We start from the raw sequence: 72,089 nt of genomic DNA on the forward strand, positions 1-72,089 counted from the left end.
CAGGGTTGAGGTTGATTCCAAAATATATATAGTTTGAGTTGTGATCAATACTGAGATACGTATACACTGGGTCGTGGATTGATTCAAGATAATATTTATCGATTTATTTCTGTACATCTAACTGTGGACAACTAGTTGTAGGTTACTAACGAGGACAGCTGACTTAATAAACTTAAAACATCAAAATATATTAAAAGTTTTGTAAATATATTTTGAACATACTTTGATATATATGTATATATTGTTATAGGTTCGTGAATCAACCAGTGGCCAAGTCTTACTTCCCGACGAAGTAAAAATCTGTGAAAGTGAGTTATAGTCCCACTTTTAAAATCTAATATTTTTGGGATGAGAATACATGCAGGTTTTATAAATGATTTACAAAATAGACACAAGTACGTGAAACTACATTCTATGGTTGAATTATCGAAATCGAATATGCCCCTTTTTATTAAGTCTGGTAATCTAAGAATTAGGGAACAGACACCCTAATTGACGCGAATCCTAAAGATAGATCTATTGGGCCTAACAAACCCCATCCAAAGTACCGGATGCTTTAGTACTTCGAAATTTATATCATATCCGAAGGGTGTCCCGGAATGATGGGGATATTCTTATATATGCATCTTGTTAATGTCGGTTACCAGGTGTTCACCATATGAATGATTTTTATCTCTATGTATGGGATGTGTATTGAAATATGAAATCTTGTGGTCTATTGTTACGATTTGATATATATGGGTTAAACCTATAACTCACTAACATTTTTGTTGACGTTTAAAGCATGTTTATTCTCAGGTGAATATTAAGAGCTTCCGCTGTTGCATACTAAAATAAGGACAAGATTTGGAGTCCATGTTTGTATGATATTGTGTAAAAACTGCATTCAAGAAACTGATTTCGATGTAACATATTTGTATTGTAAACCATTATGTAATGGTCGTGTGTAAACAGGATATTTTAGATTATCATTATTTGATAATCTACGTAAAGCTTTTTAAACCTTTATTTATGAAATAAAGGTTATGGTTTGTTTTAAAAATGAATGCAGTCTTTGAAAAACGTCTCATATAGAGGTCAAAACCTCGCAACGAAATCAATTAATATAGACGTAAACCTCTCAAATTCCAAGTGGGTGACCGCGTAATGTCAAAAGTCGCACCTTGAAAAGGTGTAATCCGTTTCGGGAATGTAGAAAGCTAAATCCGTGATACATTAATCCGTTTGAAATCTTGGGGCGTTTTGGACCCGTTGCTAGCCGTTTAGATTTTCCAACTCATTTGAGTCTCCGTTCATCCTACATTCCACGTATCAAACTTAAAGAAGTGTCTTGCGAAACAAGAACTTGTTATCCTCTTCAATGAGCTTACTATCGACGATACACTCCACTTCATAGGAGAACCGGTTGAAATTATAGATCGTGAAACCAAACTCTGAGACGACGTGAAATCCCGACTATCAAAGTTCGTTGAAATGCCCAAGGAAGTACCTCACTCATTCGTAGAATTGGCAACGCAAGATTTCAAGGAAGAAATAACGACTACTACTTCCAACTAAATTTCGGGACGAAATTTCTTTTAAGGCGTAGGTAATGTAACATCCCGCATTTTTCCGTTAATTCATTTTAACGCCCTTTTTTTTTAAATAATACCTTTCGTCATCTATATTCGTACCTTTAGTTAACTAACGTTCTTAACATTTCCGTTATTGGATTATGACATCTTTCGTTTACTCTCGCGTATTTAAAATAATTCGTTTGGTTAATTCCCGCACCCGGCTCCAAACTTGAGGGACTAATCTTGTCACATGGAGGAACTTGGTTAACTAGTCACCCACCACCACCACTCATTCATTCATCATCTCCTCATCTCATTACTTCCATCTTTTTCTCTCAAACCACAACATCAAAGATTTATCATCTATTTCGGATTTAGGAAGCTCACAACAAATCCGACTACATATTTGCAATCCTTGCATCATCCTCTTCAATTTGGTACCAATTTCATAGCTTAGGGTAAGCTTTTCAAAATCTATAATTTTCATAAATTAGACCTTTAGACTTGAAATGGTGTTAATTAGTGTCTATGGCTCATTGTGATGTCGTGTATGTAATTTGTATGCTCGATCTTGTTATTTGGTGTAACTAGCATGAACACTTGAAATGGGTGTGTTTAATCTTGAGTTTTGGATGATTAAATGTTGTTATTATGTTAAAGTTCATGTGTTAATCGTGTTACTAGCATCGTTAGCTTCGTTTTGGTATGATGGATGACATGAAAACCTTACATTAACATGATTATTGATTTTTGTAATTTTTGGTTAGGGTTTGATAGATCTTAAAATGAACTTTTGATGCATTAAATGCTTTGAAATGTTATTTGTAAGTGTTTAGTTGTATTGTATGCGTAATTACCTACGAAACGGCATATTGTATGTGTAAATTGAGTTCCCGAATCATGAAATGCGTTTTACGAACTTGAAACTTGAATGATGAACTTTTAACGATCATTCGACAAGGTTTCTGTTGTTGTAAATGATTAACTTGATTGATTATATGTGTTTAGTTGTATTCCTTGTCAAAATACCTTTCCAGCAATATAAGATACTTGTCTTAAGTGTTTTCGGTTCATAAATTGCGTTTGATTGAAGTTTGGCTCGACACTTAGGAAATTCTCAGCATTCAGCAACCCAGGTATTTTGGACGCCGTTCCATCCCTTGGACGCCATCCTAACTTTCACTGTTGGACGCCGTCCAGCCATTCTGGACGCCGTCTAGATGATCTATCAGGGGCTGTCCAAAATTGTCATTTTTCGTTTAATTCTAACTATGCTACGCACCTCCGATTAACATAAAACTTGGCCAATATGCTCACTTATGATTATATAACTTAGAAAAATTGTCGGATACCCGACCCGACCCTGTTGACTTTGACTTTGACCAAGTTTGAATTTTAGTCAAACTTAACCAAAAACTTATGCAATCGTTCTAATCCTCTTTTATACTTGATTCTTGCATGAAACTTGACAACTTGATTCACATGCTATATAATCGAGTAGTAATGAGCCATAGGACTAATTGAACACATTTCGACCGACCTTGTGTCGTAACCGATAATTGATACAACTTAATTGTTTAGGTCAAGGCTAAGCAACTTTCGTTTGCACAACATTTAATTTCGAATACTTTGGCGTGCAACTACGGTGAGACCATAGTCCCACATTTTCAACAACTTTTATTCTTTTAAATCGTGGGCTGAGAAACATATACTTTGTTATATCTATCTTGTACTACTTACTTTTATACTTTGAACACAAGTACGAAGAAACAAACATTCAACAGCGAGTTTGAACAAAAATCCTCAATTCGATTATCATTAGTTACACTTGCCGGGTGTAAGCGAGAACTTATGTTGTATGGCCATACGGGTTTGACAAACCCTCATTCGGACGGTTCGCTACCATTATTGGATGAAATATATTTTCGAGAAACAGTGTATGTTCTAACACTATTGTGATGGGGTTCTATGGATGGAAAGTTAAGCCTTGATAATTGGGTGCTCGCGAACTTACTTTTGGAATGCAAACGATTTAGATAATCAACGTTATGTAAATACTAAATCTTGTGGTTCAAAACAACGTTTACAAATACACCTATGATTTCACCAACATTTTTCGTTGACAGTTTTCTATATGTTTCTCAGGTTCATACTTGGCTACTTGATACATGCTTCCGCACACTTTGATTACTTGCTTGGAGTCAAGCATACATGCATACGCTAGGGATAGCACTTTTGGATTTAACTTAAGCATACATACTTACGCTATTTATAGCAATCCGTGATTTTCAACTTATATTATGTCGCAAGTTGTTTCATTTATACTTTACTACTTTTGTAAAATTAAATTGTTGTCAAACCGTTTGATAAACTAAACTTTGTAAGTCTTGTACGTTTCAAATGAATGCGACATAATTTTGGTCAAACGCATCTCATATAGGGACCATGACCACGTAACGGGACCTAAGTTAATGACGCCGTCAATGACGATTTTGTCGGGTCGTTACAAAGCACCACCTTTAGACCACCACCATTCAAAAAGCAAAAATTTTTCCCCCCTTGTCCCCCATGATGCCTAGGTTTGGAGACACCCTGGACGATCGTTCCAAATCCATATGGACGAATACGTCATTCATTGATTTCATTGCGAGGTATTTGACCTCTATATGATACGTTTTACAAACATTGCATTCTTTTGAAAAGGGTATACCATAAATGAATATTTAAATCCAAGGTTTTCGACATCTATTGATTTCTACATATAGACAATCACAGTAAATAATGGTTTTCAATAATACTTTCGTTGACAATGCAGTCAAAATATGATACATGGTGATGATTTTATGAATGCAACATTTCCTTGAAAAATATGCCATGTATGACTCCATACACATAGCTTATCTAACATATAAGCAAACAGCAGAAGACTTCTAGGAACCTGAGAATAAACATGCTTTCAAGTGTCAACACAAAGGTTGGTGAGTTCTTAGTTTTAGTGTTGCGCATAATCTGTATATAAAGGTGGATCACAAGATTTCAGTTGTTTCATCCAAAACGTTTATCAAAATATTCTACGAAATTGAGCACCTTGTTAACTAAACTTAACGTATGTATAATAAGTACCCCTGTTTAGCATACATGCAACCAACATGTACAATACACGCAATTCAACGTGTACTAAACTCAAATAGCATAAGTCTATTTTATAGTTCAGGCTAGGGTTTCTATACCTGGAATAGACGGGGATGTCAAGCCCTATAGATCCATATACAACTATTCGCGTCCACCAGTTCTTATAACCGGCAGCTACTAGTTACCAAAGCTAAGGGATTTTCGGTTCAAACTCAGTGTAGAATTAAGTATGTACATGTATCCATTGCGTTTAAAATAAAGTGCATTTATTCTCAGCTCAAAAATATAGATTGCAAAAGCAATTAAAAAGGGATCTATAAACTCACCTTAGCAGCACATAAAGTCGTTCACCGAAATGTGACCGAAACTCGAAATACCAAATAATCGTAGATCTCAACCTAGAGAACATATGTTGGTCAATAAATGTCTATCAAGCTAGGTCAGGTCATAGTGTATCACAATCCTAATGCTCGAGACTGACATGCATAAGTTAGCAAAAGTCATCGCAAAAGTCAACCTGACCCAATATGATCTTTAAATCTATACATGTTTATTATCATAGTATATGTCTTGATAATTGAACGAATTTGTAGTTTATCAAACGTAAAATATTATTTATTTCATGAGCTATATTATATTTGAATTATCATGGCAATCGAAAATATTTTATTATTTCACATAGCTTTCCAATACTTGAAAAATCATATTATAGTGCTTATAAAGTTTTAAAACATGATAAGACAGTCAACTTTGACAATTGTTCAACAAAACGAGACGTGCCTTGTATAGAAATTCATTTACTCGATTAGTAATATCTAAAAATCCAATTTATCAATCTCATAGACAAGTTGTTTAAATATTAATTTACAGATTCAAACACAATTTCAATTAACGTCAAACATAATTCAGTTGACCATATCTTTTAATCCGTTCATCGAAATCACGCTATTTCTAAATGAAAAGTTAATAATTTTTTACCAGCTTTCCAAAAACATGCATATCATATACTTTATATCAGTAGCATACGTATCAAATTCGTGATTCATCATAAACTATCTAACGACAAATATAAAGCATACAAGCATACATATATTCTCGAGCACTAGACATGGATACACTATTAATATATAAAAGATAAGATATAAATGTTCACGTATCAATATTGTGATTAAATATTGTAGGAAAGTATGTAGACGCAACAAAAATAATAAACACTAGATGGACCTCACGAGCTATACTCCCGAACCATACCCATAACCTCCATAGCTATAACCCATAGTTTCCTTAGCTCCATCCCGCTCGAAAAACCCCTTTTGAAAACATGCGAGCAGAACTTCGTCGTAGTATTTTATGTATAAATAATAATAATGCTAACACTACTAATAATAAGATTAATAATAATATTAATCTTAATAACAATAATAATATAAATAATAATAATTAATAATAAAATAAATAAAATGAATACGGAGTAATATGAAGATCAGAGGAAGAAGTGTGCAACAAATGAACCAAAAACGTCGAATTTTATAGACTTGAGCCACCAAACCTCCCCATGCGATCGCATGGAATTTAGGTTGTGTGGCCATGCGATCGCATGGCCTCTTATGACAGCTCACAATTGCGTAAAACTTCCTGCCGACACTTCTATTATGCACATATATATATTTATTTAATATATAATATATTTAATCTTTAGAATTAATTAAATATTATATTATATTCTCGTGCATAGTTGATTTGTAATTTTGGCACCGATGAATAGTACGTTGACGCTCGACTTACGTACCGGTTCTGTTTTTTCGAACGTATTTTCGCACGCTTAGAAAACTTGTACTTTACGTTTCGTGACGTGTACCTTTATCAATAATTAGACTTATTTCACCAATGAGTATACTAATTAAAATGTAACTTATACTTTTGAGTGTTATGGTCATTTGCTTCCTAAAATCATCGTCCTAATATATATAATAATATTATTTTAAATTTAAACGTGTTATGACTAAGTTATTATTATATTTTTATCACATTATAAAATATATATATATATATATATATATATATATATATATATATATATATATATATATATATATATATATATATATATTCATGTCTAGTTACAAATATTTGTTCGTGAATCGTCGGTCAAAATCATATAAATTTTAAATTTAAATTTGGTCAAAAATTTTCGGGTCGTCACAGTACCTACCCGTTAAAGAAATTTCGTCCTGAAATTTGATAGAGATTGTCATGGCTAACAATAAAAATGTTTTCATGACGAATATGAGTTGATAAATAGAGTTTCATCATTTTTGACTAATATAGATAAAACGATTCGATTATGTGAAGCGTACGAGTGAAGCTATCGCAAAACAGTGAAGATGAGTAAATACATGTTCGCCTTAACTGGTGACGTAGTCACGGTTGATTTTCGGAATTCAAAGGATTTAGAGAAAATCTTCGTAATAAGATTTGGTTCTTCGGTAATTAAGAAAATTAGGATCTTCTTTGGTTAAATGCTGTAACATCCCACCTTTTTCCGTTTACTTTTCCGTTAAACTATTTAAAACTCCGTTATATGTTTATAACATCTCCCATTAATACGCGTTTTAAATTATCATGTTTAGGTAATTTAACGCACCCGTAACCGAACTCGAGGGACTAGTTTCGCCAAAACACTAAAGTGGTGACTAGCCTTTTGACTAAGTCAACCACCTCCCCACCATTTTCCATTTCATTTTCTCTTTTTCCTAATTAATTCCACTCTTTCTCTAAATTCATCAAAAAGCAAATCTTCATCCATATTCAATCGATCAAGCTTCGGGCCAAACAAATTACATATTTGAACTCCTCGTGATCTCCTCTTCGATTCCATACCGATTTCATCAAATTTGGGTAACTTTCTAAAATCACTAATTTTATGTGTTCTTGAGATTTTTGAGTTAAAAGGTTGTTAATTAGTGTCTATGGCTCAAGTCTAGTATGATTATGTGTTTTGTATGCTTGTTCTTGCTATTTTGGTGTAACTAGTTCATATTGAAAGAATGCTTGCTTAATCTTGAGTTTTAGGTGTTCATATGTTGTTTAATGATGAAAGTTCATGATTTAATTATGTTCCTAACATCACTAGCTTCAAATTGGTATGTAGGTTGACATAGATTAGTTTCATATGCAAGATTGTTGAATTTGTGATTTTGAGTTAGGGTTTGATAGAAGTAAATTGAATTTTGATGCTTTAAATGCTTAATAATGTTAATTGTAAGTGTTAAGTTGTGTTGTATGCTTAATTACCTTCGAAACGGCGTATCGTTCATGTAATTTAGTTGCCAAATCATTAAATTGCATTTATGACTTGTATGCATTGAATGGGGAACATTAATTGCGGTTTTTGGTTGTTGCAAGTAGAAGTTTGATTGATGAGATGTGTTTAGTTGCATTCCTCGTCAAAATACCTTTCCAACGATGTATGATAGGTGTTATAAGTGTTTGCGGGTCAAGTGTTGTGTTAGAAAAGGTTTTGGTTCGTGCACACTTGGAAAAACTGACCAGAATTCTCTGCCCAGGTAGTGGCGCGGCGCGCCACATCCCCGCGCGGCGCGCAGAATCACCTGGCCAGATTCTGACCTCTTGGACCCATTTCACGTGAAATGTTTGACTAGCTACCGACCTCCGATTCACATGAAACTTGTTTTAATATACTTGTATATGAATAATTAGCATAGAAAATTTGTCCGGGACCCGACCCGAACATGTTGACTTTTTCGTTGACTTTGACCCGACCAAGTTTGACTTTTTTGTCAAACTTAACCAATTAATTATGCAATCTTTCTAACATGATTCTATACTTGTATCTTGCATGAAACTTGACAATTTGCTTCACATGCTACATAATCGAGTCGTGTCGAGCCATAGGACTAATTGAACATCTTTGACCCTTCGTGACTATCGTTATTGATACAACCTATTTGTTTAGGTCGAGACTAGCATTGTTCTTTGCACGTTTACTTGTTGAAGTACTATTACACTCTTGCAATCAAAGGTGAGATCATAGTCCCACTTTTACTCTTTTTGAACTTACTTTTGGGATGAGAATACATAAACGTTCTTTTAAACTAAGTGAACACAAGTACAGGAAAACAATCATTCTACATACGAGTTTGAACACAAATCCTCAATTCGATTATCATTAGTTACACTTGACGGGTGTAAGCGAGAACTTATGTTATATGGCCATATGGGTTTGACAAACCCTCACTTCGGACGGTTCGCTACCGTCTACGGGTGAAATATATTTTCGAGAAACAGTGTATGTTCTAACACTATTATGATGGGGTTCAATGGAAGGAAACGTTAAGCCTTGATAATTGGGTGCTCGTGAATATTAACTTTTAGAATGTATTACTACTTTATCAATGTTGCAAATCTTGTGGTTCGACTTACCTTTATTAACTTACTTATTTAAACCTATGATTTCACCAACGTTTTCGTTGACAGATTCTCTATGTTTTTCTCAGGTCCTTGAACTTAGGTGATACATGCTTCCGCTCATTCTTGTTGATACTTGCATTGGATGTCGAGTATACTTGCTTACGTGGAGCGTCTTTTTGGCTACTTTAAACTATGTCGCACGTGTTTCATATGAACTATAACATTTTTTATGTACTTGTCTTGGAAATTACTTTTGTAAATATTGAAACATCCTTTTATGAAATGAATGCGACATATTTTCGGTCAAACTTTGTTATAAAGACCTATGACCATGTAATGGGACCATACGTAGATGACGCCGTCATTTGACGATTTGTCGGGGTCGCTACAAGTGGTATCAGAGCCTTGGTTGTAGGGATTTAGAGTTCATTGGTGTCGACCCCGAGTCATAGGGTACATTGGTGAGTCTAGACTACAACCGGCATATAGACTTGACATAGGAATTACTTGACAAATTGTGCATTTATACTCTAACTCTTCTACTCATATCTACTCTTATTCTATCTAAATCTTGCGTTGTATAATTTAATTGACACGCCACCTTGACTATATGATGTAATGTCGAATGCACATATGAATTAGTGTAATATAATTCCCGGAAATTATATTACGGTGACTCATATGAACATACCGACATTATGACATAAAGAATTTAAGGCGAGTCAAGGATAATTTCCTCTTTATCTTTATTCCATATCACGGTTAGTATTATTTAGAATACTAACCAACGGTATTCTTTTGTTTTGAAGGAACAATGCCTCCTCGCCGTGTACGACGCAATGAAACTCCCGAACAAGCTTTGCAACGCATGATAGCCACCGCCGTGGATGCGGCCATGGCCGGTCACTCGTCCAACAACAACAATAATAATAACAACAACAACAACCAAGGAGCCGGTAACTCTAGCGAAGGTTGCTCCTACAAAGCTTTCATGGGGTGCAAACCTCACACTTATGATGGAACCGGGGGACCGGTTATGCTTACTCGTTGGTTTGAACAAACGGAGGCCGTCTTTAGCATAAGCGGTTGTCGGGATCAAGACAAGGTCAAATACTCCACCCACACTTTCTCTGGGGTTGCTCTAACATGGTGGAACACCTATGTTTAATCGGTGGGTACCGATGAAGCTCATGCCCTCTCTTGGGCCGATCTAAGGGAAAAGATTATTGTTGAATATTTTCCGCGCGAAGAAACCCGGAAGCTTGAGGAAGAACTAAGAGCTTTGAAAGTGGTCGGAAACGATCTTAAAGCTTATAATCAACACTTCGCCGAACTATCCTTGATGTGTCCTAATCTTGTTAACCCCGAATCTCAAAGGATTGAGCTCTACATGCTCGGTCTTCCAAAAAGCATCAAACAAGGGGTGATGTCATCCAAACCCACTACTCATCAAGCCGCTATGAACATGGCTCGCCAACTAATTGAAACGGTTGACAAAATCGTAGTGCCGGCTCCTAAGGCCGAGGACAAGTCGGGTGGCAACAAAAGGAAATGGGAAGCCACTCCATCAACCAACTACAACAACAACACCTTCACCAAAAAGCCTTTCAACAACGACGGCAAGAAAGGTTATGTCGGGAACCTACCTTTTTGCAACAAATGCCACAAGCATCATCACGGGGAATGTAACAAGCTAATTTGTCACCGTTGCCAAGGAGTTGGTCATAGGGCCAACAATTGTACAAACGCCGCCCCCGTCGCTCGAAAGGGGCCCAATCCTCCAAGAACGGCCACTTGTAATGAATGTGGTCAACCGGGTCACTATAGGAACGAATGCCCGAAGAAGAAAGCCAACCCCAACAACCGAGGCTGAGCCTTCAACATCAACACTGAGGAAGCCCGAGACGATAAAGAATTAGTCACGGGTACGTTTCTTCTCAACAACACTTATGTTACATGCTTATTCGATTCGGGTGCCGATAAATGTTTTGTGTCTAAGACTTTGGCTCCTACTCTTTGCACTCCACCACACCCTTTAGATACTACTTACTCCATCGAAGTGGCCGATGGAAAACTCTTAAGTGCCGACACATATTACCGGGGGTGTACTCTAAACATTTTTGGGTAATGAATTTGAAATTGACTTGATACCCATGGAACTAGGGAGTTTTGATGTAATAATCGGTATGAATTGGATGGTCAAAAATAAATCTCACATTCTTTGCGATCTTCACGCAATCCGAATTCCTATCGAGAACGGTGAACCCTTGATTGTCTATGGCGACAAAAATTGAACCGGACTCAATCTCGTTTCGTGCCTTAAAGTTAGAAAACTACTACGTAAGGGTTGTTTCGCAATTCTTGCTCACGTTAAGAAATTCGAAGCCGATGAAAAGCGCATCGATGATGTGCCGATTGTTAGTGACTTTTCCGATGTATTTCCCGACGAATTACCGGGTCTTCCACCTCATCGACCGGTTAAATTTCAAATCGATCTTATTCCAGGAGCCGCACCCGTAGCGCGTGCACCATATAGACTCGCTCCATCCGAATTGCAAGAATTGCAAAGTCAAATCCAAGAGTTACTTGACCGTGGTTTCATTCAACCTAGCCATTCACCATGGGGCGCTCCGATTTTGTTCGTCAAAAAGAAAGACGGATCCCTACGAATGTGCATTGATTATCGTGAACTAAACAAATTGACGGTTAAGAACCGATATCCTCTTCCTCGCATCGATGATCTCTTTGATCAACTACAAGGTTCTCGTGTATATTCAAAAATCGATCTCCGTTCGGGTTATCATCAACTAAGGGTTAAGGGAGAAGATGTCTCCAAAACCGCCTTCCGGACTCGTTATGGTAATTATAAATTCCTTGTCATGCCTTTTGGTCTCACAAATGCACCGGCGGTGTTCATGGATCTCATGAACCGCGTGTGCAAACCGTACCTCGACAAATTCGTTATCGTGTTCATCGACGATATTTTAGTCTATTCAAAAAGCGAAGAGGAACATAAAGAACATCTTCGACTCGTGCTTGAACTCTTGAGAAAAGAACAACTCTATGCCAAGTTCTCCAAGTGTGAATTTTGGTTGAAGGAAGTTCAATTCCTCGGTCACGTTGTAAGTGATCAAGGCATTAAAGTCGATCCCGCGAAAATCGAAGCCATTAGTAAATGGGAGACTCCTACTACTCCTACTCAAATTCGTCAATTCTTGGGTCTCGCCGGATACTATCGTAAATTCATCAAGGATTTCTCCCTAATCGCTCGTCCTTTAACCGCGTTAACTCACAAGGAACGAAAATTCGTTTGGACATCCGAACAAGAAACCGCTTTCCAAATCTTGAAAACTAAACTAACCACCGCTCCTATCTTGTCACTTCCCGAAGGCAATGATGATTTTGTTGTATATTGTGATGCCTCGAAAAACGGTTATGGGTGTGTACTAATGCAGCGAATGAAAGTCATTGCTTATGCCTCTCGACAACTCAAGGTTCACGAACGAAACTACACGACACATGATCTTGAACTCGGTGCCGTCATCTTTGCACTTAAGCTATGGAGACATCATCTTCTTGGTACCAAGAGTACTATCTTTACCGATCACAAAAGTCTCCAACATATCTTCGATCAAAAGCAACTAAACATGAGACAACGAAGGTGGATTGAGACCTTGAACGATTACAATTGTGAACTTCGTTACCACCCCGGAAAGGCTAATGTAGTGGCCGATGCCTTAAGTCGAAAGGAAAGAGCGGTGCCTCTTCACGTCCGAGCATTAAACATCACCATCCACACCAACCTTAATAGCCAAATTCGGGTAGCCCAAGATGAAGCTCTTAAGGACAACAAAATCGCACGCGAACTTTTAAACATTCTCGTCTCCCGATTCGAAGTTAAGGAGACCGGACTTCGATATTACGCCGGAAAAATTTGGGTGCCTAGATATGGCGATTTACGAAACCTCATCCTAGACGAAGCCCAAAATCACGATACTCGATTCATCCCGGCGCCAATAAGATGTACCATGACCTTAAAGAACAATATTGGTGGCCGAACATCAAAAAGGATGTTGCTAGATACGTCGCCAAATGTTTGACTTGCGCTAAAGTCAAAGCCGAACACCAAAGACCGTCCGGGTTACTTCAACAACCCGAGATCCCGCAATGGAAGTGGGAAAGCATCACGATGGATTTTATCACCAAACTACCAAAAACGTCGGGCGGTTATGATACAATTTGGGTCATTGTTGACCGCCTCACCAAATCCGCGCACTTTCTCGCCATGAAAGGAACCGACAAAATGGAGAAACTTGCACGACTTTACATTAAAGAGATTGTAGCCCGACACGGAGTACCGTTATCGATTATCTCCGACCGAGATGGTCGTTTCATTTCTAGATTTTGGCGTACGTTACAAGAAGCGTTGGGAACGCGTTTGGACATGAGCACCGCATATCATCCCCAAACCGATGGGCAAAGTGAACGTACAATACAAACCTTAGAGGATATGTTACGAGCCTGCGTTGTTTATTTTGGAAAAGCTTGGGACAAGCACTTACCTCTCGCCGAGTTCTCTTATAACAATAGTTATCACGCGAGTATTAAGGCCGCACCTTTTGAAGCGTTATATGGTCAAAAATGTCGCTCTCCTCTTTGTTGGGCCGAAGTGGGTGACGTGCAAATTTTCGGGCCCGAACTCATTCACGAAACCACCGAGAAGATTCTTCAAATCCGAGATAGGCTTCGGACGGCCCGAAGTCGCCAAAAATGCTATACCGACAAAAGACGCAAAGACCTCGAATTTCAAGTCGGTGACCGCGTCATGTTAAAAGTCGCACCTTGGAAAGGTGTCATCCGTTTTGGGAAACGTGGGAAACTAAATCCGCGGTACGTTGGTCCTTTCGAAATCTTAGAGCGTGTTGGAACCGTTGCGTATCGTTTGGATCTTTCGCCTCAACTAAGCTCCGTCCACCCTACATTTCATGTATCTAACTTGAAGAAATGTCTTGCCGAGCCCGATATCGTCGTCCCTCTCGAGGAACTTACTATTAATGACAAACTCCATTTTGTGGAGGAACCGGTTGAAATTGTGGACTACGTCGAGAAGGAATTAAAACAAATCCGGATCCCGATTGTTAAGGTCCGTTGGAACGCAAAAGGGGACCCGCGTTTACTTGGGAAAGAGAAGATCAAATGCGAAAGAAACACCCTCATCTATTCCCGGTTCCGGAATCGTCGGATTCCGAGGAGGAAACAACGATTACTACGCCTGCTTAAATTTCGGGACGAAATTTCTTTTAAGGAGTAGGTAATGTAACATCCCGCCTTTTTCCGTTTACTTTTCCGTTAAACTATTTAAAACTCCGTTATATGTTTATAACATCTCCCGTTAATACGCGTTTTAAATTATCATGTTTAGGTAATTTAACGCACCCGTAACCGAACTCGAGGGACTAGTTTCGCCAAAACACTAAAGTGGTGACTAGCCTTTTGACTAAGTCAACCACCTCCCCACCATTTTCCATTTCATTTTCTCTTTTTCCTAATTACTTCCACTCTTTCTCTAAATTCATCAAAAAGCAAATCTTCATCCATATTCAATCGATCAAGCTTCGGGCCAAACAAATTACATATTTGAACTCCTCGTGATCTCCTCTTCGATTCCATACCGATTTCATCAAATTTGGGTAACTTTCTAAAATCACTAATTTTATGTGTTCTTGAGATTTTTGAGTTAAAAGGTTGTTAATTAGTGTCTATGGCTCAAGTCTAGTATGATTATGTGTTTTGTATGCTTGTTCTTGCTATTTTGGTGTAAATAGTTCATATTGAAAGAATGCTTGCTTAATCTTGAGTTTTAGGTGTTCATATGTTGTTTAATGATGAAAGTTCATGATTTAATTATGTTCCTAACATCACTAGCTTCAAATTGGTATGTAGGTTGACATAGATTAGTTTCATATGCAAGATTGTTGAATTTGTGATTTTGAGTTAGGGTTTGATAGAAGTAAATTGAATTTTGATGCTTTAAATGCTAAATAATGTTAATTGTAAGTGTTAGGTTGTGTTGTATGCTTAATTACCTTCGAAACGGCGTATCGTTCATGTAATTTAGTTGCCAAATCATTAAATTGCATTTATGACTTGTATGCATTGAATGGGGAACATTAATTGCGGTTTTTGGTTGTTGCAAGTAGAAGTTTGATTGATGAGATGTGTTTAGTTGCATTCCTCGTCAAAATACCTTTCCAACGATGTATGATAGGCGTTATAAGTGTTTGCGGGTCAAGTGTTGTGTTAGAAAAGGTTTTGGTTCGTGCACACTTGGAAAAACTGACCAGAATTCTCTGCCCAGGTAGTGGCGCGGCGCGCCACATCCCCGCGCGGCGCGCAGAATCACCTGGCCAGATTCTGACCTCTTGGACCCATTTCACGTGAAATGTTTGACTAGCTACCGACCTCCGATTCACATGAAACTTGTTTTAATATACTTGTATATGAATAATTAGCATAGAAAATTTGTCCGGGACCCGACCCGAACATGTTGACTTTTTCGTTGACTTTGACCCGACCAAGTTTGACTTTTTGTCAAACTTAACCAATTAATTATGCAATCTTTCTAACATGATTCTATACTTGTATCTTGCATGAAACTTGACAATTTGCTTCACATGCTACATAATCGAGTCGTGTCGAGCCATAGGACTAATTGAACATCTTTGACCCTTCGTGACTATCGTTATTGATACAACCTATTTGTTTAGGTCGAGACTAGCATTGTTCTTTTCACGTTTACTTGTTGAAGTACTATTACACTCTTGCAATCAAAGGTGAGATCATAGTCCCACTTTTACTCTTTTTGAACTTACTTTTGGGATGATAATACATAAACGTTCTTTTAAACTAAGTGAACACAAGTACAGGAAAACAATCATTCTACATACGAGTTTGAACACAAATCCTCAATTCGATTATCATTAGTTACACTTGACGGGTGTAAGCGAGAACTTATGTTATATGGCCATATGGGTTTGACAAACCCGCACTTCGGACGGTTCGCTACCGTCTACGGGTGAAATATATTTTCGAGAAACAGTGTATGTTCTAACACTATTATGATGGGGTTCAATGGAAGGAAACGTTAAGCCTTGATAATTGGGTGCTCGTGAATATTAACTTTTAGAATGTATTACTACTTTATCAATGTTGCAAATCTTGTGGTTCGACTTACCTTTATTAACTTACTTATTTAAACCTATGATTTCACCAACGTTTTCGTTGACAGATTCTCTATGTTTTTCTCAGGTCCTTGAACTTAGGTGATACATGCTTCCGCTCATTCTTGTTGATACTTGCATTGGATGTCGAGTATACTTGCTTACGTGGAGCGTCTTTTTGGCTACTTTAAACTATGTCGCACGTGTTTCATATGAACTATAACATTTGTTATGTACTTGTCTTGGAAATTACTTTTGTAAACATTGAAACATCCTTTTATGAAATGAATGCGACATATTTTCGGTCAAACTTTGTTATAAAGACCTATGACCATGTAATGGGACCATACGTAGATGACGCCGTCATTTGACGATTTGTCGGGGTCGCTACAAATGCGATGATCTGTCTTGATTGTTCTGTCTGATATTTTACTATAAATTCACCCTCTTCGTCTCCTTATTTCCACAGCTCATACCTTTTATTCTTTCTCCCTTAATCCATACTTTAAAAGCATTCATCAATATGCTACATCCAGTTCTGATTCTTGATATCCTCCTAACTTTCATATCTGTCATTCTTCTCTTTCATCTGCCGCTGGAAGAATCTATTCATTTCTACTATACTCTTGGTTTTATAGTGTTTTTAGTTCTCCCGTGTCTTTACGTTGCAATACTTATTGATATACACGGTTTGTAATTTCTGGGTTGTTGTTGCGTTTTATATTCTCTCTTATATTTCGATGTCTCTGCTTCTGTCTTCCTATAATCTTTGACATCCACAGTTAATGCTCTCTTCTATTTGCTGCGATTTATACTCCCATTTCTATTTTGGAGCTTCTTGCTTTTGTTTTCTTCTTCCCGACTTCAAGTCAAGCGAATAATGGTCCAGAATTCGTAGATATGGAGTTTCAAATGATCATAATATACAAAGTAGAAAGGAAAGGTAATAACACGATTTGATTTGTCAAATTATCAGAATATCCGAAAAAGACCGAATCATCAAGAAAAATATTTTCTTGATATTTTTAAAGGTTAAATAGAATGAAAGAGTTATGTAACATGGTTCATGATGAGGATATGATATGTGAACCTTTATCACGTTCCATTAGGAACTCAGCATGACTTACTGTAATATAATCTCGTTGATCAAGTGTCATTATATTATACTAACTCATGCTTCAATTCCCAACACTTTTTCAAAACATTCATAATTTAAACTCGAAGGTTTACAGAATATAGAAACTAAACAGTTTCCTTTAAGATGTAATACAGATAACGTGAGGAGATAAATGATTTTAGATAAGGATAGTTATGAAAATGTCTTAAGAAATATCGATGATATTTATAATGAAAGACACGATGATATCTTAGAACTTCTAATATCGAAGGATGATGAAGAAGATTTGTCCGTAAAGGTTTAGAGTCATGAGCAAGGTATTCATTAATGACTTCAGCAGATACTGAATCATTTGGATTCTTTGAAGGTAGGTTTAGTCTTTGTGATTAGTCCACAGCCTCCTTCATGGTTTGCTCAATCCGTTTTCCAGTTCTCAGTTTTCTGAGCTTTGCCAACACACTATTCTTTATCATCAAACTTTTAGCCATTAAGACCATTTACAGTTTTGCTGCTTCATCAGCTTTTTCAACATTCAGAGTATTGATTCATAGACTGGTTGCTTTTCAGAATTTCAGAATAAAAGCTCATAATTCTAATAGATGAATGTTATATGTATACATATGATGTTTTATAGTCTTGAATGATACGAATATTTTTCTGAGTTTTTATGAATATAAGTGATGTTCTAGCACATTTTAGAAGTCAAAGTATAGCTTTGAAAGGTGTAGGGATCTGAGAGTGATGATATCGGTTATATCTTGACTTGGATTCTGATATGTTAAAATCAGAATATGTAATTGAATTTGAATGAGTATGGTTGTTTTGATTTCTATGAAAGAATATATCTCGTTGTGAAAGTAGTGAGTATAGTTGATGATTAGTTGAATCAGAATCGAAGAATGTAACATATTAATTGTGAATTTATATATCTTTCGGGTATTACCTACCCGTTGAAAGTTTCACAAGTAATATTTCATACCAGAGATTTTTATTACAGTCTTTATGAAAATATATGTATGTATATTTTCTTCAGATGTAATACAGATTTAATGAGTTAATATCATATTAAGCCCATTTGATTTTTGGCTGGATTAGAAGTGAATAATCTCTAAAACATTAAAGATTTCATAATCTTCACGGAGTATTTCACTAATGTAATTAATACTTCGTTACTCAGTTTTATTGATATTTCCTTAGTGAATCATGTTGGTCCTTATGGAACTCTTGCTAACTTCGCAGGGTACGAATGATGTTTTCTGGAAAGTTTCAAGTACATCGAAAATGAAAGTGTAAAATCAAACATGTATTTGAATAATACACTTGATTTATTATGAAATGGAATCTATTAAGTCGAAGCAGAGATTATAGTTAACGATTGTTAAATCATTAACGAAGGATGTACATCATAACATATTAATAACATGAACTAACCGAGTAATTAAGATTCACACGTAATAGCTTAGTACAAAAAGATTTATTTTGATCTCAAAATTCATATATATATAAAATATACATATAATTTCTTCAGAGGGAATGAGTTAATACTTCATAACTCGTTGATACGATATACGCGTTGTTGATTAGTGATGATGTTTGCGGTGATTATGGATCTGGCGGAGCTTGTGATGTTGTAGATGCTGCTGATGCTGACGATGCTGACGGTACTGACGGTGCTGGTGATGCTGACAGTACTGTTGATGCTGCTGGTAAAACAGATCTAGCTTGTAAATCGTGCACCATTCCGATCAGGGTTTTATTTCATCATTTCTATTCACTCACTCATCTGGTTTACAATTAGAACTAGAATAAGTAATCTCTAAAAATTTTAGAAACTACATATTCTCTGCAGAATATTTCTTCGATGAAGTTATGAATCAATACTTCATCGTTTGTTGTTGTTGGTATTCCTTGGTATCTATGGTGCGTATGACGTTGATGCTCGAGGTACAGATTGTGATGTTGAGGTGTGGGATGCGGATGTTGTTGTTGTTGGTGGTAATGATACTGTTGGTGTTGATGATGGTGGTACTGTTGATGCCGGTGATGCTGCCGGTGCTTGTAATCTTTGTACCATATTCTCCAAAGCCACTACCCGAGCGCGAAGCTCGTTGACTTCTTTTACTACACCGGGATGATTGGCGGTTCGGACGAGTGGATGAATAAGATCCAGAATTTGAGATAGTATATAATCATGATGAGATACTCTGGAGATGAGAGAGAAAATGGTATTACGAACAGGTTCGCCGGTAAGTGCTTCAGGTTCTTCGCAAAGAGGGGAATGTGGTGGATGGAAGGGATCACCTTCTTCTTGTCTCCAATGATTAAGTAAGCTACGAACCCATCCCCAGTTCATCCAGAATAGATGATGGCTAATTGGTTGATCCATTCCGGTTACGCTGCTTTCGGAGCTCAAGTCGAATTCCATATTGGAATAGCTGTCGGAATCTGAGGGATTTGAACTAGTTGCGGGATCCATCTTGTATAATCAGGGAATTGATTTTTGATATATAATAGATTATAGGACTTAGATTGGTATTCTTCAACACATAATTTACATATGTATATATAATACCAAAATCCCATAAATTACGGAGAAATTTTCGGAAGATGTCAGGAAAAGTTTACAGTAACAGATATGTTAAGATATGAATTTGTCTGTATACTATATATGCAATAATTGCAGGAAAACGTGTCTAGACTCAAAAATGATAACAAAACTCGGTAAAAACATATACGGTCATAGTCCAGACTCACTAATGCATCCTAACAATTACCAGTTAAACACACTAATGCAAATTCTGGTTCCCTATGACCTCAAGCACTGATGCCAACTGTGATTATCGTTCCAAATCCATATGGACGAATACGTCATTCATTGATTTCATTGCGAGGTATTTGACCTCTATATGATACGTTTTACAAACATTGCATTCTTTTGAAAAGGGTATACCATAAATGAATATTTAAATCCAAGGTTTTCGACATCTGATGATTTCTACATATAGACAATCACAGTAAATAATGGTTTTCAATAATACTTTCGTTGACAATGCAGTCAAAATATGATACATGGTGATGATTTTGTGAATGCAACATTTCCTTGAAAAATATGCCCTGTATGACTCCATGCACATAGCTTGTCTAACATATAAGCAAACATCGGAAGACTTCTAGGAACCTGAGAATAAACATACTTTCAAGTGTCAACACAAAGGTTGGTGAGTTCATAGTTTTAGTGTTGCGCATAATCTGTATATAAAGGTGGATCACAAGATTTCAGTTGTTTCATCAAAAACGTTTATCAAAATATTCTACGAAATTGAGCACCCTGGTAACTAAACTTAACGTATATATAATAAGTACCCCTGTTTTAACATACATGCAACCAACATGTACAATACACGCAATTCAACGTGTACTAAACTCAAATAGCATACGTTTGTTTTATAGTTCAGGCTAGGGTTTCTATACCTGGAATAGACGGGGATGTCAAGCCCTATGGATCCATATACAACTATTCGCGCCCACCAGTTCTTATAACCATCAGCTACTAGTTACCAAAGCTAAGAGATTTTCGGTTCAAACTCAGTGTAGAATTAAGTATGTACATGTATCCATTGCGTTTAAAATCAACTGCATTTATTCTCAGCCCAAAAATATAGATTGCAAAAGTAATTAAAAAGGGATCTATAAACTCACCTTAGCAGTACATAAAGTCGTTCACCGAAATGTGACCGAAACTCGAAATACCAAATAATCGTAGATCTCAGCCTAGAGAACATATGTTGGTCAATAAATGTCTATCAAGCTATGTCAGGTCATAGTGTATCACAATCCTAATGCTCGAGACTGACATGCATAAGTTAACAAAAGTCATCTCAAAAGTCAACCTGACCCAGTATGATCTTTAAATCTATGCATATTTATTATCATAGTATATGTCTTGATAATTGAACGAATTTGTAGTTTATCAAACTCAAAATATTATTTATTTCATGAGCTATATTATATTTGAATTATCATGGCAATCGAAAATATTTTATTATTTCACATAGCTTTTCAATAATTGTAAAATCATTTTATAGTGTTTATAAAGCTTTAAAACATGATAAGACAGTCAACTTTGACAATTGTTCAACAAAATGAGACGTGCCTTATATAGAATTTCATTTACTCGATTAGTAATATCTAAAAATCCAATTTATCAATCTCATAGACAAGTTGTTTAAATATTAATTTACAGATTCAAACACAATTTCAATTAACGTCAAACATAATTCAGTTGACCATATCTTTTAATCCGTTCATCGAAATCACGCGATTTCTAAATGAAAAGTTAATAATTTTTCACCAGCTTTCCAAAAACATGCATATCATATACTTTATATCAGTAGCATACGTATCAAATTCGTGATTCATCATAAACTATCTAACGACAAATATAAAGCATACAAGCATGCATATATTCTCGAGCACTAGACATGGATACACTATTAATATACAAAAGATAAGATATAAATGCTCACGTATCAATATTGTGATTCAATATTGTAGGAAAGTATGTAGACGCAACGGAAATAATAAACACTAGATTGACCTCACGAGCTATACCCCCGAACCATACCCATAACCTCCATAGCTATAACTCATAGTTTACTTAGCTCCATCCCGCTCGAAAAACCCGTTTTGAAAACATGCGAGCAGAACTTCGTCATAGTATTTTATGTATAAATAATAATAATCCTAATACTACTAATAATAAGATTAATAATAATATTAATCTTAATAACAATAATAATATTAATAATAATAATTAATAATAAAATAAATAAAATGAATACGGAGTAATATGAAGATCAGAGGAAGAAGTGTGCAACAAATGAACCAAAAACGTCGAATTTTATAGACTTGAGCCACCAAACCTCCCCATGCGATTGCATGGAATTTAGGCTGTGTGGTCATGCGATCGCATGGCCTCTTATGATAGCTCACAATTGCGTAAAACTTCCTACTGACACTTCTATTATGCGCACATATATATTTATTTAATATATAATATATTTAATCTTTAAAATTAATTAAATATTATATTATATTCTCGTGCATAGTTGATTTGTAATTTTAGCACCGATGAATAGTACGTTGACGCTCGACTTACGTACCTGTTCTGGTTTTTCGAACGTATTTTCGTACGCTTAGAAAACTTGTACTTTACGTTTCGTGACGTGTACCTTTATCAATAATTAGACTTATTTCACCAATGAGTATACTAATTAAAATGTAACTTATACTTTTGAGTGTTATGGTCATTTGCTTCCTAAAATCATCGTCCTAATATATATATATATAATAATATTATTTTAAATTTAAACATGTCATGACTAAGTTATTATTATATTTTTATCACATTTAAATTTGGTCGAAAATTTTTGGGTCGTCATACACCCACTACCACCTCCACCACTATAAATATCAAGCCTCATTCTTCATTTCACACTTCATGTAATTCTCATTTTTACACACTTGCTCTCTAATTTTCTCTCTAGTCTTTCTCACAATAAAATTGTAAGTTCTTAAATTTTCTTCTTCTTCCTTCTTTCTTCTTAAACACGACATCATCATCATCATCATCATGAGATCAAGCTTTTTAGCTTTTTGATCTTGTTATATCTTGTAGATTCAAACTTTGATTTGAATCCTTCAAGAACATGAAAGATTCAAGCTTCGAATCTTCATTACTTTGTTGGATCTAAGTTTTCTAGCTTATGATCTCTTTAGTTTTGTTAAAAGATCAAAACTTGTATCTATGATCTTCATGAAACTTGAAGATATAACCTTTTGCTTTAAAGATCTTCAAGAACATAAAATATTCAAGTTTTCTAGCTTTGGATCTTCATTATTTTGATGGATCTAAGCTTTATATCTTAAGATCACCTTATTTTGTTATTCAAGAACATAAAAGATTCAAGTTTTCTAGCTTTGGATCTTCATTATTTTGATGGATCTAAGCTTTATATCTTAAGATCACCTTATTTTGTTAAAAGATCAAAACTTGTGTTTATAATCTTCGTGAAACTTGAAGATCTAGCTTTTTGCTTTGAAGATCTTTAAGGACATAAAAGATTCGAGCTTTCTAGCTTTGAAATCTCATAATTATTGTTAAGGGATCCAAGCTTTCTAGCTTAGGGTTTCATTACTTTGTTTGATCAAATTTATGTAACTTAAGGTCTTGCTTGTTTGATTGCATCAAAGTTTGTAGCTTTAAATTTTAGAACTTGTATTTGTGTTGAGACTAAGAACATGATGTAACATTGGTTCATCATCCATTTATAACTCTTAAGTGAGTTATATTTCTTCTTAGTCTTGACATGGTGTGTTGATGGTTGAAACTTGGTCAAAATGATGCTAAAACATCAAAGAGTTGTACACTTGAGGCTTATACGCATCAAGTATGAGAACCGTGATAAGCATCAAGCACCAAGAAACCCACCGGAGCACTTGATTTCTATTTTCCAGGGTCTGATCAGACTCCTGGGGCTTCTGGAAAGTTGATTTCCAGATAGTTCGGTTCGAGTAGATGACTTTTTGTTTAAGACTCGCCTAAATCCGATATACGGTTTAGGATTTATAGCCTTTCGAAAATCACTACGCCTTTGTAACGAAGTGCTGAAATTTCTGACCTACTCGCGCTTGAACCGTCGCCACGGTCAAACGACATCGAGGTAGGATCTGAAAATTTGAGAGCAGTAAGAGGACTCACATACGGATCCTTGGCCACTGTCCGCGCGCCTTTTCAGTTTGTATAGAGGTCGTAGCAGCTGTCCGAAATCAGCCCTTTGTTTCGACCTCTATTCTTGTTGAAAACTCACTTTATCTTTTACGAATGATGATGATGATACTTAAGACTTAACTTATTTACTTTTAAACCTTTGGAGATAATTTACTGACTTAGTAACCATTGACTTAGGTTGAGGACCTTTTGGATCGACCAACTTACTTGTTTGAACCGACTTACTACTTGCTTACATTGTCGTATCGATTTTACCGCACATTCACTGTGAGTTATAGCTCCTTTTTTTACTTTAACTATTTTTGGGACTGAGAATACATGCGCCTTTTATGTTTTACATACTAGACACGAGTACTTAAACTTTATATATGTGTGGGTGATATAACGGCACAAATTTTCCCCTTAGCTCGGTAACGTTTAACTATTGGTTTTTGAACCGGTAGACGAGAATCTTAGATATGGATCCATAAGGTTTGACATCCCCACTCGGGCTAGTCGCGCTAGCATTTAATGGGTGTTTAATACTTCGAGAACATACGCACTCGCCAAGTGCACTTTTAGGGGGTCATATTATATTACTTTGTTAAGTTAGTTACCGGGTGCCTACAGATAAGCATATACTTTATCATACCGATTTGAGATACTGTTTTGAATACGAAATCTCGTGGTCTACATTACATTGTTGTTTACAATCAAACTATAGCTCACCAACATTCGTGTTGACTTTTTAAGCATGTTATTTCTCAGGTGCTTAGACGATTTGCTTCCGCTGTTATAGACTCGCTGTGTTAGACTTCTGCTGCATTGTTTAGAGATGTCTCAATCATGGAACTTTTATTTTGCATTCACAACTTATGTTATTTACGAGCTATGGTTTTGTAATGACCTTTGTGTCACGTACTTATGTTAATGCTCTCTATTCGTAGAGGCACGTTATCTTTTGTAAAACATTTGACGTTGGTAAAGACGTTATCTTTTCATGAATGCAAACTTGTTTTAAAACAGCATATAGTGTTGTAACCGTGTAATGATCATGTTGTTGATGATCCGTACATGATGGTTTTGGACAGGTCGTCACACAACGCGCTAAAGTTCAAGAACGGGGTTCGGTCGAAAACGATACGTTGCAATCTTTAATAGATTCTACGCAACAAACAACCGGGTTTTCTCAATTTGCAAACTCGAATCAATTTGCGCCAATGTTTACAAACATTATCAACCCGAACCAACCACTTAATCAACGCTACTCACACTACCCGAATCAACCTCAATCTCAAGTTTATACACACTACCCGAACCAACCACAAACTCAAGTTCATACACACTACCCGAACCAATCACAATCTCAACAACAAACACCTTATTATCCTAGGCTATGTGACGAGTCAGATGAGGAAGTTCCCGAAACTCCTCGACAACCCGAACCCGAGCCCGAGCCCGAGCCCGTAGCAAATCCAAAAGGAAAAAAAGTGAAGTGTCCAAAAGTGCCTTGGTCCGACTTGGAAACTCGAATTTTAGCCGAGCGTTATGTGTACGTTTCCAAACATCCGGATTCGGGAAACGATCAAAATTTTAATTCATTTTGGGGTGAGGTGCGAAAACAATATAATTCTATCGTTCCGGAGAAAAGACGTGCGGATCAAATTAGTGGAAAATGGGCTAAAATTCAAAGGGATGTGAAGATATTTATTGGAATTTATTCAAAGCTCGAGAGGATGTGGCAAAGTGGAGCCGCGAGGGAAGACATTATGAACGCGGCCCGAAAACAATTCAAAATTCAAACAAAGGGTCGACAATTCGCTTTTGAAGATGCGTGGCAAGTTTTAAGGAATTGCCCGAAGTTTTTAGAAGGTGAAGGTGTAGCGGCTACGAACAAACGAAAACAAGCCGATGATATACCGATGAATGTTCAAACCGAGGCAAGTTCCCACCCGAACACAAGCTCGAACCCCGACCCAACCCAATTTGAAAATTTACTTAAGGATCACGACTCAATCCGACGTCCTCCAAGTCGAGCTAAAAGTCAAAGGGATTCGTACTCATCCGATGTCGCGGGTCGTATGTCTTCCGATGAAGTACATTTAAAGATAGCCTAATCGACCGAAGCTTCTCAACTAGCGGCGGCTCGAACCATGGAAAAGCTTTGTGAAGAAAGCGGTTAAAAAGTTTAAAGCTACTTTCCAAACCGGTTTCACGTGACTTGCCTCCTGACGAATATGAAATGATGATGAATTATCGAGCGAGACTTAAAAAAAAATATGCTAAGGAATTGGCACGTCCCGACGACGACGACGAGTAGTTCGTTTAGTTTTCTAGTGTTTTATTTTAATATATGTCGCATTTTATTTATTGTCGTAATGTTTTAAATTTTAATTATTTGTAATGTTTTTTTTATTTATCAATGAAATTTTAGTTTTACGTTATTACATATTTATTATTTATAATATATATAACTAAATTAATATTATTTTGGAAAAAATAAAAAAATAAAAAATTTAAAAAAAAGGAAGGAATGAGTGTCATGGTTGTGAGTGTTTAGTCCTGAGAAGAAAGTGGGAAAAAAGTGCTGATGTGGTGCTGAGGAATAAGCTGGAGACATGTCTGCATTGGGAGCACTCTTAGAGTGCTCCCAACCAAGACACAACTTCCTTTCCAAGACTAGCCGTCATATCAGCACTTTCTTTCCAGAACTAACTCAAAACTAAACACTACCAACAATGACATACTTCCTCAAATATTGGGCACCACTCAAATTATTTAATTAAATATGTTACAAGCTTTAATGCTAATGGTACAAGTAATATATACACATTTATATCCGTCCATCCGTCCAGAAATCTTTCAAGAATGCACGAGCAGGAGAACGAAGAGGAGGGCGGCTAGTTGGACGGCCGGCAGGGCGCACCGCTACTAGCGGCGCCCTCCTGGGTGAAGGGTTGGTGAGCTTCAAGACAAGAGAGAGGCGTTGGGAGCGCTCTTATTTATTGCTATTTTATTTGTAACTTTAGGAATCAATATTTGTGCACATTTCTCATAAGGAAAAAAAAAAAAAAAAAAAAAAAAAAAATCTTTATCCAAAATGATAACCACCATCAAAAAAGTAACTACCACTGAATTTCTAAACCTCAACCAAATACAATAACCTTGTACACTATACTTGTACATCATCCAGCATCACTTGTACATTTATACAAATATGTGCTTTCCCTCAAGTGGGGTTTGATCAAGTCTGCTCAGTTTTGTCCACTTCACTATTTTCCGCTACCAACAAAAACAAACCCAACTCTTTTTTCACAAAACCCTGCAGAAAATCAGCAAAGTTTGCAGCTTTCAATCATGAAATTTGTAGTCAGATTGAAGTTTTAGTGAAAACCTTTTTTTTTTTTTTTTTTTTTTTTTTCACAGATGGTGATTGCAGTAAATCAGTTTGTTTCTATTGGTAATCCCCAAAACTTATACCCCACTTTTGATTTTTTTTTATTTTTTTTTGGTTTTTTACATGCAGATATATATGTCTCTGTGTATATTTATGTTATGAAATGTTTATTCTCGTAAACATGTAGTCATTGTTTCACTACAAGAAAGTATATAATTAATAACGCTTTTTACATGATTTTTTCACCTAAGATTGCAAGAATTAAAAATCTTGACGCTTCTCACTACCGTGGAAAATATGGGCGTCAGAAATGCTTGGAAGTTGTTGACGATTTTTTGTGTAAAAAGATAACTCATTTTTTGACGCATTTATATGTTAATAATGAACAAGTTTTTCAGGGTTGCAATTGCCACAAAGCAACCGACTTTTTGACGTCTCCAACTGTAAAAAATATGCAACCTTGTAACGCTTTTAGCGGTCAACACCCAATTTATATTTGAGTTATGACAACTCACTTGTTGACACTTGCACATGTCAAAAAGGTTGCCATTATCTCACGCGCTTAGTTCCCTATTTGACACTTTTACAAATATAAGCGTCAAAAACTTATAAGAATTTGAATTCCAAAAATAATAGTACCTCCGTCCCACTACAAGTGTCCACTTACTTTTTGCACACAGTTTTAGGAAATCCCACTAACTTCATTCTCCACCAATCAGAAATCTTCTCTCTCCAGAATAACCTCTTCTCATTGGTTGAAATACAAAGTGAACACTTGAAATGGGACATACCAAAATGGAAATGTGGACACTTGTGATGGGACGGAGGGAGTATATATTTTACATATTTATATTAAATGTGTATTATATATTATATATATTTTACCAACATCAACATATTTTCAGAAAACCCATTTCAGTTTATGAAATTCATTATAAGCATGTATAGTATAAAACAAATCAACCAATTTCAACTAATAACAAAAATCACTTCTACAAATTTACTGTCATATAACTGCATCATTGTAAACTCATCTTTTTTTTTTTTGAACGGCTCATTGTAAACTCATTACCCTGCATCAAAAGAATAATGAAAATATTAAAAATGTCTAACAAAGCATAATAATAAAATAACAACTACGATGCTATACAGTGAATAGTCAAAATTAAGCTACTGCCGTGCAAATATAATCAAAAGTATTCATAGCAGCATACCAGTGCAAAGCCTGGTCTTACATACCAAACCCTTGTAAGTGTTCCATATTCCCTCTATAGACCAGTAAAAAAGATTTCACATGAATATCTCTTTTGTAATAAAAATTCAGTTAGCCAGTTCACCCATTTCACAACTTTTATTTATATGGGAATGTAATACAAACAACACTTACGTAGTTCATCAAAGGATATACTGCTAATGCTTTCTTCTGCTTTAAAGAGACGAATCTTTCCTGCAAGATCACCATAATAAACATAAGAGGATGTCTGTATCACGGCAACTCGATAAATTTTCAAATAATGGGAAATAACCGAACAATTTTTAATATAGGAGTTCTGATAATTGTCGAACAAAACAAACTAACATACACAGGAGAGAAACATTACAGTTTTGTTTGTTATACACTTACGCCTTTCATTTCAGTGCAAATATAAGCAAAATTTAAGCTACTGCAGTGCAAATATAATCAAAATTATCATTCAGTTGGTGTTGCCACTTTCACAAGTATTATGTTAACAAAGCATATATAATCAAAGTTAATGGTTTAACAAATTGTAACCTGAATGATAATTTACCTGAATAGCTGCTAGCCTAATCAACTTAATGTGATGCACCACTAGTCTGAAAAACACAACATATCAAGTGAACATTGTTAAGCATTAAACATTAAACATATAGTTCATTCATATTGAAAACAATTTAGTAAAATTGAGTCACCAGTATACAGATGTATGGGTGGTTGTTATCTTGTACAAAGATGGGTAATTTACTACTACAACCTTACTATATCATTCTGTATCAACTTTCTTATTAAGAAATCTAGTTATAAAGAGCTGAACTTTTGAGTCATTATAATCAAGCCTATGTATGAAAAACAGAGACCTTTTTGTCTCTTATCAATGAGACTGTATAATCATTTGTATAACCCCTGAAACTTTTTTCTAAGTTGACATAAGGTCAATAGCAATTTTATATTTCTAAATTGACAGAAGAGTAAATTGAGTTAGGTTTATAAAGTTCATTTTTACCTTTGCAGTAGCAGATCGAAGATGTATTTTATACAAATTCCATTGAGAATCTGTGAAGTTAGACGGTTCTTTAATCAAGTCAATCCCTTCCAAAAACTCATCCTATGTATATACTCTCCCATGTGCAACATCATCAGCCATGTAATTAACTTTGTTTAATTCTCCAGCAACTAATTTAAACAACTTTTTCTTCTAATGAAATTTTACGCTCCTAAACACGTGATCCCAAATAGAAAAAAGGACTTTTATCCATGTTTTCACTTTGAGGTAATCTGAATCTTAGCTGCAAAAAAGTACCAACTATTAGTAACAATAACAACAACAAAACTTTGTATCTGACCTTACAAAAACTCTTTTGTTCAAAAAGTGTTTCTGATGTATTGTAATGTTGCTGCGAGAAGTAAGAATGCTGAAGCTTTTAGGCTTATTTTGTAAGTAACCTTACAACAGTTAACAATTCACTGAAAACCTTTTGTGTAATAAGCAATAAACATACACAGTTATAATAAGAAAAAATAGGTAAGAAATTGAACAATATCTCCATTACCCGACCCGCCCATATCGCCATCTCTAATAAATTTACTTCTAAACTCTTAGAGCCAGCCTACCCTAAAAGATGATTAATTTTTGAATCTTTCATGGCTTTTATCCCTTCCATTTACAATTACATCATTATCGTTTTATGTTTGTATTACTTCTTAGTTATATCTCATTTATTAGACATGAAAAGGTCTTTCCAGCATCAGGTTGTGTCCATGTTGCTGTTTGTAGATATTTAAGAGGTTGCACACAATTGAATACATTTTGGATAACTTTCAACACACTAACTATTTAAGCAAAACAGAGAGTTACTACCTCACTTTACTAGGCTCGAGTTCGCTCAATTGTACTTGAGCACATCCAAGGAGTTCAACAGTTTGAAGCCCTTCATCATATATATTTTTACTATCAAATGTTGAGTGGAGATATCTTAACAACAAACTCAAAGTGTTATGAAGAATAAGTAACAACATATGCATACATGATTCTAAAACCACAATTACAATAAGAATAGAGTAACTCACGAACCTTTATCAGTGGAAAACGAGTGTTTAGTTGAAAACTTTCGCGACCACAAATCATCCTCTACAGCCTGACATTCAATCGAGAAATAAAGCATCATGACAACCAACTGCGTTAAAGCCAAAACTACTTTAAACTGAATGAACACCATAAATCATATTCAATTAGGTCAAGCACTAAAATAATTCAGTAAAAAGTTCAAAACCCTAACTAATTGATAGATATAGTGAACTCATGAAACCTTAACTCACCTGCTAATGAAATAGATGCTTAGATCGATCGGTGAAGAAGCCAAACAAATTGTGTATTTGTGAATCGATGTTAATAATCGGGAGACAGTATCAATTTAGCGTGAAACGAGCCTGCTAATGAAATAGATGCTTAGAATGATCGGTGAAGAAGCCAAACTAATTGTGTATTTGTGAATCGATGTTATTAATCGGGAGACAGTATCAATTTAGCGTGAAACGAATTCAAACCCTAACGTGACTTGTAGCGGTGAAGATGAACTGTTATGCGTGAAATTGGATTAACGGGTAAAATAAGGATCGGGTCAAACCTTTTTGTTTTTAAAGCAGGTGGATTTTTTTGACAAGTCCAGCCGTCAAAAAATAAGATTTATATTTAATTACTCCCTCCGTCCCAAATCTATGATCCAGTATTCCATTTTAAGATGTCCCAAATTAATTGTCCAGATTCTTTTTCAACCAATTAAAAGAGGTTATTCTGGAGAGAAGATATATTATTGATGGAGAATGAAGTTAGTGAGATTTTCTAAAACTGCGTATTTTTTGTCTGGAGACAATAGATTTGGGACGGAGGGAGTATAATATAATTATAAATATAAATTATAATATTAATTTTCAATTTAATTTTTTGACGATTCCAAAAGCCAACAATTTTTGGTTACATTCTTGGCGGCTTAAATTGTTTTATAAATCTTTAACAATATCAAGTGTCAAAGATATTTGAATACGAGTCAACAATTTTTGGGCTATGATAAACGTCAAAACATCAAAATAAAATTGACGCTTCTACAAAACGTAAAAAAATAAACGTCAAAAAAGCAACATTTTTTTGTAGTGTTTAAAGAAAGTTTTGATCTTGAATAGTGTTATTCATTTGACTAATTAGATCATGCAATGGATTTACAGGAACCCTGATAATGACTTTTGAGTTGTTGAGTTTAGTTGCATAAATAAAAGAAATATAAATCGAGATTCGGTGATTAATTGGAGGCCAATTTGTAAGTCTTGATGAATTAGCATAAATTAGTTCCAAAATGTTACCCTGTTACTAGTTACATTGACTTTGTGGGTTATGAATTATGACATTGCATATTCATCATTTTGTGGTTTTTTCCATTTGTTAGCAATTAATACCAAATTATTGAAAAAAATGCATGTTGCCATCACACTTGAGTATAAAAATCTATAAAAACATGATACGGGTATATCATGTCAGATTTGATTGTCTGTTGCTAAAACTGAGACTTCCTGTTGTAATTGTTGATAGTTTAGTCTTGTATATATCGCCTCTTTGGTCAATTTTGACTTTTTTAGGGAACTAGAATCAGATTCTTGGTTCCATATTATTGTGCTTATTCTGTTAATTCGGTTGATTTTAGGTCATACGTGCGGTTTGAGTCATTCTGAAGGCATTAGTTGCTCTACATCGTATGGAGTCACTAGCAGTTGGATGAAATCTTCTGATAATTTAGAGTCAAGGTATATATAATAAGATCAGCTAACATTATACAAAAAATATTATGTTAATTGATTATTAACATGAATAGCACCTAAACTAATTACGGGTAACACCCTTTTATCCAGATTCAGATGCAAGAATCTGTTTCTTATAGATTCCAAATTCAATTGGTGGCTGTCTATTGGTCGAAAAAATTGCAAGTAGATAGTTTCAGTGGCTGCAAATTATCCCGATTCAGTCCCCGAATCATCAAATTATGTTGCAAAAAATGGATATCATCCACTTGAAGAGCTTAAAAATTGTGTTCATGCATATTTTTTCCAAGGGAAAACCTACACACGAACAACAATGCGAAAGGGTTTTTTTTAGGCGTCAACGTCGTTGATCTCCGGTCCGGTTACCGTGAATAACCCGTACCCGAGATGATGATCTCGGGAGGGTGGCCAACGAATTGCCAGCCGGTCGATAGTCGGACCCTATCGACGGCAAAGGGAGAAAAAACCCTACAAGACCCGTAGGTAAAAACCCTAGAGTTGCGATCGTGAAGACGATCGTGGAGAAGATCCGGCGATAACTGTCGTGTGCGTTGCGGACTTGCGGTGGCGGCGTTGCGGTGTGATCGAATGATCGTATGAGGTGGTGCTTTCATTGAGAGAGCAAGAGTTGTATGCGATTGGGAGATTGTGAATTTGATGTAGGTTTTGCTCCATATTTATAGATGGGAATTAGGGTTAATTGACTTGGGGCCCAAGTTAATTGTGTAGACCCTAATTGGGCTAAACCCTACGTCATCAAGTCCCCCAAGTTCGGTATGATATTTTTGTCAAGTATCGTATCGAACTTCTCATTATGCTGCGGAAAATAAGTTCACATGAGCCTGCGCAAACAACTGTGCGTAAACCCGCGAACAGATTCGCAAAGAACCGCATGCAGAGTGCGCAGGGAAACCGCGGAAACTACCATGCGTAAAACCGCATGAAAATTGCGTCTAAAGTCGCGGACAACTGTGCGCAAAGTGTGCGTAACCTGGACAAAAGCGCGTGGACAGTTGCGCAAGCACGCGAACATCTGCGCTAAATATTCATGTACTTAAACCGCATATAACGAATTAAAAGCTCAATAAGAAAAGACAAACCTTCTCAAACCGAACGATAGACGGTAGAAACAAGAGACATAATGCATCGTGCCCCACGGTGGGCGCCAAATGTTCATGCATATTTTTTCCAAGGGAAAACCCACACACGAACAGCAATGCGAAAGGGTTTTTTTTAGGCGTCAACGTCGTTGATCTCCGGTCCGGTTACCGTGAATAACCCGTACCCGAGATGATGATCTTGGGAGGGTGGCCAACGAATTGCCCGCCGGTCGATAGTCGGACCCTATCGACGGCAAAGGGAGAAAAAACCCTACAAGACCCGTAGGTAAAAACCCTAGAGTTGCGATCGTGAAGACGATCGTGGAGAAGATCCGGCGATAACTGCCGTGTGCGTTGCGGACTTGCGGTGGCGGCGTTGCGGTGTGATCGAATGATCGTATGAGGTGGTGCTTTCATTGAGAGAGTAAGAGTTGTATGCGATTGGGAGATTGTGAACTTGATATAGGTTTTGCCCCATATTTATAGATGGGAATTAGGGTTAATTGACTTGGGGCCCAAGTTAATTGTGTAGACCCTAATTGGGCTAAACCCTACGTCATCAAATTGTAAGAGTTTGTGAAACCAAACTCACGGGTGCAGAGATAGCAAAAACAACTATTGAGGTTCGTTTTTTCATATTTCCTTATTTAATGCATATTATATGTGCTTAAAACAGTCAAAATATATGGTATACTTTGTTGTTTTGTTTAGGCTAATAGCAGCGCATTGTTGATATTTCCTGGTACCGTACATTGTGAACCGCATGAGCACATCTCGTGGGCGGAATATCCGTACGTAATTGACGATGGTGGAGGTAACGAATATAAATTTTTCAGAAATATTATATATTATAAATGTTCAAATTTTAATTGTATTTTTATGTGTTTTAAAGATATATACTTCAGAGTCCCTGATGATGCGAACATCATGCATGATCCTGAAGCAACTAATGCGGTGGTAAGATTCACTTACTAATTTCAACTTAGGGGGTGTTTCTCTTTGCGTTTAGAACTTGATTATTTGATTATCACGTTTTAAAATCGTAAATAACCAGTTTCTAATGTTTGGCAAGCTAAACAAAAAATCAATTATTTGCAATTTGAGAGACTATTAATTTATAACACGTTTTGATACAGCTGATTGTTTGATTCTAATTATCTTAAATGCGTAATCAGTTTTCAAAACGCAAACCCAAACACCCCTAAATTATCTTGAATAATGAGCTAGACTTTATTTATTGAATTAAACGGTAGAAATTTGTTATTTGATGTCTGTTTGACATATTCCGATTATGTGAGAACTTAAGTAAAGAGAGTAAAGATATATTCTTAGTATAGTTTGAAATGGAAGTAAAAGTAAAAGTATCTCGAATTATATTAAAAAGGAGGGGTAAATAGGTAATATTATTTTACCCTTATATAATCAGTTTTATAGCTTCATGTATGAAAGGAAGCTGTTTATTCAAAAACAATCTTTTTCCACTAAACAGTCGGTATATCAATGCATTAGAAACTGATTAGTTTCACAACCTGAAGTCGCAATAATCAGATAATCACTTGCATATTGAAAATGAAAACACGTTTAAAATGATCATATTTACTGTTTTACTTGAACTATGTATTATCTGTACCAACACTTAATTGTTGTACGTTTTTATAATGCTTTGATTGGGATGGATCTTCCATTTTTTCAGAATCAACAATTATCGATTCCTATGGGTCATATTTCTGATAACTCTGTCGATGACATCACTTTCTTCGATGACTACTATGAAGTAATGATTCAGCTACATTATGTTACTTGAGTTTTTCACCATTTTATATATTTGTACTTTTTTGATACAATATCTTTGTTTGTGTTAGGATGAGGGTGCTGATATGTTGGCTGACTTTACTGAATGGAATATACTGATCGATTCGGCTGGCGTTCACCCTATTTATTTTGCTAAGTGTTTGACAAAGGTGATATGCTTCTAAATCGCTATTATATCTTATATGCACTTCTTATTATACTAACGCTAGGGTTTCTAAATGTGGCAAAATGGTTGGGTGGGTTGAGTAATGGGTTAATTTGAGCGGGTCAAATCAGTATAGTTAATTGTGTGCACTAACTGGACATACTTGAGGTAAGGTTGCAAAAATCGCTACTCGGGGAGTACTCGGTCAAGCCTTTTTAGGGAAAAATCGGCAACTCGAGGAGTAATCGGATTGGATTTTTTATTCATTTAAGTAATAAATTTCCAACTTATATGTGTAAATATACAAGAAATCCATAAGCATAAACATAAACGTTAATATAATTGTGTAGAAACATAATCTTCATTTACTCAAAAGCTCTAAATATCTAATTTAATTCCATATTAAGATGTTGACTAATGTTGACTTTGACTATTGAAATTCGATTTTGACCCATTGACATATGTTGACCAATTGGATATTTGGATTTTGGAAGTTCGGATCGGCCGGCTCCTAAAAATGAGTAATCGAGGAGTGGGGTTTTACAACACTGATTTGAGGGATTTTTACCAATTTGACCCAGTCCATTTGTAGCTAAGTTTTATGATTTTGCCTGCTCTAGTGATATTTTGTGTGTATAAAAGTTAATTCTTTTGTAGGCTGCTAATATGGAGTATGCTAGAAAGATGGATCATCCCTCAAACGGTGTTTCGGTTCTCGGATGCCTTAGTCCTGCTTATGTTGATGAAGACTTTTATCTAAGAAGGCTATTTAGTATTGAAGATGGTGATAGCTATGACCGAAACTGGAAACGTTTTGATTTACTCCGTAACTTTATTTATCAAGATTATTTATATAAATATGAAACTACTTTTTACCCCATTTTAAAACCAAATCTTAGACTTAATAATCTCCATTTCTCAGTTTCTAGTATCTTCTCACAGATATCCTTTTCTAGTCATTTTATTTATTTATATTAATTCCTTAAAACATTCATACATTGGATGATTATTTGATTAATGTCATTAAAACAGCAGAGAGACACTTCCAACTCATATTCTGATATTTACAATTACACTATCGCTTGGAAATACACATCTAAACATCCATTGAGTTTGAGATTTCTGCATTAATGAATTACATGTTTTGGGGCCTTAACTGTCTTTATATACATTTATTTTCGTCTATAACGAATGGGATGTGTGAAAAACCTTAATTTGTTTGTAACTTCTTATGTGTGGCAACTAAATAATAGTTGAAACTGTAGGGTCATGCGATCTAATAGAGTTTTAAACGAATCATTTATGATGTTTTCCTATATGCAGATGAAGACGTCAACTTTAACGCCTCGCTTTTCTACAGACTGGAAATTATGAGAATAGAGTTGTTCTCCGTGTATGGAGTTCAGGTAGTTTTTTTTTTTTTTTTTTTTTTGCATTCGCAACCACCATAAACATCTATTATGCCCCCAAGGGCAATGCAACAATGTGCCCCTTTGAGGTGCCTGAAAATTTCTGTTACTTCTGATACATTTCCGGCTTTAGTTTTTTTCCATTGTGTAGCCATTTTCTGACCATCCCAAGATAGCCTAGAGTTTGGGTCATTGCTACAAACCTCACTTGCAGCGTATATTGGGGTTATCTTGGGGTGGCCCAAGTTACAGGTTAGTAATTTAACAAATAATAATAACATTAAATTTCTTCTTAATACCATGTATGTCAAATAATTTTATTAGAAGAAATTAGTGTTCCCCGAGTTACAGGTTAGTAATTTAACATTTTGGTGCATGACTTGGAGTTGAAATCCTTTGGTGCTAAGAAGATTTCATTTTTACACCAAAATAGTGCAAATGCTTTGCTTACACATTTGAGATGCTCGTAGAATTTTTTTTTGAAATAGTAATATTTTTTAATATGTTTACAAAACTAGAAATTTAGAAAAGATCTTTACAAAACTAGTAAAACCGGAGTTTCAAACTCCGGTTTAGGCCAAACCGGTGTTCCAAAGTTCGATTTCTATTTACTTTGTCCACATGGCAGAGTGACATGGCAAACCGGACTTTGAAACACCGGTTTGCCACGTGGCATTTTTTTTTTTTTTTAAGATTCTAGGTTGAGCTCGTTTATTTAAACCGGTGTTTCAAAGTCTGGTTTGCCATGTCACTCTGCCATGTGGACAAAGTAGATAGAAACCGGACTTTAGAATACCAATTTGGCCAAACCGTAGTTTGAAACTCCGGTTTTACTAGTTTTGTAAAGTTTTTTTCAAAATTTCTAGTTTTGTAAACATATTAAAAAATATTACTATTTCAAATAAAAATTCGATGCTCGTAGCCTTAGGTTTATCTGTTTATTACTACTACTAGTATACTATCATCTTTGTACATATGTGGTGTTATAAATGAAGGTTTATGGGTCAAAAAATGCAAGCTTATGTAGTGATTTTTGCATGTGATAAACTAATTGTTTTCTTGAAAAAATGGAAGCACATACTTGTCAAAAGGAATTGATGTTGATCAGTCTTTGTGTTCATATGTGGACTTTTGTTTGAAATGATTGTTTTTTATTTAAAAATGCCTAAAGAGGGTCTATAGTCTATGCTTTGCTTTAATGAACCATAATAGACAAATTATTACATATAGGTTCGATGAAGTACCGTTGTTTGTACTCATCAATTTCTAACCTAAATCGTTATTTTTCTAAACTGTATTGTTTACTTTTATGTCTGTGTGTGATCCTCATGAAGTAAAGAATTATGTTATGTTTGTTAACAGATCAGAAAGAATTATGTTCTTTCAACCTCTACTTGAGAGAGTGAAAGTGTTTCACTCTGATTAGAGAAATGACTTGTTTTTATTCTCAAATAGGGGAAGGATTGTCTACATCTCACCTCCCCCATACACCACTCATGTAGTATTGGGTTTTGTTATTGTTGTTGTTGTTGTTCAAGCAGCAACGTGATGAGGTTTTGATTATGAAGGTTAATGAAAGTATTGATGATGTCAATAAACAAAATAATCAAGAATGGAGAGAGTATCAGAAGAATACAACTAAGTCCTGGTTTCGTAAACTGCCACTGGAACCCAAGTACAGGTTGTTTTATGATTGCACGGGTAAGGTGACAGGTGGAAAGATTCTGAGCCGGGCATTCTTCAAGGATTTAGATTGTTTTGTTGTGAGAAGGGAAAACAATTTGGACTACTTCAAACATGCCACTGATTTTAAGACTACCGTACTTTGAAATGATGGAGCTAGTGATAATGCTAAAAACGAACATATATTTCATAGCATTATCTCTCAAGAAAGACAAGCTTTTAATTGCAATTGTTCTATTTACAAGTGATATTCGTTTAAATAATAAAAGGTGAAGACAAAAGACAGATTTGACGAATTGAAGACGCAAATGACCAAAACGCTAAAAAGTACAAAGTACAATCCAAGAGGTTCAATTTATTGATGAGAAACGTCTAGAAATTACAAGAGTACGAGCCGCGAAACGTAAAGTACAAGATATTAAATAGTACGCAAGGACGTTCGAAAATCCGGAACCGAGACATGAACCAACTATCAACGCGCGACGCAACGGACTAAAAATTACAAGTCAACTACGCACATGAATACTCCCTCCGTCCCTATATTATTGTTCACTATTCCATTTTGAGATGTCCCAAATTAATTGTCCACTTCCATAAATAGAAAGGAAAGAAGATATTTCATTGGTGGATCTGGAGAGAGAAGAAATTTCATTGGTGGAGAAATAAAGTTAGTGGAATTTCCTAAAACTGTGTGTTTTTTGTCTGGTGACAATAAATATGGGACGGAGGGAGTATAATATAATATATATAATTATATATATTATATTATATTATTTATAAACCGTTGGCAAACAAGAAAACAAAGTGAAATGAGCTGTCCTAGGCGGCCATGCGATCGCATGGCCACGAAGAAGAAACTCCATGCGATCGCATAGAGTACTGTAGCTGGTCAGGTTCTATAAATTGCAAAATTCGGACGAGTTTATGTACACCTTTTTCTAATCTCTTACTCTCTCAATATATATATATATATATATATATATATATATATATATATATATATATATATATATATATATATATATATATTATAATTTTAATTTTAATTTAAGATTAATAATAATAAGGTTATGTTAGAGAATGTTTTAAGTTTGTAAGTCGAATTTCTGTTCGTGTAACACTACGCGATTAATACTCATTGTAAGTTATGTTCAACCTTTTTAAATTAATGTCTCGTAGCTAAGTTATTATTATGCTTATTTAAGCCGAATTAACCATGATGTTAGACTAAATATTAAGACTGGGTTATTGGGCTTTGGACCATAATTGGGGTTTGGACAAAAGACCGACACTTGTGGAAATTGGACTATGGGCTATTAATGGGCTTTATATTTGTTTAACTGAATGATAGTTCGTTAATTTAATATAGAGATTTACAATTTGAGGTTATTTATAATAACCACATACACTCGATTGGATACGATGGGCGGGATATTTATAAATTCTAAAAATCGTTCATTTAACCGGACATGGGGATGTATTAATAGTCAATGGACTCATTAAAACAGGGGTGTATTACATATAAGGACACTTGGTGTAATTGTTAATAAAGTATTAAAACCTTGGATTGCATACAGTCGATAACCTGGTATAATCATTAACAATGTATTAAAACCTTATTACAGTTTAAGTCCCCAATTAGTTAGAATATTTGACTTCGGGTATAAGGATAATTTGACGAGGACACTCGCACTTTATATTTATGACTGATGGACTGTTATGGACAAAAACCAGATGGACATATCGAATAATCCAGGACAAAGGACAATTAACTCATGGTAATAAATTAAAATCAACACGTCAAACATCATGATTACGGAAGTCCATATCGATTATAAACGAATCACAATAGTTGGTTACATTGCGAGGTGCTTGACCTCTATATGATACATTTTACAAACGTTGCATTTGTTTTTAAAAGACAAACTTTCATTACATCGAAAGTTGACAGGTGTACATAACATTTTATAGCATCCAAATGACCTATTCTGTCATTTACTTAATAATATTCTCTAATGAACTTCAATGACTCGAATGCAACGTCTTTTGAATATGGCATGAATGACCCCAAGTAATATCCTTAGTATGAGCTAATGTACAGCGGAAGATTTCTTTCAAATCCTGAGAATAACATGCTTAAAAATGTCAACATAAAGTTGGTGAGATATAGGTTTAATGCTAGCAGCGTTATAAATATAGACCACAAGATTTAATATACATAAACGTTTTAATAAAAATATTCTAAGTGGTTGAGCACTTGATAACCATACTTAACATTTAATCAACGTCGCATATTCCCTTTATTATGAAATCTCACTACACCGTACCAAGTGTAGTCACCGAAACGAAGTACTGTGCAACCGTTGAATACTGGTCGTCCAGTCCGGTTGGGGTTGTCAGGCCTGATAGATCTATCAACAGGATTCGCGTTTACAATAGCTCATGTAAATAGTAGTTACAAAGTTACAGGGAAGTATGCCAGTGGTACAACTCAACGTGGAATATATATTTTTAATCACTTGTGTCCATAACGTAAATCATAAAATGCATGTATTCTCATCCCGAAATATTTAGAGTTTAAAAGTGGGACTATATACTCATTTTTGCCTTGAAGGTATTTAACTCGACTTGGTCTCCGATAGATATCACGAACCTAACCATATATATAATATATCAACATATTTTCTTTTCAAGTAATCGTTACATATGTTATATAGTTCGTGATATCATCGGTCAAATTGGACGGTCAACCGTTGTGTAAAACTCTTTTCAAAAGCATAAGTCTCAACAATTTAGATTGCTTATCATATTGGTAAGGTTTAATTTATGTAAATATTAATCTCATAGGTATAAAATGATCGAAAAAATCCGGGTCGTTACAGTACCTACCCGTTAAAGAAATTTCGTCCCCGAAATTTGATCGAGATCGTCATGACTAACAATAAAATGTTTTTATGACGAATATTAATTAATAACTAGAGTTTTATCCCCATTTAGTAATAGTGGTAAAACAATTCAATTATGTGAAGCGTACGAGTGAAGCTGTCACAAGAGATTGAGATAGAGATTTAACTTTTGACGTAGTCACAGTGAATTTCCAGAATTTAAGGGATTTAAAAGAAAATCTTGGAAATCTAAAAGATTTGATTCTTCGGCGAATAAGGAAATTATGATCTTCTTTGATTTAATGCGCCAATCTGTTTCGATTTCTCTGTCGGATATTTCACTATAAATCCACTCCCTTTGTTTCTTTATTTCCACAGCTCACACATTCTATTCTTTCCCCTTCACTTCATACTTTAAAACATTCGTCAGTATGCTCCATCCCGTTCTGATTCTTGTTATACTTCTAACTTTCATATCTTTCATTCTTCTCTTTCATCTCCCGCCAGAAGAATCTATTCACTTCTATTATTTCCTTGAAATTATAATGTTTTTAATTCTTCCGTGTCTTTACGTTGCAATATGTATTGATATACACGGTTTGTAATTTCTGGGAGGTTGTTGGGTTTTATATCTTCCCTTATACTTCGATGTCCCTGCTTCTGTCTTCTATAATCATTGTCATCCACAGTTAATGCTCCCTCCTATTTGCTGCGATTTATACTCCAATTTCAATTTTGGAGCTTCATTCTTTCGTTTCTTCTTCTTGCGATTAAGCATCTCTTGTAATGGTCCGGAATTTGTAGCTACGGATTCCAAAATGAACACAGTAAATGTTCTAAGAAGGAAATCGTAATGGCGCGATTTTTATTTGTTAAATTATCAGAATACCCTGGAGAAGACCGAGTCATCAAGAAGAATATTTTTTTGATATGTTTGGAGATTAGATAGAATGTAAGATTCGTGTAAATGATATATGATGATGGTACTGTGAATCATCACATTCCATTAGAAACTCAACATGACTTACTGTAATATAATGACATTGATCAAGTGTCATTATATTATACTAATTCATGCTTTAGTTCGCAACACTACTTCAAAACATTCATACTTCAATTTCGAAGGTTTCAGATTTTAGAAACTGACATAGTTTCTTTTATGTTGTAACACAGATATTACGGAGAGAGAATTGATTTCAGGTAAGAACGTTTATGAAAATATCTTCAGAAATATCGAGGATATTTATAATGAAAGATACGATAATATCTTTGAATATCTAAGATCAAAGGATGATAGAGACTATTGTCCGCAAGGGTTTAGAGTAAGGAGCAAGATATTCGCTAAAGACTTCAATAGGCATTGAATTATTTGAATTCTTTGAAGTCAAACTTATTCTTTGTGATTTATCCACGGCTTCCTTCATAGTTTCGCATAATCCGCTTTTCAGTACTAAATTTTTCTATTGAGTGTTTCCAATACTCCATTCTTTATCATCAACTTTTGACCATTAAGACTATCTACAACATGCTGCTTCGTCAGCATTTTCAAAGTTAACGGATCTGGGTCATCGGTTATCAAACCGAGGTGGTTTCAGGAGAATTGTGTTTTTAGATGATTAAACGCTGATGGTAATATGGTGAAATATAAAAGGTTCCTCAGTAACAATAAAAGAGCACACATATATATCAAAGTTATAATAAGGCTATTCCGAACGAAAAGTCGAAGTTGACTTGCTGGAGCTGTGACAAAAATGGCTAATTTGGAAAGAGATTGTAAGGTTGTTTTTGCTAATAAGGGATTCACGCGGTTACGTGTTAAGCTATGATTTTGGGTTCGAGAGTTTTTCAGGTACAAGACTTCGGGTAATGTGTGGTTGGTTCACTCTCTCGATTGAGGTGTTTTCAAGAATCATGAAAGGTTTGAATGCGAATTGTAATTGTCGAGGTACAAATGAGGTTTAAGATGAAATCAAGTGGCAAACTTGAAGAATTGTTTAGTTTCATATGTTATAATCAATATTTTAATCCCTTTTAATTGTCCAATGTTAGTTGTCCAATAGTCCAATAGTTCATATATAGTTTAATATATAATATTCGAATTAATTAATACGTATCGTGACCCGTGTACCGGTCTCAGTATTGATCACAACTTAAACTGTATATATATATTTTGGAATCAACCTCAACCCTGTATAGCTAACTCCAACATTTACATATAGAGTGTCTATGGTTGTTCCAAGATATATATATGGATGGGTCAATATGATATGTCGAAACCTTATATACGTGTCCCGTTATTTATAGTGCGTAAAATAAATACAGAAATTAAATGACGATAAATAAAATTGCGAGAATGTAAATTGCGATAATTAAATTGCAATAAATTAAATGTAACCAGTTAGCTAGGAACAGTTATCTAGGAACAGTTAGCGTGAATTCTTAACAGAATTTCTCATAGTTAATTTGTTTGTTTCTAACAAATTTTATTTTGTCCAATGTTTCTTCATTATGCCACTTGTTGGATTCTGATAGATCAAAATCCAAATATGAAATTTGAATGGAAATGGTTATTCTGTGGTGAACAGATACGTATATCAGTGAATGTAAACAGGGTAATAGTTGATCATTGAATCAGATTTGAAAAATGTACAGTGTAACTTATTAATGTGAAATCTCAATATTCCTAGAGTACTACCTACCGGTTAAAATATTTTCATCATTAACAGTTTGTACGGAAGAATTTTAAATTTCAATCTTTATGAAAACATATATATATATATATTTTCTTCAGATGTAATCACGGATTTAATGATTCAATAGGATATTAAACTCATCTGTTTTATTGTTAATACTAGATTACATGATCTCTAAAACATTAGAGATTACATAATCGTCATGTCGAACGAAGATAAATGAGGTAGAACGATATGTAAAGCGAAGATAATCGATGTAGAACGATATGTAGAACGAAGATCATACTCGAAGTACAGATAGGGTTATTGAGGCATGTGATGTTGATATCCGAGATACAGTTTATGATGTTGAGGTTTACGACGTGGTTGTGGTTGGGGGTAATAAGGGTACTATTGGCGTTGATGATGGTGGTGCTGATTATGCTGCTGGTGCTGCTGCTGGTGTTTGTAACCTTCGCACCATATTCTCTAAAGTCACTACCCGAGCGCGAAGTTCGTTGACTTCTTCTATTATACCAGGATGATTGGCAGTTGGAGCGACCGGATGAATAAGATTCGAAATATGGGATAGTATATAATCGTGACGAGATACTCTAGAAATGAGAGAGAAAATGGTGTTTCGAATAGGTTCGCCGGTAAGTGCTTCAGGTTCATCACCAAGATGGCAATTCGGTGGATGGAAGGGATCACCTTCTTCTTGTCTACAATGATTGAGGAGGCTACAAACCCAACCCCAATTCATCCAGAATAGATGGTGACTGATTGGTTGATCCATTCCGGTCACACTGCTTTCGGAGTTTGAGTGGTATTCCATATCGAAATTTGAGGAACTTGAACTGGTGGCGAGTTCCATTTCGCACGTTTGAATAAAGAATTTTTCGATATGAAATGATTTTCAAATATAAAATGATATTCTAACTTCATAGAATATCTATATATATAGTACTAAAGATTCCGTAGACTACGGAGGAATTTACGGCATATGTCAGGCAAGTCTACAGTAATAGATACGCTAGGATATGAATTTGTCTATACAATATTCATGCAATCAATGCAGCAAGATGTGTCTAGACTAAGAATGATAAGCAGGTAACTTCCTAAGGATGATAAGCAGATGATTTCCGACTAGAAATGATAAGCAAAACTTTTGACATGTAGACACAGTCGAAGTCCAGACTCATTAATGCATCCTAACAGCTACTAGTTAGACACACTAATGCAAGACCTGGTTCACTAAGACCACCGCTCTGATACCAACTGAAAGGACCGCTACTAATCCATCCGGACGAAGTCCATATCGATTATAAACGAATCACAATAGTTGGTTACATTGCGAGGTGCTTGACCTCTATATGATACATTTTACAAACGTTGCATTTGTTTTTAAAAGACAAACTTTCATTACATCGAAAGTTGACAGGTGTACATAACATTTTATAGCATCCAAATGACCTATTCTGTCATTTACTTAATAATATTCTCTAATGAACTTCAATGACTTGAATGCAACGTCTTTTGAATATGGCATGAATGACCCCAAGTAATATCCTTAGTATGAGCTAATGCACAGCGGAAGATTTCTTTCAAGTCCTGAGAATAACATGCTTAAAAATGTCAACATAAAGTTGGTGAGATATAGGTTTAATGCTAGCAGCGTTATAAATATAGACCACAAGATTTAATATACATAAACGTTTTAATAAAAATATTCTAAGTGGTTGAGCACTTGATAACCATACTTAACATTTAATCAACGTCGCATATTCCCTTTATTATGAAATCTCACTACACCGTACCAAGTGTAGTCACCGAAACGAAGTACTATGCAACCGTTGAATACTGGTCGTCCAGTCCGGTTGGGGTTGTCAGGCCTGATAGATCTATCAACAGGATTCGCGTTTACAATATCTCATGTAAATAGTAGTTACAAAGTTACAGGGAAGTATGCCAGTGGTACAACTCAACGTAGAATATATATTTTTAATCACTTGTGTCCATAACGTAAATCATAAAATGCATGTATTCTCATCCCGAAATATTTAGAGTTTAAAAGTGGGACTATATACTCATTTTTGCCTTGAAGGTATTTAACTCGACTTGGTCTCCGATAGATATCACGAACCTAACCATATATATAATATATCAACATATTTTCTTTTCAAGTAATAGTTACATATGTTATATAGTTCGTGATATCATCGGTCAAATTGGACGGTCAACCGTTGTGTAAAACTCTTTTCAAAAGCATAAGTCTCAACAATTTAGATTGCTTATCATGTTGGTAAGGTTTAATTTATGTAAATATTAATCTCATAGGTATAAAATGATCGGAAAAATCCGGGTCGTTACAGTACCTACCCGTTAAAGAAATTTCGTCCCCGAAATTTGATCGAGATCGTCATGACTAACAATAAAATGTTTTTATGATGAATATGAATTAATAACTAGAGTTTTATCACCATTTAGTAATAGTGGTAAAACAATTCAATTATGTGAAGCGTACGAGTGAAGCTGTCACAAGAGATTGAGATAGAGATTTAACTTTTGACGTAGTCACAGTGAATTTTCAGAATTTAAGGGATTTAAAAGAAAATCTTGGAAATCTAAAAGATTTGATTCTTCGGCGAATAAGGAAATTATGATCTTCTTTGATTTAATGCGCCAATCTGTTTCGATTTCTCTGTCGGATATTTCACTATAAATCCACTCCCTTTGTTTCTTTATTTCCACAGCTCACACATTCTATTCTTTCCCCCTCACTTCATACTTTAAAACATTCGTCAGTATGCTCCATCCCGTTCTGATTCTTGTTATACTTCTAACTTTCATATCTTTCATTCTTCTCTTTCATCTCCCGCCAGCAGAATCTATTCACTTCTATTATTTCCTTGGAATTATAATGTTTTTAATTCTCCCGTGTATTTACGTTGCAATACGTATTGATATACACGGTTTGTAATTTCTGGGAGGTTATTGGGTTTTATATCTTCCCTTATACTTCGATGTCCCTGCTTCTATCTTCTATAATCATTGTCATCCACAGTTAATGCTCCCTCCTATTTGCTGCGATTTATACTCCAATTTCAATTTTGGAGCTTCATTCTTTCGTTTCTTCTTCTTGCGATTAAGCATCTCTTGTAATGGTCCGGAATTTGTAGCTACGGATTCCAAAATGAACACAGTAAATGTTCTAAGAAGGAAATCGTAATGGCGCGATTTTTATTTGTTAAATTATCAGAATACCCTGGAGAAGACCGAGTCATCAAGAAGAATATTTTTTTGATATGTTTGGAGATTAGATAGAATGTAAGATTCGTGTAAATGATATATGATGATGGTACTGTGAATCATCACATTCCATTAGAAACTCAACATGACTTACTGTAATATAATGACATTGATCAAGTGTCATTATATTATACTAATTCATGCTTCAGTTCGCAACACTACTTCAAAACATTCATACTTCAATTTCGAAGGTTTCAGATTATAGAAACTGACATAGTTTCTTTTATGTTGTAACACAGATATTACGGAGAGAGAATTGATTTCAGGTAAGAACGTTTATGAAAATATCTTCAGAAATATCGAGGATATTTATAATGAAAGATACGATAATATATTTGAATATCTAAGATCAAAGGATGATAGAGACTATTGTCCGCAAGGGTTTAGAGTAAGGAGCAAGATATTCGCTAAAGACTTCAATAGGCATTGAATTATTTGAATTCTTTGAAGTCAAACTTATTCTTTGTGATTTGTCCACGGCTTCCTTCATAGTTTCGCATAATCCGCTTTTCAGTACTAAATTTTTCTATTGAGTGTTTCCAATACTCCATTCTTTATCATTAACTTTTGACCATTAAGACTATCTACAACATGCTGCTTCGTCAGCATTTTCAAAGTTAACGGATCTGGGTCATCGGTTATCAAACCGAGGTGGTTTCAGGAGAATTGTGTTTTTAGATGATTAAACGCTGATGGTAATATGGTGAAATATAAAAGGTTCCTCGGTAACAATAAAAGAGCACACATATATATCAAAGTTATAATAAGGCTGTTCCGAAAGAAAAGTCGAAGTTGACTTGCTGGAGCTGTGACAAAATTGGCTAATTTGGAAAGAGATTGTAAGGTTGTTTTTGCTAATAAGGGATTCACGCGGTTACGTGTTAAGCTATGATTTTGGGTTCGAGAGTTTTTCAGGTACAAGACTTCGGGTAATGTGTGGTTGGTTCACTCTCTCGATTGAGGTGTTTTCAAGAATCATGAAAGGTTTGAATGCGAATTGTAATTGTCGAGGTACAAATGAGGTTTAAGATGAAATCAAGTGGCAAACTTGAAGAATTGTTTAGTTTCATATGTTATAATCAATATTTTAATCCCTTTTTATTGTCCAATGTTAGTTGTCCAATAGTCTAATAGTTCATATATAGTTTAATATATAATATTCGAATTAATTAATACGTATCGTGACCCGTGTACCGGTCTCAGTATTGATCACAACTTAAACTGTATATATATATATTTTGGAATCAACCTTAACCCTGTATAGCTAACTCCAACATTTACATATAGAGTGTCTATGGTTGTTCCAAGATATATATATGGATGGGTCAATATGATATGTCGAAACCTTATATACGTGTCCCGTTATTTATAGTGCGTAAAATAAATACAGAAATTAAATGACGATAAATAAAATTGCGAGAATGTAAATTGCAATAAATTAAATGTAACCAGTTAGCTAGGAACAGTTAGCGTGAATTCTTAACAGAATTTCTCATAGTTAATTTGTTTGTTTCTAACAAATTTTATTTTGTCCAATGTTTCTTCATTATGCCACTTGTTGGATTCTGATAGATCAAAATCCAAATATGAAATTTGAATGGAAATAGTTATTCTGTGGTGAACAGATACGTATATCAGTGAATGTAAACAGGGTAATAGTTGATCATTGAATCAGATTTGAAAAATGTACAGTGTAACTTATTAATGTGAAATCTCAATATTCCTCGAGTACTACCTACCCGTTAAAATATTTTCATCATTAACAGTTTGTACGGAAGAATTTTTAATTACAATCTTTATGAAAACATATATACATATATATATTTTCTTCAGATGTAATCATGGATTTAATGATTCAATAGGATATTAAACTCATCTGTTTTATTGTTAATACTAGATTACATGATCTCTAAAACATTAGAGATTACATAATCGTCATGTCGAACGAAGATAAATGAGTTAGAACGATATGTAAAGTGAAGATAATCGATGTAGAACGATATGTAGAACGAAGATCATACTCGAAGTACAGATAGGGTTATTGAGGCATGTGATGTTGATATCCGAGATACAGTTTATGATGTTGAGGTTTACGACGTGGTTGTGGTTGGGGGTAATAAGGGTACTATTGGCGTTGATGATGGTGGTGCTGATTATGCTGCTGGTGTTTGTAACCTTCGCACCATATTCTCTAAAGTCACTACCCGAGCGCGAAGTTCGTTGACTTCTTCTATTATACCAGGATGATTGGCAGTTGGAGCGACCGGATGAATAAGATTCGAAATATGGGATAGTATATAATCGTGACGAGATACTCTAGAAATGAGAGAGAAAATGGTGTTTCGAATAGGTTCGCCGGTAAGTGCTTCAGGTTCATCACCAAGAGGGCAATTCGGTGGATGGAAGGGATCACCTTCTTCTTGTCTACAATGATTGAGGAGGCTACAAACCTAACCCCAATTCATCCAGAATAGATGGTGACTGATTGGTTGATCCATTCCGGTCACACTGCTTTCGGAGTTTGAGTGGTATTCCATATCGAAATTTGAGGAACTTGAACTGGTGGCGAGTTCCATTTCGCACGTTTGAATAAAGAATTTTTCGATATGAAATGATTTTCGAATATAAAATGATATTCTAACTTCATAGAATATCTATATATATAGTACTAAAGATTCCGTAGACTACGGAGGAATTTACGGCATATGTCAGGCAAGTCTACAGTAATAGATACGCTAGGATATGAATTTGTCTATACAATATTCATGCAATCAATGCAGCAAGATGTGTCTAGACTAAGAATGATAAGCAGGTAACTTCCTAAGGATGATAAGCAGATGATTTCCGACTAGAAATGATAAGCAAAACTTTTGACATGTAGACACGGTCGAAGTCCAGACTCATTAATGCATCCTAACAGCTACTAGTTAGACACACTAATGCAAGACCTGGTTCACTAAGACCACCGCTCTGATACCAACTGAAAGGACCGCTACTAATCCATCCGGACGAAGTCCATATTGATTATAAACGAATCACAATAGTTGGTTACATTGCGAGGTGCTTAACCTCTATATGATACATTTTACAAACGTTGCATTTGTTTTTAAAAGACAAACTTTCATTACATCGAAAGTTGACAGGTGTACATAACATTTTATAGCATCCAAATGACCTATTCTGTCATTTACTTAATAATATTCTCTAATGAACTTCAATGACTCGAATGCAACGTCTTTTGAATATGGCATGAATGAAAGTAATATCCTTAGTATGAGCTAATGCACAGCGGAAGATTTCTTTCAAGTCCTGAGAATAACATGCTTAAAAATGTCAACATAAAGTTGGTGAGATATAGGTTTAATGCTAGCAGCGTTATAAATATAGACCACAAGATTTAATATACATAAACGTTTTAATAAAAATATTCTAAGTGGTTGAGCACTTGATAACCATACTTAACATTTAATCAACGTCGCATATTCCCTTTATTATGAAATCTCACTACACCGTACCAAGTGTAGTCACCGAAACGAAGTACTGTGCAACCGTTGAATACTAGTCGTCCAGTCCGGTTGGGGTTGTCAGGCCCGATAGATCTATCAACAGGATTCGCGTTTACAATACCTCATGTAAATAGTAGTTACCAAGTTACAGGGAAGTATGCCAGTGGTACAACTCAACGTAAAATATATATTTTTAATCACTTGTGTCCATAACGTAAATCATAAAATGCATGTATTCTCATCCCGAAAAATTTAGAGTTTAAAAGTGGGACTATATACTCACTTTTGCCTTGAAGGTATTTAACTCGACTTGGTCTCCGATAGATATCATGAACCTAACCATATATATAATATATCAACATATTTTCTTTTCAAGTAATCGTTACATATATATATATACTTATAATACTTTTAATATTTCTTAGTCCGTAGTTAGCAGTCCGATGTTAGTGGTCCACAATTAGTTGCTCAATAAAATAAATAAAAACCCCATCGTATTCGTATTGATCAGAATTAATCTCGACCCATGGTACCATGTTGTCAAATGACGTGTTGCGTACATAAAGTACCGTGTTGTCAAATGACGTGTTGCGTACAATCATGAGGTCTTATGATTAATCTTCTCGTGTTGTTTACGGGTGGTCCTGAAATATATAAAATCAAATCATAAGTAATTATATATAAAATATCATATTAATTAGAAAAGATATGATTAATTTACTTTTTCTCCAAATATTTTCGTAGCTAAACTAGCTTCAGATACCCAATCTTGTTTTAGTCGTAGTTTCTTCATTACAACTCCGTTTTTGTTGGTTCAACTTGCCACTTCCTTGGATCGAGTCAAATTTTAAGAATATGAACTGAAAATACCTTAGTTTGTATTCAAAATCACAGGTTATAGGTCAAACTTTGGTGAAACTTATGAAAGTGATCATTTTCCATCATAAAAACAACATTTAATGATCATTTTTCTAAAAATACTTACACTTTGAGTTAAACCATGAAATTTTTATGTGTTAACATATTCATAAGAAATATCATTTTTCCAGAACATGAACTTCCAATTCAAAGTTCAAGATGGTTTTTAACTATCCAACCCAAAACAGCCCCCGGTTGCACTCCAACGATGTAGATTTGGTTTTAAGGTGTTCTTTGTAAAATCAAGTTGTATCTTGTTAAGTTAGCATATCCTTATGATATATTACAGGTCTTAAAGTGTTTTAAAAGTTAAGTTAGAAGGATCTATTTAGTTTGCGAACAAGTTTGAAATCATCCAAACTATGTTCTTGTTGTTAAAATTTCACAACACAAAATAAGATAGCTATATGAATATGAATCGAATAAAATTATGAACAAGGTTACTACCTTAAGTTACTTGGACAAAGTTACTGCAAAAGATAAGAAAAATGTTGGAATCAAAAGAGTGGTGGAGTGGGATTGAAAGGTTGGAAGTAAACTTGCATACTTGGAAAGATTATTGAAGTGTTCTTGAAAGGTTTTTCTTATGATGATTATAGATTGGTTTTTGATCTAGTTTTTGATTTAAGTGTTGAAGGTTTGCTGAATGGTTTGAGTATATAATTATAGAGTGTTTTAGAGATATAAAATTTGAGTTAGAAATCAAAAACATGGAATGATATATAAATAAATATGGAATGTGATATATGTATGTAAAAACAAAATCCTAATTTGTAATTTTGTATAATTATTGTATGCTAGAGGTCAAAAAGTGTTTTCCTCTTATTTAGGGCAGTACTTTTGGTGATTAAGATTTTGATTTGATGTGTATATACTAATAGTAAATAAGTATAGAAGCTGGGTATGATACGGGTGCATATACCCTAGATATACGTATAAAAATCTTGAGAAAACAGAACGATGATTTAAATATAGCTATCTTTTGTAAATATACTTATATTGTTTCATGTATATAAGCCCTTTAAAAGTGATTAAATACATATCTATACGATATATGTATAAGCATTATAAGTTTTAAGTATTTATGTCAATGAACGTTACGTATAGTTATCGTTTTGAAAACTTAAGTTAGTAGTTTCAAAATATACTTATAACTCATTGTTATTAGTACACAATGAGATATTAAACCATCCTTAGATCATGTTAAATATATATAAATACATATATATACACAAACATATAATTATCATATGTTATATAGTTCGTGATATCATCGGTCAAATTGGACGATCAACCGTTGTGTAAAACTCTTTTCAAAAACATAAGTCTCAACAATTTAGATTGCTTATCATGTTAGTAAGGTTTAATTTATGTAAATATTAATCTCATAGGTATAAAATGATCGGAAAAATCTGGGTCGTTACAGTTACTATTATTATTATTATTATTATTATTATTAATTAATTAATTACCTAATTAGGGTTTAGTTATTTAATAATTAGTTTTAGTTTATTTAATTTTGTATTTTTAAGTTTTATTTAGTTTTATTAATTTATAAATTAGTACTTTTATAAAATAATTATATAAAAAAAATATTTTTTATAAAAATAAGTAATTTTATCATTTTTGTATCTTTTTATAAATTGAATATTTTTATTAGTTTAATTTGTAATTTGTATATCTATCGTTCATAATTAGTTTTAAACTTAGTATTTTATCGTAGTTAATTTATACTTCTAGATTATTAGGCTTTACCGTAAAATCCCTTAAGTACTTTTTCTTTAGACTAAGATTTAGGCGCTTTAAAATTTTACGACGTCACTTATCGCTTTAATATTTAATAGATTTTAGTGCCTAATTAAGTTATTGCCGTTTTGGATATAGAATTCCTTTAAGCTTTAATACCTTTAGACGTAAGTTTTAATTCTTAGTTTTTAGCCTTTTAAGTTTCGACGTCTTATTTTATTATTTTTATTTTTCGACTTTTTATTTTTTGACGCGCTTTTCTTTCTCATTTCTACGCTCTAGTTTTTAGGACATAGATTTTATCTTCTTTAAATTTCGACGAAAAATTATTTTAAGCGGTTAAATTGATAGACATCCAAAATTTTCTGATTCGTAGTAATAGTTGGATTTGTTAGTGGCGAGTTGTGGGCTTCCGATTTAAAGGGTCCTGGCTACCTGCTGCATCTATTGGCTATTCGAAACGTGGGCAAAATCAGAAAAGTCTATTAATTTGATAACTTATATAATTTTTATCTTTATAACTAATAGGATATTCAGTGAATGCACCGAGCAAAACGTTCACCACCTTTCATACGTTCACCACCTGTAACTCGATCAAGACATCTAGCCAACATTGTCGCCGTTGATTTTTCTTTAGAATCGTCATCTAGTCAACCAAGTACTCCAATTCAAATTTCCGATAATCTATTTTTTGAACCCGACCTCACAATTGAGAATCCGGAGGATATTCAGGGACAATTCAGAGATCCTGAACCACTAATCATTCCTCCTGAACCACAAATCACTCATCCAGAGATTGTCGAGGAAGAAACCATTAAATCAGAATCCTCTAGTGATTCAGATTCAACAAATTCAATCATGGAAAATCTGGAACCTCTAAGTATGGAAGACCGAATGAGAGCTAAACGCACTAGCCAGGGTCACGCAATTACTCAACCAGATATTAATGCGCCAGATTATGAAATCAAAGGACAAATCCTACATATGGTAACTAATCAATGCCAATTTAGTGGTGCGCCGAAGGAAGATCCAAACGAACATCTTCGTACCCTTAATAGGATCTGTACTCTATTCAAAATCAGAGAAGTTGAGGATAAACAGATATATCTCATGTTATTTCCCTGGACTTTAAAGGGAGAAGCCAAAGATTGGTTAGAATCGTTACCTGAAGGGGCGATTGACACATGGGATGTCTTAGTTGAAAATTTTCTTAAACAATTCTTTCCGGCATCTAAAGCTGTGAGACTTCAAGGAGAAATTGTTACGTTCACGCAAAAGCCAAATGAAACTCTATATGAGGCATGGGCAAGATTTGGAAAGTTGTTGAGAGGATGTCCTCAACATGGTTTAGACACTTATCAAATAGTACAAGTATTCTACCAAGGATGCGATATTACTACACGAAAAGACATCGATATAGAAGCTGGTGGTTCCATTATGAAGAAAACCGCAACTGAAGCTTACAAAATTATTAATAACACAGCTTCCCACTCACATGAGTGGCACCAAGAAAAAGACATCGTTAGATCATCTAAAGCGGCTAGAGCCGATTCTAGCCATGACTTTGATTCCATTTTCGCAAAGTTAGATGCTTTCGAAAGACGAATGAAAAAGATGACTAAAGATATTCACGCAATACGAATTAGTTGTGAGCAGTGTGGAGGACCACATTTGACAAAAGATTGTCTCAGTATTGAACAAACAATGGAACAAAGAGAGAATGTTTCATACATGAACCAAAGGCCTGGAAATAATTATCAGAATAATTATCAACTGCCAAGACCAAACTATAATCAAAATTAGAATTATAACCGAAATGTTCCATACAACAATCAACAAGGTCCTAGCAATCAACAAGTATCAAATAATACTTACAATCAGCAAAGACCTATTTTTCAAAATAAACCACCATAAACCGATGATAAAAAGCCAAATTTAGAAGATATGATGTCAAAGCTAGTTGAATCTCAAACGCGGTTTTTCACATCTCAGAAACAAACTAATGAACAAAATGCTCAAGCATTTAGAAATCAACAAGCTTCTATTCAAAATTTGGAACAAGAAGTGAGCAACCTAGCAAGGTTGATAGGTGAAAGAAAATCGGGGAGTCTACCTAGCGATACAAATGCTAACCTCCGGAATGAAACAGCCAAAGCTATTACCACAAGAAGTGGTATTATACTTAAACCACCTGAAATACCTGTAATTTCTGATGACTCTATTCCTACTCCACAAGCACCATAATCTGATCAAGATAAGAAAACAGAACCGGTAGTTGAAAAGGTTAATGAAGATAACACAGTTAAGGCAAAACCTTATGTTAAACCATACTAACCACCGCTTCCTTACCCAAGTAAAATGAGAAAAGAAAGACTTGAAGCCGAGCAATCCAAATTCTTGGATATGTTTCAAAAAATAAATGTAAATCTTTCTTTCATTGATGTGATTTCAGGAATGCCTAGGTATGCCAAATTCTTGAAAGATCTAATCACAAATAGAAAGAAAATGAAAGAACTCTCGGCTGTTACTATGAATGCTAATTGTTCTGCAGTGTTGTTGAATAAACTACCAGAAAAACTCTCTGACCCAGGAAGTTTCACAATTCATGTTTTCTGAGAAGTCTTAGTTCAATAGAAGCATTGGCAGACTTAGGTGCTACTATAAATTTAATGCCGTATTCACTATACGCTAAACTAGACCTTGGAGAATTGAAACCAACAAGAATAAGCATACAACTAGCAGATCGATTAGTAAAATATCCTAGAGGGATAATGGAGAACATGCTAGTTAAAGTTGTACTTTAGTATTTCCAGTAGATTTTGTTATTCTAGACATGGAAGAAGATTCTCAAGTTCCTCTCATATTAGAAAGACCATTCTTAAACACGGCTAAAGCAATAATAGACGTGTTTGGTAAGAAACTGACCCTAAGTATAGAGGACGAGAGTGTTACCTTTTCTATTGATAGAGCCATGCAACAACCACAATCTGCAGATGATACATGTTATTATATTCAAACTATAGATTCACATGCAGAATTGTTAGAAGAATTTCCAGAATTACAAGGAACATGAGAATGTTCTTTAGGAGAAGGAACTGAACCAATTGATGAAGCTGAAATGTTAGCTGCACTCATGGCTAATGATTACGAACCAACAACAGAAGAATTTCAAATGCTAAAAGAGGAAGACAGATATCGATACAAATCATCGATAGAAGAACCACCGACATTAGAGTTAAAGCCACTTTCAAACCATTTGGAATACGCTTATTTACATGGTGAATCTGAATTACCTGTAATAATATCGTCTTCTCTTACGAAAAATGAAAAATCTCGACTCATTTCTATGCTAAAAGCTCATAAACCAGCTATTGCATGGAAAATTCATGACATTAAAGGCATTAGTCCTTCGTATTGTACACATAAAATTCTTATGGAAGAAGGCCATAAAACCTATGTGCAACGCCAACGAAGACTAAATCCTAATATGCAAGATGTTGTTAAGAAAGAAATTATTAAACTGCTAGATGCAGGTTTAATTTATCCAATCTCTGATAGTCCATGGGTAAGCCCAGTTCAATGCGTACCTAAGAAGGGTGGCATGACTGTCATCACAAATGAAAAAAATGAGCTTATTCCTACTAGGACTGTAACAGGATGGCGTGTCTGTATTGATTATAGAAAATTAAATGACGCCACCAGAAAAGATCATTTTCCCTTACCTTTCATTGATCAAATGTTGGAAAGATTAGCCGGGAACAGTTACTATTGTTTTCTTGACGATTTCTTCGGATATTTTCAAATTCCAATTGCACCCGAGGACCAAGAGAAAACCACGTTCACGTGCCCTTATGGTACTTTTGCTTACAAACGCATGCCATTTGGACTTTGCAATGCCCCTACAACCTTTCAAAGGTGCATGATGGCGATTTTTCACGACATGATAGAAGAATGCATGGAAGTTTTCATGGATGACTTTTCAGTCTTCGGTGATACTTTTGAAACATGTATAGTTAATCTTGAACGAATGCTTATTAGATGCGAACAATCAAATTTAGTACTTAATTGGGAGAAATGCCATTTCATGGTTAAAGAAGGCATCGTTCTTGGTCATAAAATTTCAAAGGAATGAATTGAAGTGGATAGAGCTAAAGTAGATGTAATTGCTAAACTTTCACATCCCACCAATGTTAGAGGAGTTAGGAGTTTTCTATGGCATGCTGGTTTTTACCGACGTTTCATAAAATATTTTTCTAAAATTGCCACTCCTATGAATAAACTCCTAGAAAAGGATGCTCCATTCATTTTTTCGGATGAATGCATCAAATCTTTTAATATTTTTAAAGAAAAACCCACTAATGCGCTGATCATGATAACTCCAAATTGGAATCTACCATTTGAACTCATGTGATTTTGCAATGGGAGCCGTTTTAGGACAAAGGATTGAAAAACGATTTCAGCCTATTTATTACGCGAGTAAGACGTTACAAGGAGCATAAACGAATTACACAACTACTGAAAAAGAACTCATTGCTATTGTCTTTGATTTTGACAAATTTCGTTTATATCTTGTTCTAGCTAAAACGGTGGTCTATACTGATCATTCTCCTCTTAGATACTTATTTTCAAAACAAGATGCCAAACCACGATTAATCCGTTGGATCTTACTCTTACAAGAGTTCGATATTGAGATCCGAGACAAAAAGGGAGCAGAAAATCTCGCCGCTGATCATCTTTCTCGTCTTGAAAATTCCGAATTAGAAGTTCTAAATGAATCTGCCATACAAGATAACTTTCCTGACGAATATCTTTTGAAGATCGATTATAATGAAATTCCATGGTTTGCAGACTATGCAAACTACTTAGTATGTGGATTCCTTGAAAAAGGGTTGTCGTACCAAAAACGAAAGAAATTCTTTAGTGATATAAAACACTATTTTTGGGAAGATTCACATTTGTTTAAAAGTTGTCCCGATGGAATAATACGCCGATGCGTATTCGGGGATGAAGCTAGTCAAATCTTAAACCATTGTCACACAAGACCAACAGGAGGGCATTATGGGCCTCAACTTACAGCAAGAAAAGTCTACGACGCTGGATTCTATTGGCCTACAATTTTCAAAGACACACACCTTTTTTGTAAATCCTGTGGTGTATGTTAAAGGGCCGGAAAAATAAGTCAACGTGATGAAATGCCGTAAAATGTCATTCAAATATGTGAAGTATTTGACGTTTGGGGTATTGACTTTATGGGTCCATTTCCAAAATCTCATAATAATCTCTACATTCTCATTGCCATTGATTATGTATCTAAATGGGCGGAAGCACAAGCTCTCCCAACTAACGATGCACGAGTTGTAGTCAATTTTTTAAAACGTCTTTTTGCAAGGTTCGGAACACCGAAAGCTTTAATAAGTGATCGAGGTACTCATTTATGTAACAATCAACTTGAGAAAGTTCTCAAAAGATATGGTGTAACTCATAAAATCTCAATCGCTTATCATCCACAAACAAGTGGACAAGTTGAAAATACCAACCGAGCATTAAAACGTATTCTAGAGAAAACCGTAGGATCAAATCCGAAGGAATGGTCCATGAAATTAGAGGATGCACTCTGAGCTTTTAGAACAGCCTACAAAACTCCAATTGGAATAACACCTTTTAAACTCGTTTACAGAAAAGTATGTCACCTTCCAGTAGAAATTGAGCACAAAGCATTTTGGGCTTTGAAGACATGTAATCTTGATTTACATGAAGCTGGATGTCTACAGTTAAGTCAACTAAACGAATTAGAAGAATTAAGACATGAAGCATACGAAAATTCGTTAATCTATAAGGAAAGAATGAAGAAATGGCATGATAAAAGAATCCGAAGTTCAAAAGAATTTAAAGAAGGAGACAGAGTTCTTCTTTTCAATTCACGATTCAAACTATTTTCTAGAAAATTGAAATCTAGATGGTCTGGACCATTCATAGTCAAAAGAGTTTTCCCGTACGGAACAATAGAGTTAATAAATTCAAATGGGATTGAATTTAAGGTTAATGGTCACAGAGTTAAACATTACATAGATAATCCAATGGAAGTTGAAGATGAAGTTAATCACAATTTCGACACCACAGCTAACTAAGTGTGGGAAGATTCGAATCTTTTAAGGGTAATATGAATTTCTGTTAGAGTTAGATATTCTGTTTTCTTGTAGTTTTCGAAAATGGAATTCGCATGGTCTTTCCCTAGCAGACCCTAAAGAACTAGTCTTCTCCCTCCATTCTGAATTTTTATTTCTTCTAGGTTTTACAAGATGAAGAATTCCTTTGATCTGAACCATGGTCTACTACTACACGCTATGATTACTAAACGTAATAATAACACTTTCCCGAGTGAACTAGTATCATTCATAAGAGGCAAAATGGACGAAGTGAGGAAAGAACTCAGGAAGAATCATCATAAGACACATTTTGGTAAAGGAAAATCAAAATCCGCAACAAAAGAAGAGCACAACACCTTGAAAGATGTCATAAATGCAGAAAATGGTCACACGAAGGTAAATGTTCAAACAATCAAACATATTCAAATACCGAATTTGTTACTCTATGCAGGGAAGGACCGTTCATATGTTTAGAAGAAAAGTTATTGAAGAATCGAGGTTACGCTTATGTAGCTATGGAAAACCAAATCACACGACTCTCCTATGAGTCGGCTAAAGCAGGTCTCTGAGAATTCTATCTCACAGGTAAGTATGTACAGTTTTTATTTGTTTTTATTTATTGCTTTTAACCTTTTGATAATAAATGCTGAATCGTTCGCTATAAAGTATTAAATTGATATTCAATAAAATTAGATATGCGAAACTGAAATTATTGATATCATACAAAAATTTATTACATCACTGCGAAATTTACCGTTTATTCTTAAGGTATAAATATCTTTAATCAATCAATTCAAAATATTTCAGAAATTCGTCAGGAGTAAAACTAGGTAATATAGTCGAAATTACTTTACCCAAAAAGAGGGGCGTATATTTTTGATAATATTTGATTGATTAAAGTGGGATAAAAGACCAAAAAGATTTTTAATTTTATTTTTACCTTGTTTTTAAAATTAATATATAAATATTAAATTATTATTGTAAATTTTTAAAACCAATATATTTAAGTTTGTAAATATCTTAAAACCTAATATTTTTAATATAAGTTTGTAAAACTAATATATTTAAATATTAATGATATTTGTATGAAATTTTATTATGCATTTTAAATTTAAGTTCGGTGTGAATTTAAAAACAAAAATGTACTTTATTTCATTAAGTTAAAAATTGATTTCTAAAATTCGTCGTGAGTTGAAGACTAGGTTATGTAACCGAAATTGCTTTACCCAAGGGAGGGAGGAGAAATTTTATTATCATTATTTTTAATCTCATTGATCTAAAGTATGCAAAAACATAAAAAAAATCCAAAAATTTTTGCTTTTAAAACAACGATTAAAAGTGACAAATTATAAAATTTTGTCGAGAGACGAACTAGGACAACGATCCGAAACGCCCTCATTCTAAAAGAAAACAAAATTTTAAAATTAATCAATTGTTTCATAAGTAAATGGTTTTATATAATAATAATAAAAAAACAGACCCCATGCGATCGCATGGGGTTTACACTGCATAGCCATGCGATCGCATGGCAAGGAAAAGCTGGGCAGAAACAAAAGGCCAGTCGACTGCTCTGTATCCACATAAAACACACACACATAAACACGAACACACACACAAACACTCTCAAAAATTTCCAATTTTTTACAAAATTCAACCAAATTTCTTGCTATAATCCACTCTAATCATGCGTTTGTTCAGAAGTTTTTCAAAGAAGGTAACGATTCCACCCCTAAAACTCTTTAAATTTGAATTTTAGTGTTCTTGAGCTAAATTTTACCTAATTTAATTTTGATAATTTCTAGTGTAATTAGAGTTAAATTGTTAGTATATTATGCATGTATAACCTAGATTGATGCTATTTGTCATGATTTGAAGCCTTAAACTTCAAAAATTTTAGAAATCTAGGGTTTGTGTTCTTGAGCAATTTGGGACTTTTTGATATAAACAGGTTATGGCCAATTTTTGTTATGAATTAGTGCTAAATTAAGTAGTGTAACATGTTTAAGTTGTTAATTGATCCAAACATTGATCCTAAACATGATTTTTGAGAATTAAAGTGGACTTTTTAAGTCTAAAATTCATGAACTTGATTAATTTGATATAAATGCCATTTGAAACTTGTTTATTTGCTAGTAATGATTATTTTGACATGTTATTTGAGATAAAAGCTTATGAACTTTGTAAACATTTTCATATATTCTTATTTGAAAATGTGTAGAATTGATAAAAATATGAAAATGAGTATAAGTTTAATATGGATTAAACATGTTATTGTAATTGTTTTAATTTGTTATTTTGCTAACACTAATGCATATTTGGATGCACAAATTTTGTGTTTAATGTGTTTTGCAGAGAAATACAGATACGGAAGGTGCATCATCGTCTAGGCAACCTGATCCGGAACCACAGCCAGAGATGCAATATCACGAACCGGAGCAACAACAGGAACAACAACAACATCATTATAATCAACACGTGCCATACTATGAGCCGGAGCCACAATTTTTTACCGCATACGTAGTATTTTCCATTCACCATGTAATAGAACACTCGAGAATTCATGAAGAGGAGTTACACCCCAATCTAAGGTTTGATAGAAGTTGGAGAGATTACCCGACGTACCAAAGTAACAAATTTAAGCTTTGGACCAAAAATGTAGAGGTACCAAGGGTAATAGATTGGGAGCCTTTGGTAAGGGTCAGCCTAGCTAACTCAGTTATGCAGCATCTAATCCAAAGTTATGGCAGCTCTTCTTTTACTGATTGGGAACGTTTATTTACCACTCGTAGGCCTGTATATGTAACAACCCAACCCATTATCCAACCAATAACGCGAGATAAAAAAAAATTCTTTGTTCAGCTAGTGGCGCGGCGCGCCATGACCCCGCGCGGCGCGCAGAAGGGCCTGGACATGCTGCTGTCCCAAAAAGTCAAAAACATAAAAATGTTTGACCACTTCCCGATGTAATTAGACAAAACGCTTTTCACAACATATTCACATATGAAAAACTAACACGTTCCATTCATAAAATAAGTTTTACGAGACCGGGCCCACATCGGCCGTTTTACGACTTTCGTACAAAATACAAGTTTTCAACCACATGATTTTTAATACAAAATAAAGCCGAGCATGGCGATTGGGGATACGCTACCCAATCCTAATCGAATCCAAAAGCATGCCTCTAAAGCAACTACGCGAGCCACTAGTTCCCACGCTTACCCGAGCCACCTCATCCAAGCAAATCTATAAAAATGTAAACAACGAGAGGGTAAGCTAACGCTTAGTGAGTGAGAATATACTACCTACATATATATGCATAAAATGGACACGCCACACAAATAATCAAATACCGCATACCGGAGCATCCAAGCATAAAGGCAAGCTAAGCTAAGTATACCGTATAATCACTAAGCAGCAAGCTAGTAACAACAACCATAAAGTAAGTCACCAACGACGATGTGAACAACGCCAATAAGCTACACCCGGAGGGTTAGCTACATCACAACAATACATTAACATATATATAACAGAGCGTAAAACCGCCCAAGGTTAACCAATCGTACAAAGGAATGGTACTCGAATTTCCCATCGGTGTTCGTAACAACCGTTAGTGTACAACACATATATCACTAACCCTTGGACAACACATATCCGTTCATGAAATCGTTAGCGTACAACGCATATATCACTAACTTGGACAACACATATCCATTCATAAAACCGTTAGAGTACAACACATATATCACTAACTTGGGCAACATATATCCATTCATAAAACCGTTAGAGTACAACACATATATCACTAACTTGGACAACACATATCCATTCATAAAACCGTCAGCGTACAACACATATATCACTAACTTGGACAACACATATCCATTCATAAAATTAAACACATCACAATTCAATATCAACCCTTCGTCATTGGAGAAAATAGAATTTCTTTCTTCGTCTTTACAAAAAAAATAGGAGGAAGCTGTGACACGTTCACTAAAAAAAAAATCCTTTGTGTGATAATGTACACACAAAACGTGCACCTCGTCAAAGGTGGTCAACCAAAACGCACATCCGTGCTAATTGGGCCTATACACAAGTCCATCAAATCCACCTATATGTGAAGTGAGTTCTATAACCGAGAACCACTTCACCCGACCCGCACCCATCCTACACATACATATGCACATAGGATATTAACACTTACCTTGAAGTTTTGATGGATGCCAAAACAAAATCCGAAATCGCCGATGGAATGTACCTATTCCATTTATCACATAACAAGTAACACAATTAGGGTTGACTTACAAACCAACCCAATTGACACTTAGTGCAATTTCGACCCAAATGCACTTTCAAGTACAAACCGCGCCCAAAATTAACCAATAATCACTAACACAAGTGAGAATGGTCCTAACACGCCAATTTGACCCAATCATAGGTGTTAAACACCTATCTTGCCCAAAATGACACTTAAACCCTAATTTGACCCATAAGAAGTCAATATCACGCCATTAGCAAGTTTTGACACCAAAACATATTTAACTCGGTTCTATGCTTCAACTTAATCCATTTTAAGTTTATAAACCTTATTAAATCGGCAATTGAGTCATAATTATCACCAAACCCTAATTTTGACTCTAGTCAAAATTAGTCAACCCAAATTCACCTAAAGTGGTTCCAATACTTCCATAATCACTAAACCTAGTGATTAAACTCAAGATTAAAGCCTAATCAAGGCCAAATCGTCAACCAACCCAAAACCCGCCAAGTGACAAGAATAACTAGTCACCATAAACCCATTTCATCATCTAAGAGGGTTTCACAATAAATCAAACTCAAACCCTAACTTGAATATCAAATCTAACAAATGTAATTCGGAGTTTGAACTTACCAATACCACCAAAATGATGCCATTGACGAGTAGAACAACTTTAAAACCTGAGCTTTGGTGAGAATCCAACTCCTTCTTCTCCAATTCAAGCTCTCTCACTCTAGAACCCTTCCTCTCTCTCTCTAGATATGGATAAGAGTGTTTGTGTGGGTGAGAAATGAGCTCCAATGGAGTTCTAGATCAGTTTTGGTGACCCTAAATCGACCCTAAATGAAAAGACCAAAGTACCCCTCATTTAAACCTTTTAAAAAAGCTGAAAATTGCATCAGACGGGATCGGAGCGCCGCTCCAACCTTCAGGTCAGTTTTCAGTTTCTTGTTTTGGCCATAACTTTTTTACCGTAGCTCCGTTTTCGATGAATCAAATATCGTTGGAAACATAATAAGATTTTCTTTTCAATGGTAAGGCTTTGAAACATCAACTCAAACTTTATTTGGGGTTGAAAAGATGCGTACACACCTTGTCACTTCAGACAACGTCCAGTCTCCTTCGACGTTCGAGCAAGCAACACGTACGTGCTTCGTACACTTCATACACGCATCGTACACCATAAATAAATTATGTACAATAAATATTTGGGTCTTACAACTCTCCCCCACTTAAACTCGATCACGTCCTCATGATCTTCTCCACTTAACCAATCCGGAACTACTCAACGGCCCTCAATCCTAAGTTCCAATCCGAACTTTCCTAGACAATTCTTCCCAATGAATCACCTTTAACAACTAAAATCGTCACCCGCGATTTATCAAAACCAAAATCCTAGCACTAAAACCTGCTCAAGTCCCCATATCGGGAAAAACTCAACCCATCTTGTACCGAGATATCAATTCCTTAGCGTACCTTTACCAAGGATAACGATAAAAACGACCAAGTCTCAACGTAAAGTCAACAATCCGAACGTTGAAGATCGAACCACATGAATCCTTACGGATTACACTTACCACTAAACATCCTTTGTAGTGCGCAATACAACCAATACGCCACTATCCTAACATCATAAGCAACGGCTAAAACCAAAAGCGCCCAAAATGACTATGGCAACGCTAATCATGAGGTGTACAAAATCGACTATTGTCACACCCGTAACAACATGTGAGCGAAACACGGCTATCGCAATCACTAATCACACAACATGGTCCTCACAATCCCACCATCGGTGTATAAAACAACCGATAGATCACACCACACGGTCCTTACGACCTCACCATCGGTGTATAAAACAACCGATAGATCACTCAACACCGGATGAAGTCAGCGGACCCTGTCAACGGTCATGCTTCACCGATATATCACTACTCCCATGATGAAGTCAGCGGACCCCGAAGGTCATGCTCTACCAATCAACGATCCCATGATGAAGTCAGCGCACCCCGAAGGTCATGCTTCACCAATCAACGATCTCATGATGAAGTCAGCGGACCCCGAAAGTCATGCTTCACCAATCAACGATCTCATGATGAAGTCAGCGGACCCCGAAGGTCATGCTTCATCAATCACATACGCACTTTTGGCCTCAAACAACGAGTAGTGCAACATCGCGCTCTGCTACACTATAGTGAACCTTAACGGATACCACTAACCATCCACATAATCGAGCAAGAACCACCTATATCGAACATAGGCACAAAAAAATAATTCTCTATAAGAGAATCCACCACGCACATCCCTTAACCGAGGGATTCCACCTTGCTCGCCATACCCGTCCATTATCTCTCAACGAGATTTACCACATTACCACCTTGGTGATAATTCAAATCCAAAATCATAGGTACAATTTAACCAAAATTGTACTCTACCACAAATCGACCAAATCTAGGTCCCGACACAAATTTCGGATCTACCATAAGCATTGTCCGAAATCTCACACTAAAACCTCCTCGTGCGGGAGTGTAACTCCCCCACTTGGAATTACTTTCCATAACCGCATCTCGAACACCTGTACAATGCTACCAAAGGTAGACTTTACCAATAATTGGGTTCACACGACCCATCACTATATCTCGCTCTAATCTTCGGCACACGAAGGATTTCAACCAATCCTTAACACTTCGAACGAAAAGTGTACCGCAAATTACACAGCTCTACTCTCGCAATCATCCAATTACTATAGCTTGTCAAACTTCACCCAGTCACTCATGTAACTAAGGGTTTCACTTCGGTACCCTAAGTACAATGTAACCGCAACATAATTGGAGTCGAACACCACGCTAGTAGGTAAAAAAGAGGCACCTAATGTCGCGTCACGTAGACTCCTTTACTAACATATATCGAGATCCAAAACACTCGATTTCTCAGGTTTCATCCCACCCGTCGAACCTCATGGTTCATCAACTTCAACACGAGAGCGAACACGCTCTAACATCCGAACACCAAAACTCATTTCCATGGCTTGGTAGAAACATTTCCCAAATACTAAGGAATGCTTGGTTACTCCAAGTCTTACGCCCTTCGCCCAACAATCCAACGTCACCATAGGGTACTTCCATTAGGAACGTCACCCATATCAATAACATGCACAACACAATTGAGACCTTAAGGGTCTCACTCGAACGAGCTTAACGACCTGATACCAACCAAAATGCTTAAGCACCCAAGGATTCGCACCATAGGGTCAAGGCACAACACACCACTTATACACTCTACTGAGAGCAAACCGGAACCATAAACGTAAACCGCCCGCTTGCTACGAATCATATCTAACGGAGAATAAAGTTTATCTAAGACTTACGCACATACCGCATGTTATTACAAACGAACAACATATAATTTCGTACTAAAAATACCTGATGTAGCGCTGTTGGGCTTCCGTGCTCCACTTCCCATCATGTATTCGATCTCTAACCTCCTAACCCGATTGTGACGCCCCGTACAAAATCATCGTGTACGGATCACCAATCAACAGGATCATTACATGGTCAAACAATATATGCTGTTTGAAAACCGATTTGCATTCATAAAAAGATAATGTTTTACAAAAGATAGCGCGCATCCTAGGAATAGGAGCATAAACATAATTATTTGACCCTAAGGTCGTTACAAAGCCATTGTTTGAAATTAACATAAACTACGAATGCAACAAAAAAGTTCCATGAATGAGACATCTCTAGTAATGCAGCGGATAACTAATACAGCAGGTCCTTAACAGCAAGACAGCAAATCTAACAGCGGAAGCAAGAAACCTCTAGGCACCTGAGAAATACACGCTTAAAAGGTCAACACGAATGTTGGTGCGCTATAGTTTAAGTTGTAATAGTAACATAAAGTAGGCCACAAGATTTCAGTGTAACAAACAGTACGAAAAGTATATGTATAATCGTGGGCACCCGATAACTAGACTTAACGTTTATAACCCCCTGAAAGTACACTTGACGAGTGCGTATGTTCACGAAGTATTAAACACCCGTTAAATGCTAGCACGACTAGCCCGAGTGGGGATGTCAAACCCTATGGATCCATATCTAAGATTGACGTTCACCGGTTCAAAAACCAATGACTAAACGTTACCGTGCTAAGGGGAATGTTTATGCCGTTGTATAACCCACACACATATAAAGTTTAAGTACTCGTGCCTAGTATGTAAAACGTAAAAAGCGCATGTATTCTCAGTCCCAAAAATAGTATAAGTAAAAAGGGATGCTATAACTCACAGTGATAAAAGCGGTAAAGTCGGTAATGAAAGTACGCAAGTAGTAAGTCGGTCCGAAAGGTCGTCAACCTAAATCAAAGGTTACTAGGTCATTAGGTTGTCCTTATAAGTTCTAATAGTGCATAAAATAAGTTTAAGTGTCATCATCATCATCATTCATCATCATAAAAGCTAAGTAAGTTCGACAAGAATAGAGATCGAAACAATAGGCTGACTTCGGTCAGCTGCTACGACCTCTACATAAATCGAAAAGATGCATAGTCAGTGGCTATGGCTCCGTATATGAGTTCCCTAACCGTTGACCAATTTTCAGAACCTAACTCGTCTTTGTTTGCCCGTGGCAACGGTTTAAGTGCGAGTAGGTCAGAAATTTCAGCACAACGTTAATAGGGTGTAGTGACTCTCGGAGGGCCATAAATCCTAAACCGTAACTCGGATTAAGACGAGGCCTAAACGGAAAATCATCTACTCGAACCGAAATAACTGAAAATCAACTTTCCAGTTGCCCAGGTGGCATGATCAGATACGAAAATCAGTGGACAAGTGCTTCGGTGGGGTTCTTGGTACTTGATGCTCATCACGGTTCTCATCCTTGATGCTTGTAGCTTCAAGTGTACAACTCGTTGATGGTTTAGCATCACTTTTGACCAAGATTCTACCATCAATACACAATATATTAAGACCAAGTGGTAACACAACTCATTTAAGAGTCTTAGATGGATGATGAACCAAGGTTACATCATATCCTTAGTCTTAACATAATTACAAGTCCTATTTACAAACAAAGTTACAAACTTTACATCAATCAAACACGTAAGAACATGATCTAAGTCAAATGAAGTGATGGGACCCTAAGCTAGAGAGCTTGGACCCTTTTCACACAATTTATAAGGTCACAAAGCTAGAAAGCTTGAACCTTTAGTGTTCTTGAAGATCTTGAAGCATAAAGCTTGGATCTTTAAGATATATGAAGATAACAAAAAAAAGTTTGAATCTTTTTAACAAAAAAACATGATTAAAGCTAAAATAATCTAGATCTACAAAGTTGGTGAAGATTCAAAGCTAGAAATCTTGAATCTTCCATGTTCTTGAAGGATTCATGCTTGAATCAACAATATATAATCAAGATCAAAGCTAAAAAGATTGATCTTTAAGAATGATGATGATACACGAATTAGAAAGGGAAAGAAGAAGAAAAAGATCAAAAACTTACAAGTGAGAAATGCTAGAAAGGAAGTAAGAGAGTAAGTGTGTGTGAAATTCAAATGAGAGCATGTGTAAAATGAGAGGAATATGGCTAGTATTTATAGGAAAAATTTGACATGGATTGATGAGGTGGAGGCCCCTAGGGCCGTGATTTTCAAAGGGGGAGGGGGAGACACCATTTTGCTTTTTGGTTAGTGGTTGTCTAAAGTATGTACTTATGCTAGGATCCCATGTAACATTATGGATAATCCTTATCCAAATGCTAGTATGACTCATCTAATTAAATGGGCATTTATTTTATTTATTATGGGTCACTAGTAAATAATACTTGGGCTAATTAATTGGGCCACTAGCTAGTGTAGGGTGGGCTAAGATCCAATAAGGTAGAAAGTCCAACAAGACTAACTATTGTGATCTAATAAATAATTAATTAAAGTTAAACATCCAAAAACCCAGGTAATTATTATTATAAAATAATAATTAATATTTCGCAGTCATAATATTCTGATTACGACAAAAGTTAAACGTGTGCGCAGTCCGTGGTTTATTCGAAACGTTAAGTAACACTAACGGTTATAAAGGCTTCCTATGATCAAGTTAAGTATCCTACATACTCTAAGGCATGTTTTAACATATAATTGGAAGTAAACCACGTATATCAAGATTCTAGAGTATAAAGTAACACAGTACGCACAGATACGCAGTTTCGCTAAAATACAAGGCACAAAAGCAAGTCGAAAAAGTCGGGTCGTTACATTACCCACCTGTTATTGGAAATTTCGTCCCGAAATTTAAGCTGATGGTGATGGAGTCGGAAAAAGGTGAGGATACTTCTGCTTCATTTGATCCTCTCGCTCCCAGGTTAACTCAGGTCCATGCTTGGCATTCCATCAAACTCGGACAATTGGAATCTTATTGCGTTTCAAGGTTTTAACCTCACGGTCCATGATTTCGACAGGCTCTTCCACGAAGTGGAGTTTGTCATCAATCGTAAGTTCTTCCAATGGTATGATAAGTTCCGGTGGAGCAAGGCACTTCTTCAAATTTGATACATGGAAGGTCGGATGAACAGCACTCAACTGGGTCGGAAGATCCAGACGATAAGCAACGGGTCCAACACGTTCCAAAATTTCAAAAGGACTAATATATCATGGGTTTACTTTCCGCGCTTTCCAAAATGAATTACACCCTTCCAGGTGCGACCTTCAACATTAATCGGTCACCCATGTTGAATTCAAAGTCTTTACATTTAAGATCAGCATAACTCCTTTGGCGATCGCGGGCCGTCTTAAGTCTTGGCTGAATCTGAGAAATCGTTTTCATCGTTTCATGGACTATCTCGGGTCCGGTGATTTGCACTTCGCCTAACTCGGCCCAACAAATAGGAGAACGGCACTTGCGGCCATACAACGCTTCAAAAAGAGCGGCTTTAATACTCAAATGATAACTGTTGTTGTAGGAAAATTTGGCTAGCGGCAGATGCCTTTCCCAAGACTTTCTGAAGTCAATAACACAGGCACGTAACATGTCCTCTAAAGTCTGAATCATTTGTTCGCTCTGACCGTCGGTCTGGGGGTGATACGCGGTACTCATGTCGAGACGAGTTCCCAAGGCTTCTTGCAAAGAACGCCAGAATCTGGAAGCAAAATGGGGATCACGATCGGAGATAATTGATAAGGGTGCACCATGGCGAGACACAACCTCTTTGATGTACAGTTGAGCAAGTCTCTCCATTGTATCTGTTTCTTTCATAGCTAGAAAATGAGCAGATTTGGTAAGACGGTCAACGATAACCCAGATTGTATCGTATCCGCCCACCGTCTTTGGTAGCTTCGTGATGAAGTCCATCGTAATTGCTTCCCATTTCCATTGTGGGATTTCCGATTGTTGAAGTAATCCAGGTGGCCTCTGATGTTCAGCTTTAACCTTCGAACAAGTCAAACACCTCCCAACATAAGTTGCAACATCCTTCTTAAGATTTGGCCACCAATACTGTTCCTTGAGATCGTGGTACATTTTGGCGGCTCCTGGATGAATCGAATATCTCGACTTGTGGGCTTCATCAAGTAAAAGGCTTCGTAAATCTCCATAACGAGGTACCCAAATTCTTCCGGCATAACATCGGAGTCCAGACTCCTTAACCTCGAATTTAGAGACCAGGATATTCATGTATTCATGAGATATGTTCTCCTCCTTGAGAGCCTCTTCTTGGGCTACTCGGATCTGGCTATGGAGGTTCGAATGGATGGTGATGTTCAGAGCCCGAACACGAAGAGGTACCGTTCTCTCCTTTCGACTCAGAGCGTCGGCTACAACATTGGCCTTACCAGGATGGTAACGAAG

The 72,089-nt window shown here is 35.5% G+C and overlaps 1 protein-coding gene, 1 long non-coding RNA gene and 1 other non-coding gene across 11 annotated transcripts; 1 reads left to right on the plus strand and 2 right to left on the minus strand.

The window, feature by feature from the left end:
• Window positions 1-28,537: 28,537 nt before the first annotated feature.
• LOC139872845 (uncharacterized) lies at window positions 28,538-31,450 on the minus strand. 9 transcript variants are annotated; one of them, XR_011767178.1, is made up of 5 exons: window positions 31,179-31,450; window positions 30,721-31,036; window positions 29,866-30,148; window positions 29,010-29,458; window positions 28,538-28,695 (listed from the first exon to the last, which is right to left on the minus strand). It is a non-coding gene; the product is annotated as an uncharacterized lncRNA (long non-coding RNA). The 9 variants fall into 9 exon arrangements; XR_011767173.1 differs by having other exon boundaries at window positions 28,837-29,458; XR_011767175.1 differs by lacking the exon at window positions 28,538-28,695 and having other exon boundaries at window positions 28,735-29,458; window positions 30,721-30,790; window positions 30,934-30,997.
• A 2,055-nt stretch (window positions 31,451-33,505) lies between these two features.
• Window positions 33,506-38,972, plus strand: LOC139871098 (uncharacterized protein At3g49140-like). Its single transcript, XM_071858840.1, has 9 exons — window positions 33,506-33,525; window positions 34,341-34,392; window positions 34,481-34,583; window positions 34,662-34,726; window positions 35,463-35,543; window positions 35,632-35,730; window positions 36,384-36,537; window positions 37,050-37,132; window positions 38,704-38,972. The coding sequence occupies exons 1-9, from the start codon at window positions 33,506-33,508 to the stop codon at window positions 38,962-38,964; spliced, it is 918 nt and encodes a 305-aa protein (XP_071714941.1). The 3' UTR covers window positions 38,965-38,972.
• A 16,124-nt stretch (window positions 38,973-55,096) lies between these two features.
• Window positions 55,097-55,203, minus strand: LOC139873997 (small nucleolar RNA R71). Its single transcript, XR_011767703.1, has one exon. It is a non-coding gene; the product is annotated as a small nucleolar RNA R71 (small nucleolar RNA).
• Between the last annotated feature and the right edge of the window lie 16,886 nt (window positions 55,204-72,089).

This window comes from Rutidosis leptorrhynchoides, chromosome 10 (assembly GCF_046630445.1).
Source record: "Rutidosis leptorrhynchoides isolate AG116_Rl617_1_P2 chromosome 10, CSIRO_AGI_Rlap_v1, whole genome shotgun sequence".
NCBI lineage: Eukaryota > Viridiplantae > Streptophyta > Magnoliopsida > Asterales > Asteraceae > Rutidosis > Rutidosis leptorrhynchoides.

Excerpts from the sequence above, each read along its gene's own strand:
- LOC139871098 (XM_071858840.1), top strand. The coding sequence starts at position 33,506 with ATGAGCCTGCGCAAACAACT. Across the intron at positions 33,526-34,340 it reads ATGAGCCTGCGCAAACAACT|AGTTTGTGAAACCAAACTCA; the intron begins GTGCGTAAACCC and ends TCAAATTGTAAG. Across the intron at positions 34,727-35,462 it reads CTGAAGCAACTAATGCGGTG|AATCAACAATTATCGATTCC; the intron begins GTAAGATTCACT and ends CCATTTTTTCAG.